The sequence below is a fragment of the Opisthocomus hoazin genome, chromosome 3, assembly GCF_030867145.1.
Source record: "Opisthocomus hoazin isolate bOpiHoa1 chromosome 3, bOpiHoa1.hap1, whole genome shotgun sequence".
NCBI lineage: Eukaryota > Metazoa > Chordata > Aves > Opisthocomiformes > Opisthocomidae > Opisthocomus > Opisthocomus hoazin.
This window is the reverse complement of record NC_134416.1, coordinates 30,532,021-30,603,895: the sequence shown is the minus strand read 5'-3', so window position 1 is coordinate 30,603,895 and position 71,875 is coordinate 30,532,021. Positions and strand designations below refer to the sequence as shown.

General features: G+C 40.8%; 2 protein-coding genes across 4 annotated transcripts; both read left to right on the top strand.

The window, feature by feature from the left end:
• The first annotated feature begins 18,908 nt into the window (after positions 1-18,908).
• On the top strand, positions 18,909-39,902 carry RIPK2 (receptor interacting serine/threonine kinase 2). 3 transcript variants are annotated; one of them, XM_075415894.1, is made up of 11 exons: positions 18,909-19,107; positions 21,731-21,884; positions 23,042-23,197; positions 26,043-26,200; positions 29,410-29,459; positions 29,808-29,969; positions 33,148-33,233; positions 33,416-33,505; positions 34,318-34,375; positions 37,909-38,088; positions 39,307-39,902. In XM_075415894.1, the coding sequence occupies exons 1-11, from the start codon at positions 18,920-18,922 to the stop codon at positions 39,630-39,632; spliced, it is 1,608 nt and encodes a 535-aa protein (XP_075272009.1). In that variant the 5' UTR covers positions 18,909-18,919; the 3' UTR covers positions 39,633-39,902. The 3 variants fall into 3 exon arrangements, with proteins under 3 accessions (XP_075272009.1, XP_075272008.1, XP_075272010.1); XM_075415893.1 differs by having other exon boundaries at positions 34,318-34,423; XM_075415895.1 differs by lacking the exon at positions 18,909-19,107 and adding an exon at positions 19,299-19,545 and having other exon boundaries at positions 34,318-34,423.
• A 7,041-nt stretch (positions 39,903-46,943) lies between these two features.
• LOC104337552 (Y+L amino acid transporter 2) lies at positions 46,944-70,008 on the top strand. Its single transcript, XM_009943505.2, has 11 exons — positions 46,944-47,148; positions 47,320-47,376; positions 53,807-54,324; positions 58,146-58,271; positions 61,050-61,194; positions 62,156-62,279; positions 63,030-63,133; positions 63,444-63,540; positions 64,990-65,139; positions 67,030-67,213; positions 67,922-70,008. The coding sequence occupies exons 3-11, from the start codon at positions 53,895-53,897 to the stop codon at positions 68,011-68,013; spliced, it is 1,452 nt and encodes a 483-aa protein (XP_009941807.2). The 5' UTR covers positions 46,944-47,148; positions 47,320-47,376; positions 53,807-53,894; the 3' UTR covers positions 68,014-70,008.
• Positions 70,009-71,875: the final 1,867 nt, after the last annotated feature.

Here is a 71,875-nt window from a genome sequence, read left to right as displayed (position 1 = left end):
CCAGGTTTTCTCAAAAGGATAGTATAAATAGCGCTATAATCCCAGTTAGCATGGGATCCTGCCATGGGCTCTCTTGGTGGGGCATGGTCAGTTCTAGCAGGTTCACTCACAGGCCAGGAGATGCCTGTATCCCTGGCCCTCCTGGGTATTGTTCAGTGATGAGGGGAACCCAGAAAAACTCTCTTTCTAATCTTTTTATAGAAGTGTATATATTGATTATATATATATATGTTGATTAAAAATTTGTATGTAAGAATTTTTAGCTTACATGAAGTTATTGTGGTATCTCCTGAGAAAGCACACGTATGCAGACCTGTGTCTGTATGTTTGTCCACTTGTATTATTTTTTTCATTTTGAAAATTTTATGACTAATAACTTCAAGCAATAATTACCAAGTTTTATTTTGATAAAAGAGGTTATCTATACAGCTAGATCTACCTATCAAGCACACAGAATTTTGCTAGCAGGATATATTTAGCCTCAGGGCCACTAAAATATAGCACTATGTATGAAGTATAAATTGCTAGCAATGGAATGAATCTAGCTACGAATTTGTATTTATAAATCCCATTACCCACAAAGTTTACTTTATGATGGAGCTCATGGTTCTCACAAAACCTCCTTACCACTCTTCTCCCTTCCGGGTGTACCTGCACTCCGATTCTGGATGGCGCTCCATCAAAAGTGTCATTTTGGGTTATGCAGCTTTGCTGAGTGGCAGGAACTTGTTCTGGTATGAGATCACCACAGTGAAATACCGCCTAACAGAGAGTGTCACCGCAGTGGGGACAGCTGATGGGCTGAGTCTTGCCCAGTGCAAGGTAAGCAGCTCCCAGCCCTCCCGCTTGCCGCAGCAACCAAATTCCGCCAGGCTATAAATGTGCCCTGTTCTTCCTCTTCTGACAGGTTCATCACAGGGATAGTGACTGCTTGCTCAGCTGCTTTGCTAATGCATACGCAGGAGTTCCCATGCGTGGCTGTGCCAGAGAGGGGACCGTGGTGCACTGGACTCCTGGCCGCACTTCAATTGGCCCAGCCCAGTAACTGCATCAGCATGGGCCCGTGCCCCAACACGCCAGCCTCTTCCTCCACTGCTGCAGGTAGCAGTGAGACTGGAACTGGAAATAAGAGAAGTGCCATTAGCTGCCTTTCAGTAATACCTTCCTTCTTATTACTGCAAAAAAAGGAAAAAGTCTTTCCTAGTCTTTCAGTTCTATATTACATTAATGTTTTCTGCCTACGGGTATTTTGTGTTACATTACATGGTTTGCCAAAATATGATTTTCTAGATGTATATCCATTTTATTTTAAAATACTTCTGCATGCAAACAGAAAAATTAAGGTGATTGCTTGCAGACCACAGAGTCTGAACTCTCCAAATTCTAGGTATATGCTATCTACCTGCTTAGCCTCTGCACAAATTCAATTGACCCTTCTGAGAAAGCTGAAGAGATAATAAGAAATCATTACTATTTTTATAATCTGCAAAATTTAAAAATATTTAAGAACATGGTGTCATGGCAATAACCGCTCATGTGATAGCAGCTCCTAAAAATACTTCTGAATTCATTATATGATTAGCATATATGTGATTCCCAAAAGAACCATTTCATAGAGTAGTACTTCTGAGGGCCTACTGCCAGTGCATTAACATTTTTGATGCTGTAAAATCACTGGAAGAAAGTCTCTGTTATGAATAGACACATTTTCTTTGCAGTGAAGGAGAATCTAACTTATTTAAATGATCATATCCTTTTTGTCCCTTTGGAAAATTTGGTACCTCATAAAATGATGTAATATGGGCAGTGCCCCCACAGTGCAGTTTTTTATCAAAAACAGTAAACTTTCATCTATTTCTAATAACTATATCTTTAAAATCAGGTCAGACTTATGGTTTCTAAAATGGTAGATTCAGCATTTAACTCACAATAGTACTTACCCATAATATTCAAGGAATTTTGCTGCTTTATCAACATGCAGGATAAAGAACATACTTCAGATCTCATCTAAAAACTTGCCTCCAAAAGGGTGTTCTGATGTTCACCTGGAGCAGCATGGCATGATTTAAATGTGATTTTTATAAGAAAAGATTGAGTTTCAAAGAAAGGAACATAACTTCACAATAAATCATCATGAGTGCTTTGAAAAAAGTGGCTTGCCTGAGCATTGTGTCTGTAGCTTAGTTATGTTCTTCTGCCTGACAGCTGTGTAATTGTGTGTAACACCAAGACATTGTTGCAGCATAAGCTTACTCAGCACTTTTCTGATGGCAAAGTGTGTTAACTGTAGACTTGTCACAAAGTATCCTGAGACAAATGAATATTAATAAGAATTACCAGGTCTTGCTCGTTCCTGGTGACTTTTGTTTTCATTTCATAGAGGGCAGTGATTAATGAAACCTCTGTATGTGGGATATGATCAGGGAAGAGAAGCCCAGCTTTCCAAATACAAGCAGTATCTGTCCATATGAGACATCAGGGCTGAGCTGTGACTTCCCAGACAGAGAGCAAGGACTGAGGGATGAAGGAGTGGCTCATCTGTCGGAAACAAGTTGCAGGAAATCGCTGCTCCAGGAATGGATCTGTCACCTACATGATGTATGAGCCTTCAGAGGCAGATGTCTCACAAAGATATCTACAAACCCTATTCTAAATTAGTTTTATAACAGAAAAGCCACAATAATTCAGCTTTTCAGGACTGCCTAATCACAGTCCACCCATGTGATATCCGTTGGACAAGATCCTCAGCCTGCTTTGTTCATCCTGGGTAAATGGGTTTGAGCAGAAAAGGTCCTACCAGCTGCATACCTGCTTCTGTGAAGATTGCTGTAAGACAACCACAGCGGCTATGCAAGGCCTATAGGAGGAGGTAGTACAAGAATAAGGAAGGCAGAGCCGTAGAACACAGCCACTAACACTTCTACTCTCCTGTAAGACTCAGCTTAATTTCAAAGGGTCCTCATTTGACTTCTGAACTTAAAGGATTCATATTTTCCAGGCATCTGGAGAGGCAGAGAACAGATTTTCACCATGTGCTTCATCAGTAAGACTTGTCCTACGAGAGATGTGTTTCCGCAAACCACCACAGTACTTAGCACCTTTCCCTCGGTGGCTGTTCTTGTTTTGCAAGCCTCTGTGGCTTCCAAGCTGTTCTGCCAGTGAGCAAGTAAGATGCAAAGTGCAAGGAAAAAAAATCCCACTCTTCAGGATATGTCTTCTTTGACAAAGCCAACACAAGCTTTCTCATACAAGCTTTGGCACTAAGGGGAAGAGGAGAGAGCCATTTTTTCCACAGCTAAATAAAGCTCCCAGGAGCTCAAGCTATGCTGAGAAAGAACAAACTGTACTGACAAGCGACTAGTCTACAAGACTTCATGCATTTTCTGAAGAGGCCATAAAAGAAATACCTGACTCAGAGAAAAATGTATATATGTCTGAAATTTCTTCACCCTTTTTAGCCCATGCTTCCTTGGGGCTTCAGACACTCACCTAAATGGCTCTGTCTTTCAGGCACTTGCTCCCCAGCTTTGCAGGATTTCACCTACATGAGTAGGCTGAAGGAGACTTCTCTTTAATGTCTTTCTTGCCCCCTTAAGCCCTCTGTGCTGGCCTGAAGCTAAGACATATAGAATATGATTCAAGTAATGTAAATGTTGCATCCATCAGCATGATTTTCCTTTCATAAAAAAATACAAATCAGATAACACACCAGAAAACAAATAATACTTGAGCAATTATTTTAAAATATTTTTCATATTTTATAAGCACAAATACAATTATTAATAGCAATTTTTGCAAATAATTACCTAAGCTAACAGTAACTTTGTCCACCTACTCTACCTAAGTCACGTGTTCTCCTCTATCACTATAAGATGTACAAGAAAACTTAGAGCTGCATGAAATAAGCAGCTCTACGAAAATACTGAAACATTACTTGAAATGTGTTTGTGCATGAGGGATAATCACTAAAAGTATACTGATATGTAGAAACATCTACCCATAGATTTGTAATACAGATGGCACCTTAAATTAGCTAGTCTATATTTTGAAAGAATTCTATGAAAAATAAGATATGTAGATCACATTTGATTATACTTATGTTCTGGAAGTACTTGAGGAACATGCAGAAGAAAGATCTGTCCCCAAGAGTGTTTTAATAAAGCTGATTATTTATATAGCTGTTTGAAAAGATGTGTCATGCTGCTCACCTGAAATGTCACGTTCGCATTCTCAAGAACATCAAAATACAGCTAACAAGGCTTTTTCAAGTATGAATTTGAATCACAATAGTGACATCGAGTGGTCATCATTGTTAATTGCTGCTGTGTATTGCCATGAAACCTCTGCTATAATCGTAACGCCAATCTGCAGACTTCAAAGAGCAGACAGTGCTACATCAACTAGAACTGCTTGTACAGCAGCTACAAAGGTGAATTCATTACCGGTTGTCAATGTGCAGTTTCAATTCACAGTCAAGCATTTTAAACGTAGTCCTTCATACAATGTGGCAGAGCCCATACAGTCCTGACAAAAGCACAGGCAGAACACGAAGGCAGAGCATCTGCCACATGATGGGCTTCACCCTTAAAAGGCTGGCATCCCAAGCCCAAAGAACATGGCCTGGATCATATAAGCACTCACGTATGTGCATAATGGCAGGTGTGTGACCAGCATCAAATGCTGTGACTAATTTCTGTCTCCAGAAGTGCTTCCCCACCCTTTGGTCCTGGTGCTTGCTCTGGCCCCACTCTGTCTCTGAGCTGACGGGAGACCCACTCACGCCCATTTGCCTTTGCTCCTCGAATACTTCATACCTGTGCAAAACAGATTGTGTGTGCAGTCTGGATGGGTGCCAGAGCACACCCTCCAACAGGTCTCCTTGCTTGGATAATCAGAGAACCGGCACACTGGCCAGTGCTCTCATGCCTCAGAAGCTAACCTCGGTGCAGCAGATGAAGTCACCCAGACTAGCCGCAAAATTAATAATGCACATAAGCACTCATCTGCCTGGAGCCATAGGCCTGGCTTTTTGCATGGCTGGGAGGGCTTCACTGGACAGCAGGAGGGCAAAGATCACTCGGAAGTCAGGGATACAATGAATGCTCATGTGGTTATTTTTGGTGCTTATTGAATTCACATTATGTTCCTATCTGTTGTTTCTTTCTTCAACCCTTCCCAGTGCCTACGGCCACAGTGTGACAGAACTTCTGCTAAAATTCCCCCTATTTTTTAGTTCCCTACTACTGCTTTTTTAATAATTTGTTTCATTTCTACATTTAAAAGCACTATTTCCTCCTTATTGCTGTTGCTGCTTACATGTTAAGGCTGTAGCCTCAGCTGTGAGGGCAGACACCTTCTGGCAGTGACAACCTGTCAGAAATCACTAGAGTTTTTCACAAGTTTGGGTGCCCATGTGTAGCTTTCATCCAGAGTATATCTCAGATAATAATACACTCTCTGCTCAAACATACTTCCATATTATGTCCTGCCATGCCTTTAACAGAAGGTTCTCCTTGGTATCTAGAGGTGTGTTGAGGGAACATGCTAAAAGACCAATGCAAAGACATCTTCAGAATTTCAAGGACAGAGTGGTATTTTGTCTTATGATGTACAACAGCTTCTGCACGTGGTGTGAGATTTTAGAGGAATCTGAAGAACAATGCAGAAAAGGATTTCTTTTTACATAGCCATAACAGCCCATCTAGATAAGCAACTCCTTTCTCAAAGGCACACAGTGTGCACAAAATGTCCTGTTTCATTTGTTTATTGTTTTCTTGCTCTGATGTCCCCACGTCATTATTCACTGATGTGCTACATCATTGAAAAGAAACAATTTCCATAGCATTTCTGTAAGAATACTAATTGAGAGCACTACACGAATAGATATTCACAATGGGACTTAAGCAGATGAAAAACACTGGTGGGCTTTGGTATACATGCAGCCTGACGAGGTATCAGATGTCCTTCTGTAACTGAGATGGTTATTGCATGGACCTGCAACAGCGCCCTCCCTGAAGCATCCCAAGGGACTGACAGAGATAACCAGCACAGGAGAGAGGGAAGACAGCTCTCAAGCTCCTGAAAGATATACAAGCTTCCCTTTTGTGGTGGGTTGACTTTCACTGGACGCCAGGTGCCCACAAAGCTGTTCTAACACTCCCCCTTCTCAGCTGGACAGGGTAAGAGAAAACATGACAAAAGGCTCGTGGTTCGAGATAAGGACAAGGGAGATCATAGAATCATAGGTTGGAAAAGACCTCTAAGATCATCAAGTCCAACCATCTGCCCAACACCATCACGCCTACTAAACCATGTCCCCAGGTGCCACATCTACATGTTTTTTGAACACCTCCAGGGATGGGGACTCAAACACCTCCATAGGCAGCCTATTCCAATGTCTGACCACTCTCTCAGTAAAGACATTTTTCCTAATATCCAATCTAAATCTCCCCTGACACAACTTCAGGCCTCTTGTCCTATTGCTAGTTACTTGGGAGAAGACACCAACAGCTGCTTCGCTACAACCTCCTTTCAGGTAGTTGTAGAGAGCAATAAGGTCCCCACCCCAGCCTCTTCTGGCTAAACACAGCCCCAGTTCCTTCAGTCCCTCCTCATAAGACTTGTTCTCTAGACCCTTCACCAGCCTCGTTGCCCTTCTCTGGACACACTCCAGCACCTCAATGTCCTTCGTGTAGTGAGGGGCCCAAAATTGAACACAGTACTCGAGGTGTGGCCTCACCAGTGCTGAGTACAGGGGCACGATCACCTCCCTACTCCTGCTGGCCACCCTATTCCTGATACAAGCCAGGATGCCATTGGCCTTCTTGGCCACCTGGGCACACTGCTGGCTCATGTTCAGCCGGCTGTCAACCAACACCCCCAGGTCCTTTTCTGCTGGGCAGCTTTCCAGCCACTCCTCCTCAAGCCTGTAGCGTTGCATGGGGTTGTTATCTTCTTATCTTCCCCTCTGTTCTGCTGAGGAGGAGAGGGACAAAGCAGCTGGTTGGGAACCTGTCAGCCAGCCCAGATCAGCCCACCACGCCTTTTCATAGAGCAAGACCACAAAGTCAGTTCTTCCCTGTAAGAACACTACTCCAAGGTACTTCTGAAAGGACCCTGCCCAAGTACAGCCGAATTTATTTCTTTTTCTATAAGTGCTTCTCTAGGTGCCCTGGCCATTTCCATTAATAAAGCAAAAAATCATCTGGATTATTTGTGCTTTGTGTGACGCCAAAACTGACATCAAAGGGCTGCTGAAAAAGTATCCAAAAGCTTAGTAGGAAGCATCTACTCAACAACAGAATAAATCTCAACTAATGCTTCAAAAATGCAGAATGACCACGTTTTTCAAAGAAGTATGGGACACTTCAACATCTCAGGAGGCTGATAATTCTTTTTTAATGGTCAGGCAGACACAGCACAGAAAACAGTGACTTACAGAAGAGCAATGTATGATGACATTCATAAACATCAAAGTATTCAGTGAGTATAATACCTTCCATCAGCCAACCTGAGGCTCCTGTATTCTTCCTGCAAGCCTGTTTGAGTCAATGGTGTTATTAAAAAAAAATAGCCAGCTAACAATTGCATAATAAATGAATAATCAGAACTCTGAAAGATTTTTTAATTATCACATTTATAAAACTCATCTTACCTGTCCTTGTTATTTTCTTCCTCTTTCCCACTTATTCCTTGTACTCTCCAGTTATCTTTTATTAGTTTTGACACTATTTAAGAAAACAGAATCTATCTTTTGTTTGGTTTGTATCACTTTAAGTACAAATATTTCTAACCCAAGTTTAAACCTTTTAGTCCTAAGGAAATAACAAATAAAAAAATTTAATGAGTATTCTCCTACAAGAACTTTGAAGCCTTGCAGAAGAAGATAAAATCTGAATATTCAGTCTCATCTTGTCTCAGAAGTTCTCACTGAAGGAAAACTTAACTGGGATTAACTTCCTGTTTTATCACTCAGGAAAAGTGCAACAGCAAAGCAAAATTTTTAACAGTTTCAAAAGCACAATATTTTCTGATTTGAAAAAATAATTGTTTTTCAGGTAGTGAATTCTAAACTCTTACCACCTTGATAGATTTGTCGGAACTAACTTCTTATGAGAACAGTTCCTGGAATGTCAGTACCACTGACTAAATCGCAGTTGTTTTCCTGGCCAGCATCTATGATATTTTTATTGATGCTTCTACGCTGGGGATGAAAAGGATTCTCATCCTCCATATTTCCTCTGGTATTTCATCTTTATTTTGACTATATGTACAGCAGAATTACTAGAACATAAATACTGTCAGTTTGAAGGTCATGTTCTAAACATGCATTTGTTGCTCTTAAAACTTTTTCCTTATAAAACTTTTGAAAATTTGGTTTTGATAAATTTGCTGAGCTATGGATCTATACTAGAGATTTTAATTTATTGCAAATATTTACACAGAAACATATTTCCAGTTTATGAACTCAGATAAAATTTCTCTTTTTCATTGCAAACCACAAGGTGGCGTGTGAAACATACAATAAACATACCTGAAAGGGAACAGTAGAAAACCAGTATGCAGTTATATTGGATTTAAGAAGCAGTCTAAATTTTTTGTGGGATTTTGTTTTTTTCAGTCCAAGCTCTTTACATTGGAAAACAAATAAGGTGCACAAGCCTTTTATTAACAAGGAGGGGCTATTCTTTCTAATATAAAAGTATATTACAGCATTCTAACACAGACTCTGGGCCTTGTTACCCATAGAGGTAAAATACAGAACAATCAGTCTAAGCTTCAGAAAATTTCTCCCATGATTTCCATTCAACAGCCATAAGAACCAGACAGACCATTGTGTATGCAGCTTTGGTGTGCTAAATCTTCATTTTAATGAAAAATTCATTAAGAGTTTTTGTTAAACATTAAACTATATATTAAAATGCAAAAATACGGCATCTAGTACCATTCTGCTACACCACAGAATGTCTGAGCCTGTTCACACTGAAGTCTGAGTACAACGAAAAAATTTTCACTCATCTCACACGCTTCTGAATTCAGCAGATTCAGCAGAAGTCTTTGGGATGCCTAAAGGACACTAAAGCTGTGAGGGTGTTAACTGTTAGGAGCTAGTCGTTGGGGTGCCTTCTTTTCATATGTTTTATCCAAGATGATAACACCACATTTTTTCCATTGCCAGTAAACAGTATATTATGTTGATGTGTCCAGTTTTCTGAATTGCACTCCAGGGAAACACCTTCATTCTGCAGATCACTTCGAATGCATACCCAAACCCCAAAAATGTCTTTCTTCCCCATCCCAACTACCATCTTAGTCTGTTTGTGCTACTTTCCCCTGTATAATGGTGAGCTGTGGTAACTCCAGGCCTGTTAAATCTTCACAGGCATTTCATATACTGGCCAACTGACAATGACACCAAAATGGGAGGTGTAGTAGACACACCGGAAGGCTGTGCTGCGATTCAGTGTGACCTGGATAGGCTGGAAAGTTGGGCAGAGAGGAACCTGATGAGGTTCAACAAAGGCAAATGCAGGGTCCTGCACCTGGGGAAGAACAACCCCATGCATCAGTACAGGCTTGGGGCAGACATGCTGGAGAGCAGCTCTGTGGAGAGGGACCTGGGTGTGCTGGTGGATGACAGGTTGACCATGAGCCAGCAGTGTGCCCTGGCTGCCAAGAAAGCCAATGGGATCCTGGGGTGTATCAAGAAGAGTGTGGCCAGCAGGTCGAGGGAGGTTCTCCTTCCCCTCTACACTGCCCTGGTGAGGCCTCATCTGGAGTACTCTGTCCAGTTCTGGGCTCCCCACTTCAAGAAAGATGAGGAGCTACTGGAGAGAGTCCAGCGGAGGGCTACAAGGATGATGAGGGGACTGGAACATCTACCCTACGAGGAGAGGCTGAGGGAGCTGGGCTTGTTCAGCCTGAAGAAGAGAAGGCTGAGAGAGGACCTAATAAATGCTTATAAATATCTTAAGGGTGGGTGTCAGGATGATGGGGCCAAGCTCTTTTCAGTGGTGCCCAGTGACAGGACAGGGGCAATGGGCACAAACTGAGGCACAGGAAGTTCCAGCTGAACATGAGGAAGAACTTCTTCCCTCTGAGGGTGATGGAGCACTGGAACAGGCTGCCCAGGGAGGTTGTGGAGTCTCCTTCTCTGAAGATATTCAAGACCCGCCTGGACAAGGTCCTCTGCAGCCTGCTGTAGGTGCCCCTGCTTCGGCAGGAGGGTTGGACTAGATGACCCACAGAGGTCCCTTCCAACCCCTACTATTCTGTGATTCTGTGAAGTGTCAATAAGCAGATGGAAGACTCCAGCAGAAGAGGTCCATGTGCTCCAGCCTAGAGACCTGGGAAAGGGTCGTGCTAATACCTATGGGCATTCAGACAAGTTGAACCTGTGGGAGTGGTGTGTGGTAGTCTGGTAAATTGGGTCCTCATTTAGTATCTGTTTTACATATACACTGTTCATTAAAATATTCCACTTTCATTTTTGGTTTATTTGTTTTTTACAAACTTTTTCTGGAATTTACCCTCTCATGAACTGTTACATTTGTGTTGAAAATAAGCCTTACGTTATTCCCAGATGACACATCCTAATTACATATACAAACAGGAAGAGAGCACCATGTGTTTGTGCCCGAAAACCAAGGAAATGATTAACAGGGTTGATTCACTTTGGCTTACTATAAATTCCTGAAAACATAAGTACTGTTGCTAAAAGCCATAGACCTTCAGCAGAATACTTATCAGGAATTACCTGCTCCTAAATGAACAAGAATTAATTGCACTTATTAACAAAATGACTAAGGCTTGGGTTACCAGTGAATGGGGTTGAATGTGGTAGTCAACAAACACAAGAGAGGCCTTATATATAAGTAAATCAAAGAGTGTCTGTTGGAGGTGGTTCAAAATTACAGAAATTTGGCAAGATTTGACCTTGCTCAAGCCTGAAGAGTTTCAAACCTGGAGTGGGAAACTGGGGCTGTTGCTTCTACTGAGTATTCAGTCTTGTACTGTACTGAGTACGCTCAGTTCCTACAAGTCTTAGCTCCTCATTTCACTTACGCATAGGCTGCACCTTAACTTGATTTCAAAGCACATGGATGTTGTCAAATAAATGCACCGACTTTTTACCCTTATAGAAGTGCCAACGCAAAACATAAAAAAGCAAATGCAGATGTTTAACGTTTCCAGCCCCGACTTGACCACCTGGTTCTATGCATCCATTTGATTACCTAGACCTCTCCTTGCAGTCTTGTAGTAAAATAACAAATGTTATTCTTTATGACTGTGTCATGACTGACAGCTTGACAGCTATTTGGAGAGAACTGTAGCTATTCAAGCTACAAGACAGAGCTCCAACAGATTACATGCTTCTGGAAACTGTAATTACAGACCTGGAAGATTTTTGACACTGTAGCCACTGCTCTACATCAAATCTGCCACACTTGTATAACACTTTGAATTTAAAGAGAAAAAAAGGAAGAAAAATAAATTTTGCTCTAATGCATTGCTGAAAGCAAATTTTTCAGCTTGCTCTCAGCTGAAATCGTTTCATGGGATACATCAAGAACATCACCATTTTAGACTCAAAATCAAAATAACCTAAAAGCAGGGGGAAGCTGAAGTCATGGAGGAAACACCCCAGCCTAAAAAATGAACACTGCCTGATGCTGAGCATAGCAGACCACTGAATACCTTATACTACCTGTGCTAGTCAATTCAGAGGTGTCAGGGAATGCATCCAGGCCCCAGCACTCAGTCTTCTGCCAGAAGATTGTTCTGTTACAAGACTATTAGAATAATCCCTTTTGGCTCTTGAGAAATACCACTCTTCTAAACAACCCTCCTACTTGAGGAGTTAGAGCCAGGAACTATTCTTAACAGGTATTTCTGATGCTAGCCAGCCTTGTTGCTAAGCAATGGTCCAGCGCTTGTTTAATTTATTAGCATGGATTCATCACCGAGAGACCTGGCTCCACGTGGCCCCAGAGAATCCAAGACAGTACATGTTGAGAAAGGTGCAGAAAAGCACCACGGTGCTACTGGTTCCAAGCAGAATACATTAAAATCTCCCCATCTTTCCGTTCCTCTGTCTCTACTGAGCTTTTGCCTCTGCGTTACTTCCACACAGAAAGCTTCACTGGGCTCATGCAAAGCAGGTGGCTAGGAAGAGGACTGGCATCATAAAATTGCCCATGTCCCACAAGCAAGAGGAGAAAAGAGGAAGCTCAGTGAAAATAGCAAATAAGCATTGAAATGATTCAAGCGTGAGGTGGCTTTGTTAAAGTGCTAGTGCTGAAAGGAAATACCATTTATCTTCCAGAAAGCACCAGAGTCTACCCTAACCTTACGCTCATGACATGTCATCACCACATGGGCACCACCGCAACTGTAGCACAAGATGGAAATAAAATCACAGGTGACTCAGAAGTACGCACTCCCAAGCACTCCCTCCCTCCCTCCCAACTGCTAAGAAAGCTCGTGGCAGCTCTGCCCCTTGATTCAGCCACCTGGGTAGTGTCGGCGTGTTGCAATAGCTGGATACAAGTACTTTCATGCAGGTCTCAATGCAAAATTGTGTAAACAGTCATCTAAAACTATACGTAAAAATTTCCAAAAGAATTCAGGTGTTCAGGAACGGCCCAGCTAGTGTGTGGCACACGCTAACGAGGAAGGGTTAGTTAAGGCTAGGAGACCACAGTGGTGATTGCAACGGGTGTTGATTTCCACAGTGCTCCTCCTTTATAGCCCTCACCGTCAACAGATCTGAGCAATTGTATTATTATATTGCCAGGGTGGCAGCAGGCAAAACAGGATCTCAGCCAGAATCTAAACACCTGACCTTTTGTTTCAGAAAGTGTCAGGACCGGGAATGATTCCTCACTGGTAAGAGCAAACACAACTGAGGAGGTTACTACCAAAGTCCTTCATTCCTGCTATTTAGATAGCACAAAATATCCAGACAAAATGTTCTTTTTAAAAAAAGCTATTACAAAACAAGCATCTATTCTCTTTTCATTTACAAGCTTGGAAAATCCACAAAAAAAGCAAGGATAAAGGCATTGTGATTACTGAATAACTCATTTTCTAAAAACCTCTGAATATACAAACAAAAATCAGGGACTATCAAGAGTTAAGAGAAAAGCAGTATCTTTTCCCAGATGTTTTTCTAATATATAATAGGTAACAGGGTCTGTCATGTTTAAGTCCAACAGCAAAAATACAGTAAAGTTGTATGAGAGACATAAAGGGTAAATATGTAAGCCCATGTTCGGATTATTGCTATGCTTTTATATTACTTCATATGACTATCTAAATAGTTTTATCTAAGTGATACAGATTAGTGTATTTAAGATTAGCGTTTTCCTGTCCTCAGGTTAGTCATATCCAATAAACCTTGCTAATGGATATTAAATGTTATATGTTCATAGGAAATTATATTACTGACCTGAACAAGTGTTTAACAATCTTCACAAGACATAACCACTTTCACTATTTGATTTTAATCGCTTACTGTGTGCTTTTTTACTACCTTGCTAAAAATATGGCAGCTTGGTACATAATCGTCCCCAAATTTTGTGGGCAAGGTAATAATTCAATTTTGCTGGGCCTGTGATTTTCAACCCTGACACAAAAATGATCCTACTTGCAAAATACCTGCAAATACCACCAAAGAGAATAAAAAGAGAAAAAGTAGCCCAAAAAACCAAGGGAGGGCCCTAATGGAGCCAAAGGCAGGCTGTATTTATGCGGCAGGACAGATGGTGACCATCACAGTCCTGGTGCCACTGTTTGGTGGGAGGTGTTGGTAGCCGTCCTCTCTGAATATTGCATCACTTTGAATGGGAAGCATAGCAGAAGCAGACGAGGAAGCTGAGGTGGGAGAATACGATGCACAGGTAGACCTCTTCCCAGCTCTTTTGCAGATAGGTCACAGCTAGGTGACACATCCAGACTGAGATCCATCCTTGATCCCAACACACAGTCATAGCCTAAGTGTTTGATATAGACCACTGGTCGTGATAGTCTTCCAGCTACTGAGATCAGAGAGAATCATTCAACTGCCATCTCTGATTTTCAGTGTAATTCCAGTTGTTTCATTAAACCCACATATATTTATAAAACAAATGACCAAAAAGTCCAGACCCAAGGCATATAGGCAGTATAAATTACACGTTCACAACTGCGAACAAACCAGAAAGTTATTCTTTCTAAAATTTGGCATACAAGGAGAAACTGTATTGAAAGGAAAGTATGTGAAACCACAACAAATTGAACCTGATTTATTTAGGAAGAAAATTACCCCCCTTTGGTAAGTATTAAATCAGTTTTTAAAACTGCATCATGAAACCACAGCTTCTTTAAATCTGAATATCTTGCCTTGACAACAAACAGATCCATACAACTTTCTGTGCTGTTGTGGAAACACAGTCAATCTGGTGAATTTTAAAAACAACATGACTGGATTTGGTGTTTAATGTCCACAAAAATGAAGGCACTAAAATTCTTCTGCATGAAGTGACAAGACAGCAACAAATTACTTCAGAAAAAGAAGTCTTTCTACCAGTAAAGACATGCACATGGTCTGCATTTTTACATACACATATATGAATATAAAGTGCTGCATGCGCATCTATGCATTGGAGGCCTGACCTTCAGATGTAAACAACGTGTATGAGGAAAAAAAACACCTTTCTGCATTTTGTACCCTCTTGTCAACATCTGTGTGAATATCTGTTCACAGCAGAAATCTAAAAGCTCTTTCTAGCCTATGCTGCCCACAGAAAGCAACCACACCTCAGTCTAGAAAAATTTATTTAATTTTAGTTGTTATTTTAGTTGATCTTTTATACAGGGATACAAGGCACGAAAAGCATTTTACAAGACCCTATCATCGTGTACTGAACACGCAGCAGCTGCCTTCCTGGATTTCGCAAGCTGAAGACTAAGCTCATCAACATACCTGTCACCCTTTCAAAACCAGTTTCACCAAATACTTCCTAAATTCAAGAAAGAGAACTACATTCATTACAATACTAATCAAACCATGAGGAATATTACACACCAAAAATAGCCTCTTTGTTGTGGACCTTCACGTATGTCATTATCAATGTGGGCCTTCAGAAAATTCCCATGAGAAGGGAAGAGTCAGACTAAAGACCTCCTAACAAGAATGAAAAGGTCAATGCGGGAATTCTCACAAGCAAAAAATTCAAAGAAGAAACCAAGAGGCAGCTGTTTATCTGCTACGTGGTCTAAATGCTGCTTGCATCATTCAGAAACTCTTTAACACAAGGTTTTGTTTTATCAAAAGCCTGATTTACCTTAGGAAGCCCACATGAATATGGATCCTGTCTACAGTCGTAATGAAGGACTTTGAAACTCCTCTTGGAGTATGAAGAGCACTTTTTTATTCTTATGTCCATCAGATAACAAGCAACGTGAAAGGCACAGCTTGCTGTGCCAGGTCATTTACCACGTGACACCATGAGACAGAGGACAAATTACAGATTACATCACCTGCTCCTTCAAATGTAGCAGCAGCACAGTCAGAAGCAGCGTAGATTTAATTAGGCCCCCAAAAAGTTTATGGCATAAATAACACATTAAAAGGGGATTATCAGATATTCTACCAGTTCTTTTTATTAGCATACCACACATCTTCTCTATCGTCAACTGCACATTTTCAAATTACAGTTTAAAGGCCTCTGCAATAACAAGCAAAGAGGTTCTGATGTGGTCTGGCAGCCAGCCACAGGAACAGGAAGAAAACACAAACCTATTCTTCCTCCCTGGTCCTGTGCTCAGGCTCTGGGACCTAGATTCTGACTTCCTGGTCCCGATTGTTTCTTTATCCAAGGATTATTCAGATAGAAATAATCAAGTTAATCTATCTAGAAAATCTACTTGCTCACTGCTTTAGACCTTCCTGCAGATTTAATTCTTCAATGTGATTCCAGAGAACTGGGGTGGAAAATGCCAGTGCTTGGAGACACAGAGACGTTCAGGTTTCTTCTAGGTGAGCACTGTATCCCACCACCACCACCACCAGACAGGAATGCACAAATTTGCACCAGCAGCTTCACTACACATTGCCTCCATCACCCTTCTCTTCTCATAACGACCACCACTTTGGGAAGTCCATCGCGTGCTCTTCATCACTGACGAGGGAGCTGCACTTCCTCTGTGAGTAAAGTTTGAGATACCACTATGGTTGCTCAAACAGGTAGATGGAGATTTACAAGAAAATGCTTATTTTCTTAATCTTCAGCTTACTGAAAGCATAAAAACTAATCAGAGTTTGCCATTTAGTCACTGTTTATCCTTAAATCTGCCACTGATTTTTCCTGCAGGTCACTTTGCACACATCACAAGAAGGAATCCTGCTCACATTTAGGGATACCAAAGAGATTTTAAATAAAAATCTGTAACAATGAAAACAATAAATTTTAGATTTTTTTACATATGACGAACTGCTGAAGCAAGTTGGGTCTTATACTGACTGAGAAATATAGGTATGAAGGTATATCTCAAAAATTGTTAAAAGTGATTAAAAGGAAAATCTATTGCACGTCATGAGTAGTAAGTGTAACACAAGTCTTCCGATACGAGGCTATGATCCAATTTACAGCTGGAAACAGAAAGTCAACAGGCATTGTTACACGGCTTTCCTGAACGCCATTACGGCATTGATTTAAAGTCAATTATAACTGTTAATCTAAAAGTCAGAACACCACATATAATACTTCAATTGACATCACGTTGTACCTGAGTTTTACAACTGTTAACAGTTTCAACACAATCTCAAAGGAGTATTTCAAAGCTTTAATTCGCACTGGAATTACTTTGCATTTCAGTTGCAGTTTATGCCACATAACTTCACCAATGAATGCCTTTCAACATACTCAGGGAAAAAAAGGGGGATTTCCAGCAGCAGTAGTGAATTACTCCGATTTTTCCCTCAGAAGCCCCTCTTTGTCTTGGGAGCTCCAAGTCACCAATTTATCTTTTTGGAACTTCTGTTTCGGTGTGTCAGCAAAGCACGCAGCTCATCACAGTGCTACAGCCACAGAACTCGGATCGAAAGGAGCAGTCCTCTTCCCTTTCCACCCTTACTATCAAGCTTGCCCTCAAACTCTGACAAACTTCCTCAAGACTTGTAGAAAGCAGCAACTAACTAGTAATTCCTGTTACTCATACTGTGATGAAAATGTCAGTATTGCTTCCACTCAGCTAGCAGAAACTGACCCAGTGTTGTCTTACGGTGGTCCAAAACCCGCTGGTATCAATGGAAATGGATGGGCTCTGTAGATTATATATAACAGTACACTTTACAATATATATATTATAACAACATATAGTTCTACACTTTATAGCAAAACAATTAGTTAAATAAAAGACTGTTGTAATACTCTTGGCACTGTTACTAATGTGCCACTTTTTATAATCACAATAATTTTCTGGTTTTTTAAGTTAGTATACTTGAAACTATAAACATATATGAAATCAACGCAGCACATGGCAACAAGATGCACAAATAATTTTTTTAACAGTATCTTCAAATTTTTAGCATGGTGACACTCATAATCTCTCAATGTGAAATACCTTAAGTTCATGCGCACACAGTGGTTTTGTAAGTATATGCTCACGGTATACGTCCATTGCATATTATTTTCTTTAGGAAACAAAATCTTTCTTACACATCAAAGGTGCAATAGTACAACAAATATTACTACCGACACGGTAAATACAAAACGGGCTGCGCACAAACAGATACCCAAAACCTGCCTGTTGCAAACATTGCACCAAAATCATATTTCTGGGAAACCACCTAGCATGTCTGAGGGACACAGGCTAAATGAACACCGAAAACAGAGTAAGTCAGCACTCGCTTTACGTGGCTGCCCTGTATGTTGGTAATGCTGCAGCACTTGGAGGATATAAATCGTCCAAGATACAAGAAAACTGGAAAAACATAGGAAAGCGATCTAAAATACTAGGACCTAGACAGAAGTGGAAAGTAACTGCCATGCCTTAAGATGCATGCTGTCAAATATCGCACAGTATCACAGTCTGAAAGCTTAGCTCCTCTCCCGCTTTCTCTGGTCCATATCCACCACTGCGAGAAAAGGGGCGAGGTGAAAAGCCAGGGATTTAGCCCAAGATGCCTACAGTTGGAAAGGCGAGGGATTTGCTCTATTCACCTCCACTTCATCCTGCAGAACTGTCACTCCTTGTGGAACGCTACTGACTTCCAGCTCCAAATTGCAGCGTTTCGCTGGGCGGTGAGAACCGGTGAGCTGGCGAACAGGCCTGGCAAGACCTCCCTGCGCAACCCTCCTCCACAGCTACCACGAACGAACGCATCAGCCGACCGGGGGGTGGGCAAGGTTGAACCTGCCCTTCCTGGAAACTCCGGGATTCCCTGAAACGCCGCTGTCCTGAAAAATCATCCCAAGGACAGGCATGGAGGAGAGGAGCGCAAGAGCCAGCTCTCGCCTCGCCCGAGCAAGCAGCGCACGCCGGGACGCGCACACCCGGCGGCTCCGGCCCTGGCTTCCCCGCATCGGCTTTCGGGAACAGAAACACGCGGAGGAAGGGGGGATGCTTGCCCTCCCTCCCCGGGGATAACGCCCGGCTCCCCCGGAGGAGGAGGCCGCTGCCCCGGGGTGGGAGGACACGGGCACCGCACTCCGCCGGCTCCGCCTTCCCCGACCCGGGACGCCGCGGGAGGCCGCTTTCGGCGGAGAAGGGCAGGCTCCGCTCGGCGGGGCTGAAGGAGGAAGGGGGAGCGGGCGGGAGGCGGGCCCGGGAGGCGGTGGGAAGGGGCGGGGAAGGAGGGCGAGGGGAGGGGAGGGGAGGGGAGGGGAGGGGAGGCGAGGCGAGGCGAGGCGAGGCGAGGCGGCAGAGTGCGAGGATGAGCGGCGGGGATGGCGGAGGCCGGGCGGGCGCCATCAGCTACGCCCTTCCCTCCATCCCCTCCAACAAGCTCCCGGACTTGCGTTTCATCAGCCGGGGAGCTTACGGTACCGTCTCCGCCGCCCGGCACGCTGACTGGAGGGTCCCGGTGGCTCTCAAATGCTTGCAGGGGCCGCTGCTAGACAGGTAACGGGGGGGTTAGGAGGGGGACTGCCAAGACGGGGCATCACCGGGGGGGGAGGGTGATGGGGGGGCGCGGCTGCCGGGTGAGGGGGGAACACCTCACCCGGCAGCCGCGCCCCCCCCCCATCACTCCCCCCCCCCGAGTCACTCCGTGTAAAGGGGTAGCAGGTAATAATTTTTCATCCGCCTCTGCCTCATTTCAGTCCCCACAGTGCCAATTTTTTATCGTATCAGTACAAATTTGCCTCTTCTTAAGTGATCTGAAGCCTGCCTGACTGTAAACCTGCCTCTTGCGTGTTATCTAGGTGTCTGTAATCTTTACTGCCTCAGGTTTCTTTGATCTAGTTATTGGGCGTTTAGGCAAAACAGCTTCACTCGGAATAACAAGGCTTCTAGTCTTGTGACCCAATGTTTTGAGCTACCTCTCCTCTTACTCCCCAGGTTTGTATACACAGGCTTTATCTCTGAAACCTTGCCAGAAGGAAATGGAATCTCAGTTATGTTTTTAAACAGGAATATTGTGTTCTCTGATAAGTTTATTGTTGGTTTTTTTTTTCTTTAATATAAGTGTCTGCTTAAAACCCTGTTAATCAGAAATACAGTGTTTGTCCTCTGAACGCTGTTGGTAGAAAACAGCAGGTACTATTTTTGGCCTTGCAAGGTTTTAGATTAGTGTGACATCTAACCCGTGAAATGATGATGAAAAGGGCAACTGAGGTAATCAGAATAATTCAGCCATCTACCCTGTATCACGCAAAGCTCAGAAATGCTGTCAGAAGACGAAAGCTGTAAGAAATCTGTTACACCCAAGTCTCTGCAGCAAGTGATTTGTCGGTTGTATAGCAGGCAATGTAAAATGCATCCTGTAAATGCTGTCAGGAAAAGGGAAGAGCTCGTGGTGCAGTTAATTCCCCAAACAGGAATCCTGCGCTGTGTACCCTAGAACTTGGTGTGTGACCAGCCAAAGAGCAAAGCCAGTTGGGAAGCTGTTGTGGGCTTGTACTTATTTAGGCATTACTCTATGCCCTTCTGGTATGGAGCAGACAAAGGTGAAGTGACTTAAAAACACAGGAATAGACCTCGATGTGTTGCAACTCGTTTCCTGGCTACAGCTGAATCCCATGCAGCTCTGCCTCACCATCTGGGAAAACCCCTAGCTTTCTCAAGCCTAGTCTTTTCAGGAGAGAGGGAGGGAGGGAATTGTGTCTTTTGCCCTGTGGTTTTCTTGAAGGCTGCCTTTTTACTTTGTTCTTTTCTTAGAGTTTCCTGTAATAGAAGCTTTTTTCCATCGCATAGATAAGGACCAACAGTTGCCCTTAATTTCACATCATCTAAATTTGAAGTTTTCCTGTTGTAAAAGCAGCAGGCTTTAGTTGTCCGGGCTTCCTTTTTTTCCCAAATACTCCGATGGCCTTTTCTTTGGGATCTAGAGTGGTGGGTCCAGACTGACGTGAGCTCTTCAGTGTGTGGCCTGAGCTTGATGGATGCAAGCCAGCTCTAACCCGGGAGATGCACCACCACATTAACACAGCGCTGTGCTGAGGAAATTGTGATGAGCATAGCCCTGGCTTGTACGCAGCCATGCCCCAGCACAGCTGTGTTGCTTCTAAATCGGACTGGCTCATATCCAGAGGATTGGTCTTAGATGTGCTGTAAAAGTTGTTATTTGGATATCCTAGTCACATACTTCTACCCGTACCAGTCTCCACTGGTATGGAATCTAAATCTTTTTTTCTTAGAATGATTCTTCATGGTCCAAGTATCCTCACTATCAGCAGACCCGTTTTTTCAAGAACATTTGAGATACAGGGCATACCAAAAAGTTTAGCGTTTTTAGGGATAGAAGCATACGCAAATGAAACTTGAGCTTCTCAAATCCACATGCTGCAAGGTCTGAATTTGTAAAGACGCATGAAGTTCACGTTTAGGAGGAGGTTTGAAGTAACGGAGAGCATTCACACAGCCAAATTCAGGTGTCCAAACATCATGAGGCTTGTCCCTTCCTGCTTCCTGTGCAACCAGGGCATGTTTTTTCTGCAGGGTGGTTCAAAGCAGGGGCCGAGTTTGAAAGAACAATTTATGTGAAAACAAAACATGGTTGGTGGTTTCTTTTCCTTCAGAAACTGAAGGTGCATTCCTTTAACCCATAGTACTTTAGTTCATGTCAGTGTCCACTAAACTTAAGTGATTGAAGAATTGTGAGTAATAAAAACTCCACTCTGTAGGAGATCAATATTGGGCCTTGGTGAAAATCCAGGGTTTGAAGACAGGCAGTAAAGTAGGACAAATGTAGCTGGTTATTACCATTATGACTACACAGGATGGTGTAAGTTGGAGTTCTGAGTATTTCTGTATTTACTGGGAACATAGATGAAATGTGTGATGGAAATAGATTTTCTATGGTACAACAAAACTGCGGAAGCTATCTTGTATTTACATTTGCAGATTCTACTTTGTCTTACAGTATCTCGTTATCAAAACAGCGTAGCAGGAAACAAGTGGTGAAAGGTGGTGGTACTGCATATCAGTACATCATTTTGTAAAGCGAATGTAGTAAACCCAACATTTGCTTTGAGTTTCCTAGTACTGGTATGGTAATGTTTTTTGTTTGTTTGTTTTCTTTAAGTGATAGAAACCACCTTCTAAAAGAAGCAGAGATATTACACAAAGCCAGGTTTAGCTACATTCTGCCAATTTTGGGAATTTGCAATGAGCCTGGATTTCTGGGGATAGTAACAGAATACATGACAAATGGGTCATTAAACCAGCTTTTACATGGGGTAAGTGTACTTAACAGTCTTTTGTAATTTCCCTACTTAAGGCAAGTAATAAAGTATGTTATTAATAATATTTCAAATTAAAAGACAGTCATTGTCACTAATAGTTTTCGGTGCTCAGATAGACTTTCTGTATCCCAAAAAGACAACCAAACTCAGCAGACTTTTGTTTTATTACACTTTTTCCTATGTCGTGACCTGTAACTGGCTTCATGTTGAATTATTATATACAATGACTTTAAAAATCTCTGTTATTCTCTAATTAAAAGCTGAAATATTTACACTTACTTCAGCCTGGGTGTCAGAATTTTTGCCAATGTAAATGTCACACAAATATGAGGGGTTTTTCCTGAATCTGAATCTTTGTTAAAAAAAAAAAATGAAGATTTTTACTTTAGTTTACAGAAGTCAAATATTTCTAATGTAAACAGGTAACAGATATTTCTGCCAGACCTTACTCTCAGAAGTAAGTTCTCCTGTGCTGAACTCTCAGCTGCTTCCATTAGCTTGGTGCAACCATCCACTGTTGCTGCTCTACTGTAAAGCTACTGCAGTTGCATCTGAGCAGCACTGCAGTCTCTTCTGTACCTTAAATCAAATATCTCGTGCCTTAGAGAACTCAGCTGTGTGTTTGTCATAAAGGCATTAGTGTTAATGTAACCTCTAAGATTTCAGTTGAGTTCTACTGCCTTTTTCTTGTTGTATTGCTATTTATAAGGGTAGCATTTTGTGCTTAGCTTCACCACATCTTCTTTGGTTTTCCAGTGTCAGTTGAAGATACGATTTTTGTCTTCCTTTGTGCAGTATTCATAATCTGTGGGTTACAAGTTTCGTACAGGAGTTAATCTGTAAATCGTATTTCCATATGAATGAGTAATGTAGTAAATGTCCTACTTCATGTATACCAGTCATGAACTATTACATGAATGCTAGGGAACAGAAACATAACACTGCATGATTAACATTTATATATATATTTGTTTTAGCAGCTAACCAGTCTTAATGGTCAGTTACAATTATTTTAAGGAGTTTTTGTAATATATGTTTTAAAAGATCACTGCTTGCCCAGGTCACTTGCTTCTTGTTATGAAAGTCTTTGTGTTGTGCTGTTAGATGAGAACAGAGGATTATAATCTGGTTTTGTGGTTTCATCTTGTCAGAAGGATGTGTATCCTGACATTCCCTGGTGCCTGAGATTCCGCATTCTTTATGAAATTGCTTTGGGAGTAAACTATTTACACAACATGAATCCTCCATTGCTGCACCATGACTTGAAAACCCAGAATATTTTGCTGGATGATGAGTTTCATGTCAAGGTACGGTCATTCAGTTCTTAAATTCTTCAGCATCCAGAATGAGTGAAAGTGTTTTAATAATTGTAGAGAAGGAAGAGTAAGGATGTGGCTGTACAGAGGGGATGTAACTGTATACCAGGTGTTTTCTTCTGTCCTTGCAGACAACTTATCAACTTCTTTTGAAAACTCTGCATTGCTCAAGTGTGGATTTGATCCATCTGAAAAGACCAGAAAGCCAGAATTTGGGCTGTTTGTGCTATAGCAGTAGCTGATACTCGTTAGCAGTGGCAGCCTCGTACAGCAGCCTTCCAAGGGTAGCTACGTCTGGCCCTTTCTGAGCAGAAAAAAGAAAGTGTTCTTGTCCAAGATGCTCAGAAAAGTTAGTTCTGGAGGACAGTAGATGAAATTCAAATGTTAATAACCCTTTTGATATTTATCATGCCATATCACAGAATCACAGAATGTTCGGGGTTGGAAGGGACCTCTGTGGGCCATCTAGTCCAACCCTCCTGCCGAAGCAGGGGCACCTACAGCAGGCTGCAGAGGACCTTGTCCAGGCGGGTCTTGAATATCTCCAGAGAAGGAGACTCCACAACCTCCCTGGGCAGCCTGTTCCAGTGCTCCATCACCCTCAGAGGGAAGAAGTTCTTCCTCATGTTCAGACGGAACTTCCTGTGCTTCATTTTGTGCCCATTTCCCCTTGTCCTGTCACTGGGCACCACTGAAAAGAGTCTGGCCCCATCCTCCTGACACCCACCCTTCAGATATTTATAGGCATTTATTAGGTCACCTCGCAGCCTTCTCTTCTCCAGGCTAAACAAGCCCAGCTCCCTCAGCCTTTACTCACAGGAGAGATGCTCCAGTCCCCTCAGCATCCTCGTAGCCCTCTGCTGGACTCTCCCCAGTAGCTCCTCATCTTTCTTGAAGTGGGGAGCCCAGAACTGGACAGAGTACTCCAGATGGGGCCTCACCAGGGCAGTGTAGAGGGGAAGGAGAACCTCCCTATGTTCTGTGAGTGTAGTATAAGAACATGTAAAATGTAACTGCTAAATCTGAACAAGTTGGAAGATGGCTTTTAAGAAGCACTTCGAGCAAACTGTATACATAGAGAAGTAAATTAGTTTAAAACTTTAATTCTGTCTTTAAAATAGCACTACCATGATGTGAAATAAAAAGTACTTCTGACAAAATGGTTAGGTGCTTCCATAATTGCCAGAGCTGTGGGGTTTTTTATGAAAGGTCCTCTACTTTTAAAACTGATAGAATATGCTATTCAAGTAAATGAGAAATGAGATATTTTGCACTTAATTTGTACTCGAATGGTGAATGCTTTAGTTGCTACTGTGAGATGAAGCTTTTCATGAGTCCTTTGAGCAAAGATCCAGTGCTGATTTCTTTTTTCTCCAATGCAAAGACATTTTTCTTGGCAGCAAGGTGCCTTTACACAGCGTTGTCTCCAGTCACGCCCTCAGCAGCTCGTACCTCCTCCCACTCAGCTGTGCTGGCATCGCCATCGCTCGAACTTCCTGATAAACCTGACTGGGGAACTGGTGCGAGTCATTTTTTTATCCACTCTTTTTTGAATCCCTGAGAGCACTGGTGTGGTCTGGTGCTCTGCCTGACCACATCTAAACGGTTGCTTTGCTGGAGCCGTTGAAGGGAAGAGGTTAATTCTTGCATACCTGCCCTGCCTCCTGTAAGGAGTCTCTGGAAGCCCGTCCTTAGGTTTTGCAAGTGTGTTTTTGGGTGAAGCAGGATTTTTCTAAATTAGAACAGCTGGCAGGAAATGCAAGGAAGGTTGTCATGCACGCCAAATAGAAGTAGTATTACATACGTGTAAAAGCAACACCATTCATAGAATGCTTCTGGCTGTCCCAGATCTACTGAATGCGCAGGATAACATGACCCGTTACAGTGAGGAAGGCTGGATGAAACCGAGTTGTAGGTAAAAAAAAAAAAAAAAAAAAAAAGGTTATTTTGCACTGTGGATTTTGACTGTACACTCTCCAGAAAGCTTGTATCTGTTACTTTAATTGCCAAAGTGCTCACACAGGCATCTTTGAAAATTGTTCTGCTCTTGTGCAAATGCTGGACAAGTGCAGAGCTGGTAGCTGGCTGCTTATCTTTCTCCCTTGTGTGCCAGATGCTCTGCAGCTCAGCCAGCAAGCCTGTTCTGCTGGCTGTTTGTCTCTCTGCCTGTAACCTGGTCTGATGTCTTGCACCCTGGCTTATGGATGTCTGGGAACATAAGCTGAAGTCAATTAATTCTTTACGTAGATGTAGTGTGAACTCTGTAGAAAGGGACAGGGCGTCAGAGTGCACAGTACAGAAACTATTCATCAACTTTTCACAGCACATAATGACATAATATTATTATTATCATTATTATTAATTCAAGATTAATATTTCATAGTTTTGGAGGTGAGGTGAAGTGCCCTGAATTTTTCTGTGACAGCAACTGTCTTAGAATATCTGTAGGCTACGTTACATAGAGCTATTACGATTTATGTTAAATTTGTGTTTTACAACCAGGGAGCTGGCAGTACTCAGTGGCTTTTTGTTTGCTTGTTTCTAACCAAAGAAAGTGATTTTCGTCAAACAGGACAGACTCCCATAGCAGATTCTCCAGCCATAGAGTACAAGTTATTCTTTAAAAGGACAAGAGGTTAGGGCAGCACTACAGGGATAGCATGAGTCACGACTGGGGAATGCTTTCTGAACTGGAGCTGGTGTTTTCTGTTGCTAGGACAACCACGTACCTTTTGTGTGTCAGGTTAAGGACTTTAAGTGACCTGTTCTTTCGGGCGTATTTCAGGAATTTCTGACAACGTTTTTCTTCTCAGAACAACCGATTTGTCCTTTCCAGATTGCAGATTTTGGCATGTCAAAATGGCGTGTCATATCCACGTCACAATCACGAAGTGAAACCTCTTTGCCGGAAGGAGGGACGATTATCTACATGCCGCCTGAAGACTACAATCCCAGTCAGAAAACCCGTGCAAGTGTAAAACACGATATCTACAGGTAACTCATGTTGTTCTCAAGTGGGCTTTGCAATGTGAATTCAAATTTCATTTACTGAACTTAGATTTTAACATATTCTTAGCAATTTTTTTTATTTTCAGTAGTAATAGTATCATAGGTGTATAAGCAAAATCAATTGGGGAGAAAAACAATTGAGTGGTAGCTGGATTTAATGACTCGTTTCTTTAAGAAACACTGTGACAAGTGTAATGGTCCAGAAATTAAGCTAGAACTACAGAATCAGACAGAGAAGGCTGGTTTTCATAAATGAGTGTACACGTAGAGACAATGTAGGGAGGGGTAAAACTGTTCACACCATCATTTCAAAGTACGTACCCTTGCAATTTGTGCACATCAATTAACTTAATTTGCAGGATGTAGTCGGGGGAAAGAAGAAAATATTTTTGGAAATGGGTTAGGAAAAAACAGGGTAATGGGGTCGGAGGAAATATTTAAAGAGATCTCCTTAAGGAATATCTTACTTTATGAAAGTTCAGGTAGATTTGCATCAGTTCTGAGTAGTAGAAGTAATACAATAGGAAGTAGTAGAGTGGTGGCAACCCATATAACAAAACGGCAATTGCTCTTAGAATATTAGAATTACAATTAGCTAATTTGAAAAGGCTTGGAGAGCTCAAAGATTACTTGAATGATCGTGGAGGGAATTGTCATGTCTAAATGGAGATGGAGGAGGCATGAAGAGGCATACCACGTGACAGAGTCTGTCTCTCTGTTGTGCTGTACCACCTTTACCTGCAGCAATCTTTGGCAGGGTTGTATTTTGGTGAGAGATGAATCCATCTCAGAGGGTCTTGCTGACTTCCAGGGAGACCACTGTTTCTCTTAATTATCCCTTACCCTTAAGGCGCATACGAAGTTCCTTGACATTCCTGTTCAAAGAATAGAGATGGTAACATACCTGCTTTCCTCACCCTTTGATGGGAAGATCTGGACTAGAAAGACATTGAAAAGGAATAATGGTTTATTGTGGGGAAAGAAGTAGTAGTGTGACGTTATCTCCTCCAACTTCTGGTTTTGGAGGATTTGAAATTGTGGCTGGTGGCTTAATGAGTGAGTGGAGATGAGGAAGACAAAGGTTTGTTGGAAAGAAAAAAAAAATATGCGTGCGGAGGGATAACGGCCAAACGGGAGAAAATAAGAGAGAAAAGATCAGTAGAAGACCTTAGAAAACTAATAAATTAGAAGGAAAGATATTATTTGAGAAGAGAGAAAAGAATCCGAGACAACATCGTAAAGAGGGATGGCAGTTCAGGGCTGGAAGACATGAAGGTAGAGAGACAGTGAAGGAAATGACCACCAGAAAGGTCACACAGGACAGTCTGGGCTCGGGATCAGAAGGAGATGCTATGAAGCAGAAATAAAAGACAGGAAAACATGAATCCTGTAAAGGGGAATCCGCAGGAAGTGGTATGCCGCAGTGGTGTAGAATTGAGAAAATAATCTTTAATTGTAGAGAGATTCCAACCTGAATGAAAGGCTGGATGTCTGATTAGTTGACCACAGCAGATACAGCTGAATGTTGTTGAGGTATTGAAGCTAATTCATGATTTCTTAAAGAAACAAATTGTTTAAATAACAGTTAAGCAGCATTAACTTTTAAGAAAGGAACAATTTGCCATGCCAAAAAAGTCAGCCTGCATGAATTTCTCAGCAATCCATCAAAAGCAGGCTTTCTAACAGGGAGGACTGCTTTTATTGTAAGTTACTTGAATAAATTCTATCACTGATGACTGTTAAAATGTGAACAGAATAAATAGTTAGGAGAGTTCAATTGATATGGTTGATTTTAAGCATCAGGTGTTTTGTTCTTGCTTAATTTTTGATTCTTCCTAGCTGGTAGCTGTTAGATCATATAATGCTTAAAGGCAGTTAAATGTAACCTGTATCCAAAATTTGGTACTTCTTTGTGATGTAGGAAAATACTGTCTTTGTGTACAGTTATTTGAGTAGTTGAGCAAACATTTATTCTGACAATACACTTCTGACAAGTGTAATTCTTCTTTAGCAAAGAAATAATTCTTTGCATATTTTCATTTTTATTCCTTCAGTGCAAATTGGATTTAATTTTCTTTTGAATTAACATTTTAAAAAATTAAATCACTCTTTAAATTGATTTACTGAAAAAATAAGGGAGTAGAGGTAAGTTTATAAGGGTATGTTTGACAGTGGAAATTAGGTTCTTAAGCAGAGATGTATTTTTGCTCTCTCATTTTAGGAAGTATTAGATATAATCCTCACCCCAAACTCCTGTTCTTAAATAGGAAAGCCAGATTTGGGTTTTTTACGTTATTTTATTTTCTTTATTTGCTTTAACTGCATTGATTATTTTTTTTATAAATGAAGTCAACACTTCATTTAAATGAACTATTATAATCTAATTTAAATTACAAACTTGTTTAAAGGTATATTTTTTTACTATATCCTGATGACTGAAGGGAGTGACTAGCCTACTGAAGATGGAGCAGATTTGTATTCACTGAGCCACTTCCCATTCATGTTGATGTGAATGGGAAAGAGTGTCACCAGTTTGAGGAAGGAGATGCGTGTTCAGTCTGCTGGCTATAGCTCAGGGTGGTCTTCTTCAGGGTCTCTTCTGTAAAGTGAATCTTCTATGTAACAGTGCCATCTCTCCCTATAGAGAAGATAGCATGTGTTGAAAGTACATATGTCTAGGGGGGAAGCTGGAGTGTGCTTCCCAGATAAAAGTCCGTATCTTACCTGCCTGACTTTGTGTTGGGATAGAGGTGTGGGTGAATGCCATCCTCCTTGTGCTGGTACCCTGCTTCCCATGGGGATGCCAGAGAGTGCCAATCTGGACTGGGGAGATGCCACAGTATTGCGGTTTGGACGGAGCATTTAGGGCTCTGGGACTCACTTTAGTTTGTGTACTGAGATTTAAACTGTATCTACGTAATTGACAACGTGTTAGTAGAGCAGAGCTAATACAAATTTGGAATAGGAGTTTATATGCCATATACTTTTTCTGTACTTAATATTAACCGGTTAAAACTCCTGCTAGTTTTCGTATCTCTGAGTCATCATTGTAGTTAGCTGTATTTAGTCCCATGTGTGCCATGCGGGATCATTTTAGCAAAATGTTTTTAATAAAATGTGAAGCTGAGCACATTGTGTTATTAAGTGTTGGTAATCTAAAATAACGTCTTCTATACTTTGCATACTTTAAACAGCTATGCAGTTATTATGTGGGAAGTGATGTCAAGGAAACAGCCATTTGAAGGTAAGGCAATATCTTTCTGCAATTTATTTTTCCAGCCTTATATAAAGGCTAAACCCGAAACCTGGGTACCTGGAGACTTCATTTTAGGGGTTACTTTTTAATGATTCAACTTGTATTCCTGTTGAAGAACACATTTGGTTACTTCTCAGATTAGACACTCTTTTTCTGTAATGTTTTTTAAATTATAATGTTGTTTCATAAATTAAAAAAAAATCTTTTTCTAAAAAAAGAAACAACCTTATTTTGGTGAACTATAAATACTGTATCAGCAAACTAAATTATTCCTCCTGTAGTAAGCTATTTGTATTGCATATATTTCTAATGAATGCATGATGTCTATTTTGACAGAAGTTATAAACCCCTTGCAGATAATGTATAGTGTGTCACAAGGACAGCGACTAGACTTAAGTGGAGAAAGTTTATCAATGGACATTCCTCACCGAGCGCTCATCATAAGATTGATAGGAAATGGATGGGCACAAAACCCAGATGAAAGACCATCCTTCTTAAGTGAGTTTACCTTGCATAATGAGAAAAGATTTCTAAATTGCCAGATTTCTGTTGAACATGGTACTTACATGGTAAAGAAAGCAAGAGCTATATGTACTCATTCTTGTTGTGTATGATGAGGTGCTTGTCTGCTTCCAGCATGTCTGTAAACAAACTTTTATGAGTGAACTATGTGTATGCCATAAAACCAAGTTGGTACTTTGAGTCTTTTGCATTTGCCATCTCTATAACTGTAAAACAGCAGCGTGGTTTGTTTAACTACTTGCACTTGGCTTTTTTGTTTATTGTCAAAGGGAACTTTTTTTTTAAGGGGGAACAGGGAGTGAAGTATATAATGAGTACTATGAGTTTATGAGCAAGCTGGCAAGCACACCGACAAATCATTGCACGTCAGATAAGCTGTAGTGACTTCACCTTGTGTTTGCATCTCAGTATAAATCTTTTTCACTGAGACTTTATTTTTGGTTGTTCCACCTCCCAGACCAAGCAGGAACTGGTTGAATCCACGTGCTCAACTTTCTCTTTCCATCTTTGCTTTGTTCAGCTTTCTGTCTGTGAGACCAAATATAGACACTTTCAGCCTTTTGTACAGTGAATTGCAGAATCTGGAGAATAAGACTGAAGTGCAAGCTTGCAGAGGGTAGAGTGGCGTAGTGTGAAATGGAGAAGTTTTGGTTTGATTTTTGCAAACTTATGTTTATTGCACTTAACTGACATACTTGGTGTATGTTGAGTCCAAGTTTATCCCCCATAGCAATTTCTCCTTAACATGCCTAATTTTGTGGTGACTTTCAGCCGTTGTTTGGCCATTGCATAAACGTAATTCCATCAAAATTGGGAGAAAGCGATTACCTGTTTTCACCTGTGAAATTTGCTCTTGCGAGTGTTGCTGTGGTCACTTAGGTTAGTGTGGTGAAGCCAACAGTGGTTCTTGCAGCTGCCTCACTGCGCTTGTTTAATTTGCGTGTGCTTTAAAATCTTCCTTCCTACTCCTTTAGAAAACATGATCCTAATTCTGTAGGGAAAGCTGGACCACCTTAGAGAAGGAAAAATGTAAAATAAGAGAGTTACTGAAAGTATTAAAATGTAGAACAGTACAAAGAGCTCTGGCTTAAACAATGCTATATTTTAAGTTTCTGACTGGTTAGGTTGAAGGTGCAGTGACTCAAACCTGAAATACCAGGGCTCCTTAGTTGGTTCTGGCGTTTTTCAGTTTTAGGGTTTCTTTTGTTGGGGTTTCTTAATGTTACAAGTAGAGAGGTCTGCAATCTTAATGTTTCATTTGTAGCTTTGGTGAACAGAAGTCTGTTCATTATTTTGAAAACCTTTATAGCCATACTTCCTTTGAGCTGGAAAGTGCTAGGAAGTGGCTGTTCAGATGGCTTGGAAAGAAGTGTTCATAACTTCAGTTTTTCACGTCAGTTTGTTAGAGGGCAAAGTGAGTATGCATCCAAACACATACAGCATCCTCCTGTTCAGTTTACAGTCCAACATGAATTACATGACCTCTTTTGAGCCACTGTTATCTTTGCATTAAGAACATTTTTAAATGTCAGGTTATTTTGGCATGAGTCTGGTTTGTGTGATTGCAAATTGTGGATTTTTTTTTTCCCAGCAAGGAAATATATCTATTTATAATATTTTTTTTAAATCAGAAAGAATAGGCACATCATGATATTTCCTTATGTATTCTTGTTTTCCTGTGTCAGTTAACCAAAACAAAACAGCAATGAAAGTCTTTGGTCACACTGAAGGAGTAATTACCTGGGATATGTATTAAAGTGTGAGCTAACTTGGGTTCTGTTATTAATGCTGTGTCTGTAGTAAGACCGTCTTTGAATAAAACATGCATCGCTTTTTCCTTTACTATCATAAAAGGAAAGAGGAAGTTGCAAAACTGTTGCAGAATTAAGGGAAGTAAAGCTCACTGATCGGGAAATTTTGCAATTACAATAGCATGGGGGCGGCGGGGGGGGGGGACGGGGGACAGGGGACCAAAACACCCAAACTGCCTTTTTATTAAATAACCGAGCTTTTCCATTTAAAGTTTAACCTGTCTGTTCCCCTTATAAAGAAGGGTTAATGACTACCTATCACTGTGTTTCTGCATGTACTTGGAATGTGTACCTACAGGTGAATTATAATCAACAAAAATTAGCAGTGGTAGTATTTCAGTGTGGAAAATGGAGTGCCAAACGTGTAAAACTGTGTTTTAGCTGATGCCAGAAAATAAGAACCCTGGTGTTGAATGTATGTCTTGAAGATACTAGTGGAAAAAAGTTAATATGGGAGAACTGTGGTAAAATTACAGTAAAAAATAAAAATAAGTTAATAAGGGTTCAGTGATTCGGATTGCTAGTATGGTAAGTGGGTTTTGATGAAAGGGTAGAGTCCATAGAAGTGCAGTAGAATTGTGACATGCCATCATCCTTTCCTGAAGTTTTGTTGTACTTGAGCACAGTTTCAAAGAGACATTTTTATAACACAGTCATCTCAAAATTCTAAATACTTAGTTTTGTAAACCTGTCAGCATTGGAAAGCAAGGGAGCATAGCACAGGTTGTCACTTGGTTGTTGGATTGTCGTGTGCCTCTCTACGTGAGCAGATGATTGTAGCTTCTCTGACTTGCTGCCTTTGGTGGGCATGAGGACACTGTCATTCGGATTCACTGGATGTGACAGGTCAGTGCCTTGACTGTCACCATCTTCTCTGGCCATGCCGTACAACGTCTATTGTGGATTTTGCTGGTGAGGGGCTGTTTCTTTGTTTTTCTCACATAAAATCTTTAACATCTCTGCTGGAGTGGGAAGACGGCAACCCACTCTAAGGTCTTGTGCTGTTTGGTCCCATTGCGCTCATCTGGCTTGTTGGGTCTATCTTGAAACATGGCAAACCCACCGATCTATACGTTCCAGCAACACAAGACTCCTGGGCTGGCACAGTCCTGCATCTCTTCTGATACAGAGTTCTCAGGTGGCCAGATCAGGACAGAGTTTGTTTTGCTGATGTGAAACTGTTGTTAGCAGTTGAAAGCAAGAAACTTCTGTTTAGCAGCATAAGTAGTTTGATATGTATCAATAGACAAATTACTTTTATAAATGTAAGATGGTAGCTTTAGCAAAATGAAGACTTAATTTCCACCTTAAACCCTTCAGCAAAGTACTCTTTCTTTGTTTAGAATGTTTAATAGACCTGGAGCCAGTCCTGCGAACGTTTGATGAAATAGCTATGCTGGAAGCAGTAATTCTTTTAAAGAGATCAAAGGTGAGTGGCTCTTGTTATGGTCACAAGCTGGTCAAGTAAGTTGGTAATTTTTGCTTGCTGAAAGAAATGTAATCTCCAGTGTCATTTATCTAATTGTGTATATGGCTGAAGCGTGTGTTTGTACAGAGCTGTCATCTTGTCTTATAGCAGAAATTTAATACAGGTAAATATTTCTCTTCCAGTCACTGTATGAATCGCAATGTATTTACAAGAGTGGAAAGAAAGCAGGTGTGGAGCAGGTATCTCTAAATATACCTCTGAATTCCCAAGAGGTAAATATTTTACATACTACATTTGATGTGTCGGCATCATTACAGATCCTGAGAGCTTTAAAGGGGGATTAACTTAGTAAGGGGGAAGTGTTCTGCAGTTTACTTTCCTATGCAGTCAGGAAAGGCATAAAATGCCAAATGTAACAAATGCGTAGCCATATAGGTGAAGATAGTAAAGGGTGGGTAAGCAGAAATAAGAAGGGCATGTTTCGTATGTCCTCCAAGTGTGGGAAAGCCAGTCCCTCAGGGAGGAATGCAGCACACAGTGTCTGCAACTTGTAAGAGACTTTTGCTTCCTGACACCTCTATGGAGCTTGCCTGTGTAGGATTGTGTAGATTTCCTTTTACATTTTGAGTCTTAATGCTGCGCGGATATTAGGAAAAATTTCTTTATTGAAAAAGTGGTCAGGCACTGGAACAGGCTGCCCAGAGAGGTGGTTGAGTCCCCATCCCTGGAGGTGTTCAAAAAACGTATAAATGTGGCACTTCGGGATATGGTTTAGCAGGCATGGTGGTGTTGGGTGGATGGTTGGACTTGATGATCTTAGAGGTCTTTTCCAACCTATGATTCTATGATTCTTTGGATTCTTACTAACAATTGAACTTCTGTGCAAAATTGCTGTAAACTTTGGAAAAAAAACGCAAGTATTAGGATTACATAGATTTCTTCTGTTTTGCTGTATTTTAATTGCGCTGTCTATTGAGCATTTAGATAGTAAAGAAAAGACAATGATGGGAAAGTACTCTGTAAATCATTGCAACTTTGTATGTATTTAATGTGCATTTTCATTATACAACTGGAATAATTTCAGGAAACATATTCTGGGTCCTTACAATGTGATGCACTTCCCCTTCGGAGCATCTCTTCAGGTACATCAAGGCTCCAGTCTGTTCCCAAGTGTAATATCCTCTCATCAGGTACAGATACTAATGACTTCATATAAATTTAAGTTGCCATCGCAGCATTATGCTCCCACTGTAACACTGTATTTGCATACTAGATGGCTGGATTTCCATTTATGTCAGAGAAGAGATGTGTTCTGTAAGCTTAGTTCTCTGGGTAAAAAAGTGGATATTTTAGCACTGATTTTCTGTTCCTGTCACTTGAGAAATCCCCCCAACTTCAGTTTTCATATTGAGGATCGTGAGTGCAGAGATAGCATGTACTTGTCTCTTCAGACTCTTGGGAGTTAATTTAATTGTTTGTAAACGACTTCTAAAAAGGCTAAACATTTTGAGGCACTCCTAAATCTGTAAACTCCTAAATGAGTAAACTAAAAGTTTCTAATGCAGCCCAACCTCTCGATCATTTTTGATTCAATAAATAAAATGCTTTAATAAATAGCTTGCCTTGTAAAAGTATCTGCACAGACCTTTTGTAGCTGTCACCTTTTCTGTATAAAAGTTAGCAAAATTCACAGACAAAACTCAGTTTTGAGGTTTTGCTGACATCAGAAGCCAGAAAAATGCAATGGGACCCAGGGGAATAGCAATAAGTTGTGTAACTAAAACTGCATTTGAGTTTCTTCTCTTGAAAGAATGCAAATGTAAATTTCCCAAAGAATGGAGCATCCTTTGGCTTTGCAGGGTCCAGTGGTGTGAAAGCAGACAAGACCATTGACTTCATTGCTGTAAAGTAGGGCATCAAAAAGTGTGCTGCGGTGCTGCAAAACTGGATATATTCTGGCACAGAGGTAGGAGGGCACAGGCAGTTTCTTTTCGAGCTCTTGTTTGAACACATCCACAATTCTGGGCTTGTACTTTAGATGTAAAGATATAAATACTAGAAAGATATAAATACAGCAGGAAATCCAGGGAAAAATAAATTCCTAGAGGCTTAAGGAATTTGAGTTACAGGGGGAGATGACAGAAAGCAAATGTAGTGTAGTTTGGCTGTACCTCTACCCAAGCATTTATCTATACACATAGAATAACATTCTTAAAGATGAATAATAACTTGTGGTTACCAAGCTTAATAGAAAAATTGTGATGAATTTTAGAAAATGGAATATTTGATTGAATATGGGCATGGAATGTAAGTCTAATCAGATAAGATAATGATAAATGTCGGCCCTTCTTGCTGCTGGTTCCTGTTAAAAATTGTCATATCTGCCTGTGGAGGTCATTGGTGAGATTGTGGTGGTACAATTAATCTGATTGATCAGTTGGTGTTCCTTTACAGTGTTACTGCTTAGACTTTGTTGCATGTGTCTATAGATACTATAAAGCCTGTGAAAATAGTGTCTACAAAACCATACTGTAGCAGAAGTATTTGTTATTACTTTGCCAATATCAGCATCAGGTAGTTTTACAAAGGAGAGCAAGACAGACATTCTTCTTACTTTGCCTAAATTAGATGCTATTATTTCAGTTGAAAATCTATTCCCAGGTCGCTGTTGGCAAGAGATGAGTTTGGTGTGGTACCAAGGCAAAAGTTAGTGACTATAGATTTTAGTTGAGCTGGTTTTTCCACCAGTATAATCAGAAGGCTGTTTTCAGAAACTTGCTCCTTCAGCGTTAGGAACTTACAGCTTCTTTAATTTTTCTTCCCTAGCCAGCTTCTACACACACTTGTTCTTGGGCATTGCTTTAAGCTTAAATAGCTCTTTTCCCATTTTATTTCTGATATAGAGAGTAATCCTTTAATACACTTTGTTTTGCTAGACAAACAGGATATGCTTTTTTGAAGTCCATTTGTAAAATAAGATTTCTCTTGGTATCCTACTAGTCCTCCCTGTGCATGTTCTAACTTAAGTCACTGAACTAAGGCTACCAGACATCTGTACTTAGTATTAGAAAAGAAGTGTAACAGGTGTTTTCTGCTTGAAATAAGAACTTAATATACCTTAGAAATTTATTTTTCCTTTCTGACAAGGTACTTCATTACAGAATAATCTACCAAGGTTTTTTTTCCCCCTCATCTCAATTCCAAAACATAGCCCCAGCTTGAAGCAGAAAGTCTAGATCTCGTGCTTTGTGCTACCATATTTCCACTTTTATTACTCCAGTCTTCTAGATCAACTAGGTTATTCCTGAGTAACTCGGGTCAACCCGTTCTTTCTGAATAACATCTGCAAGTCTCATTAGCATGTTTCTATTCTTTATGCTGTGGTCACTGTTCGAGTTCATTCTTCCATACTAGTACAATCCCAGTAGTTTTTTCTCTAATGCTATTAAAGATCCGTGTGTGCCTTGCGATCTGTAACAGTCTGTCCTACCAGAGCTGTTTAAAATCCTTTTCTAAAATGATTTTTCACTCATATCGGTTGTCTTCTAATCCTTTCTCATTCATGCAGTAGGTAACATCTGCTGTTTCACACTATTTAGCTCTGCCCAGCCTACTTTCTCCCTGTTGAATGAAATGAAATGCTAGTTACTAGGAGTTCTAGTCTTCTGGTTTTTAAGTAATGAGAGAGACATTACTTTCACATTTTCCTACTCCTGCTTATTGTACTTACAGCCATATTCTTTCACAGGTCAGCACTCTGATCTAGGAATACACTTTCAAATACCCCCGTTGGATGGGTATCTATAAATACTGAGCTGTCCAGGGGGCTGCCTGTTCTTGTGTCTTAAGATGTTCATCTAAATTCTTAGATCTGCATCTCTGTTTCTTAGTTAGCATCCCTGAAGCTCTTTATCAAATGACACTGTGAAAATCTGTAATGAAAACTGTATACAGAAACAGGCGTATGTCCTGTAACTGGTTTCTCATCAGCTATTTGTCGTCTTTTCTTTGAGTCATTCCTACTGCTGCTTTTGTATCCATCATCTTTTTCTGCCATAAAAAATCCTAAAAATAGAAACTGTTAAGCTTTCCACCTAATAAAAACTTTTTTTTCATTTCTTTGCAAACTTTTACATGAAGCTTTCTTCAAGTCATACACTGTTTTGATGGACTACCAAAAGCTTCCACTGGCTTCCCACCAAATGTCACCACTGGTCTTCATGTTCTTTCCCTCCACCTAAATCTTTCTTTGAATCTTTTTACCCTTGTTACACTGCCAAACTTCATCAAAATAAATGTGTCAGATTTTGTGCTGACTCTTAGCTACCTCTCCAAACACTTGAAGGAGTTACTTTGTTCTTCTAATCCCTACAAAAATTTTCTGTCAAACAGAGCTTTTTTTAAAGCTCACATTTACCAGATTTATTTTCTCAATATTCCTTCAAAGTAAAACAAGACCCCCAAACCCATGGTCAAGCCCTGGTAAAAGATAAGGAACATAAATGTACTCGTAACCTGAGTGTAAGGAATAATGTGTTGTATTTGAAGGGAATTTAGGTTGTCTGTGATTTGTTTTGTGGAATTGCTCTAAATAGTCTCTGATGGCTATGTTTCATTTGAATATAGAAGTAATACAGCTTGCTTTTTTTTTTTTTCCCTCCTTTTTTCTTTTAAGATGGAAATTCTGGGAGTCTACACTCTCTCAGCAGTCAGAGCACAGATGAAAATATCTCTGTAACTCAGAGCGCCAAACTTCTAATGCATCCATACAGTTATTTTCCCTCATCTGACAAGAGTATTTCAGACACCTCAAATTCTTCACCATGTATGCTGCGGTCGTCTCCAATTCCTGCAGGTATAGCAAACACTGATTTAATTCCAAGACCCACGATAAGTGTCCTAATATCAAATATATGTATGTATCGAATGGAAACTGGAACTGTTGTTCATGTGTAAAATGAAAACAAAGCATTCTACACACTAGGAATGCAAGTAATTCTGTCATTGCAGCCTTATATTACAAAGTAAGTAAAATCAATATAAAATATGACCTAGTACATGCACCTGTAGCTCTTAGCTTTTTTCTCTCCTTTTAAGCAAACTTAATTCCGGCTGCCTTGGGTCTTCTTTATCCAGTTCCCTTCGCTCATATTATTTCTCCTTTCTCCTACTGCTGTAGCAGTGGTGCAATCCAGAAAAACAGGAATAAAAGTTAGCTGGAGCTTAACTCATCTTGTTGCCTGTCACTTCTGCCCACTTTTTAGGCCTGTCAATCTTAGGGGTGGCAGGGCAAAGAGAAGCAGCAACTGTGTCAGCATCTCACACTGAATGATCTTCTGTGTTAGTTGAGAGCCCACTGCATGATATTCCTATGCATCAAATAACTGCTAAAAGTTTACTTCCAAAAAAACAACAAAAAGAAACTTTTAATGCATGATGAATTGTTCAAAGAGGGTTTTTTTTTTTTGTGGGCCACACAATAACATGAATCTTTATCGAGATCTGCCGCATCATCCCTCTTCTGGAAATGTAAGAGTCTCCACCTTTTTACCATGTGAATCCTCAGCTTGAGGAAAACACGTAGGAAACTACAGGGAAGTCTTCAGTAAACTTCAATCAAAATCCCACTGGAAAGTGAAGTTACTGTCACTCTCTTCTTAGTACCAGGTCGGGTTGAACACTGGACAGGTTGTCTGCATAGACTGCAGAAGTCCCATCACTTGGAGATACTCAAAATTCAGCTGGACAAGGCCCTGAGAAACCTGAGTTGGCCCAGCTTTGAGCAGGCCATTAGACCAGATGCGACCGCCTTGAGGGTTCCTTCCAGCCTAAATTGTTCTGTGATTCAGATAAAATAAATACTCTAACCACCAAATTTAACAAATTGGAGCATTTTAAATGAGGAATACAGTAGTGAAATGTTAAAAACAGGTTTAGTATTCTAGTGTATTTCTGACCAAAAGCAAGTTTTAAACAGCTCATTCTCAGCTTGTTCTTTGTTCTATGGCACTATGTATTCACAGACAATTACGATACTAATTTTCTTTGTTTTTTTCATCCTCTCCAATCTCAGATTTTGCTTTGGAAACCATACAACACAATGTAGCTCATCAATGGATACAAAGTAAAAGAGAAGAAATTATTGATCAGATGACTGAAGCCTGTTTGAATCAGTCACTGGATGCTCTTCTAGCAAGATTTTTACTCATGAAAGAAGACTATGAACTTATAAGCACCAAACCCACAAGGACATCAAAAGTCCGACAACTGCTTGATACCTCAGATAGCCAAGGAGAGGAATTTGCCCGAATTATAATACAAAAGTTGAAAGATAACAAACAGCTAGGACTTCAACCTTATCCAGACATTGTATCTAATTCTCTAAGACTGCATCTTTAAATGTATTTTTTTTCTGTATGAAGCCATGTGAATATTTCTTACAACACGATTCTTGTTTCTATGTAGTACTTTTATATATGTACTGCTTTGTCTTGACTGTGCCTTTGTAGAGTCTCAGAAATGACACTGAGTTCATCTAGACTGCATTTGGTGAGTTTAATCAGTTGGAGTGCACTTGTAAAGCCAAACACTTGACACTTGTTGACTCAATTCATAAAAGTATTTTGTTTATACATGACAAAGAAAAACCATTAAATATTCCCTGTTTTACTTATTTTCTGTTTACATATATCCTTTTCTTTAACCTCACAGGATTGAGACAACCCATCTGGTCTTTCCCATAGAGCACCTGGATTTTTTTCCTCCTCTATTTTGGGGCTTGTATGCTGTGTGTATAATGAATTTTCTTCTTTCAGCCAGACTGGTTACTCTTCTGGAGATATCAGAGAAGAACGGCAGCTGGGAGGAAGTTTATATTGCATTTTTACAGGATTTATTATGTTTTGTTTTTCTGATTTTGTTGCCAGGGCAAGCACTTCAGACCACTACATCAGAAGAATGTCAGTCCAAAGAGGAGCCCAAGGGCAAGGAGGACACTGATCATATTTATTTTATGAAGAACTGATACATTAGAAAGGGTGCAGCTATAGTCTTTTTCATTATTTGGTTACACCCGTTTAAGCTCCTCTTGAAATCATAGTATGATGAGATCCACATACAGCTTATACAAGGGAACCCTCAGTTAATATCTTTTACATTTCCTTAGTTGATGCCTCCCTTACCTTTGTCATCTGCTATAAATACGTTTCATCTCATGTTGCTGGATCAAACTTTTAATTCAATTTTATTTTTAGTATTTACATGATGAGCAGTAGTTTGGGTCTGTACAAAGATCAAGCATGTGCTGCCCTGCCAGGCTGGAAGTGATGTGCGTGGGTCTCTCCTGCCATGACCTGCCTTAACCTTCTCTGGACAAGATCTCCACTGTCCTTTTTTGTCTGAAGGATGGTGTTAACATGGTGAGGCACAAATGGGGCCACCTGAGAGGAAAAGATAAGCTGTATTTTATTTTGGCTCATTTCAGAAAGCTTTATTGACTTTAGGTGGCTTGAAAACTAGCAAAATACTGGTTTTAATTTGTCAGAACACAGCATAGGCTAATGATTTTTACAAGCGCTAGTAAATAATTACAAATTCTGCTGAAACTACCTAAACTACCATATGAAAAGGAGCAGATAAATGAGAAATCCTAAGTGATGGCTGTTTGGAAACCTATGGTGTGTGAGATCTGCCCTATTTCAATGATTCAAGCTTCAGTGTGGGCATTGCTAGTTGCCAACAGCTTAGTTTTTTCAATATCTATCTTATTGTATTCTTGTGATTCAGTTCACAAAATACGTAATTTATTGAATAGAAAAGGAGGGGGGGTAATTTTTTTAAAGTAAGTTTTTGGCATAAGCTGGGAACTTGCATTTTATCCTGCTTCCGTCTGAAGACTGTAAAATTCAAACTAGATAGCTGAGACCAGGACAATGGTACCATGAATGGTTGTGCTTTCTGAAGAGCAGACCTGAAGATGTCTAGCAGGGACAGGCTCTGAGGAAAGCTGCCAGCCTTGCCGGTGGAATTTTGGTGCCAGAACTGTGACCGCATGTCACGTTTTAAGCTATGCCTGTTCATTATCAGTAGTGCTACTAAGGTAACAAAATAGCATTTCTTAGATGCGTGTCCAAAATTTGTCCAGTATTAAGAGCTTTCCTGAGTTGTGGTTCTAGTAACGAGAGGAACAGAGGCTTCTCTAGGGGTATCTTTGTACAAGCTGTAAGTCGTTCTTGTAGTAGGGTCTGCATGAGTTGCAAACTTTGTAATTTATTTTAAATTATGTATAAGAAGGTAACAGCAGCCCTGCTACATGTAAAAGCCTTGGCCTGCCAGGTGGCACTTGGCCTGGTCTGCACCATCTTCCTATTTCCCAACTCACTGAAAGCAACTTCTGCCTCAGAGCAAACAGAACTTGAGCACAGCACGGGTGCCCTGCATCCTAGCTCTGCGTGCTGGACATAGTACATGATGCTACCTGTACAGGCTGGCAGACTGATCTGAACTTGTGATTTGTACTGTTGATGCTTCTCAGTGCTGCTGCTGCACCTCTGTGTTCACTCGCCTCTGAAGTGTTCTGCAGCCTGCCAGCATGCCTGCTGCAGCTTCTCTGCCAGCGCCCCATGAGCTGCTGTTTCCCAGGAGCCATGTGGAAGGGTGAAGGAGCCCTGGGCAACGAGTGAGACAGATCCCAATGCCATTCCAAGTGCTGCCAAGGCAGATGTGGTAGTTGCCCGTCCTCCTGTCTTTTCATAGTGGAGAGGAAATGTTGGACATGAGGACCCACTGGTGGACCACCTGGCTGAGGGAAAAGTGTCCTGCTGCTTTCTGAAGTCTCCCTGCTGACTCTTGCCTGTCAGTAGGGAACTAGCTTGGGGTCAGTTAGTAATAACAACGATAATGAGAAGTCTGGCCTATAGAGTCACATTCACGAATGGTGCCATCACCCAGAAGTGGCACAGCTGCAGGAAAAGTAATTTTCTACCCCCAGTCCTGAACACATGTGCATCTGTAAGGCCATGAGTGTTGTTCTAGCCAAAGGCCAGCCCTCCAAGGAAACCCTGAGGCCACTCAGTAGAAGAATTCTGTCCTGTCTCCCTTGTCTTCCCTTGGACCCTGAGGCTGCCTCCATGAGGCAGTAGAATCCATAAACCTTCCCTCTCCAACATGTTATGCATGCACAGATTTCCTCAAGAGTGATGTGGTGGAGGGGCAGCCACATTCGGGACTTGAGGCATACAGAAGAAGGGGCAAGCAGAAAGCTTTGGGGTGGGCACAGGGAAAGGGAGGTGGAGGCTGCCTGCCCGATCCGCACAGGGTGTGTGAAGGGTGTGTGGAGCTGACAGACATGTGAGCCAATACATCAAAGTCTGCTGCTGCTTCTGTTTTAAGTTAAGTCCCGTAATATGAAAGAGGAACAGAGTTACTGTGTAACTGGAACACCCAGCACTGATTTGACTGTGGCAGCAGGCCCAGGGTCGGCGAGGACAGCCAGGTACAGTCATGCAGTCCACGCACAACTTCTCTGTCAGGAAGCCTAAGGCTGGGGCGTCTGCTGCAGTCATGCCTGATCTGTGGATGTGGCAGGCGGGACCCTGCTCTCGGAGACAACAAGTTCAAGAACTCAGCAAGACTGCTGTCTGAAAAGCTGTTTGGTTTCCCCCACACACCTTCCAATACACAACAGTATTTTGTGCACTACTCAATTCTTTTATATGTATGTACATGGGGAAAAATAGAAACATAGGACTATACATATAATTTTGCACTTGTTACTGTTAGATTTCATACACCATTTTAGCACCTAGTCACTTAGTAGTGACTGATCCTCAGTCACATAGTAGTGGCTGATCTTTATTTTCTGCTCCCCTGCTGTGAGTTAACATGGTTGGTAGAGGTTCCTTGACATTCGCAGTCCTGAGGGGTATGGGAAAGGCGAGAAGTACAGTCAGGACACTAAATTTTAGGAAAGCTAACTTCCAGCTCTTCAAGGAGTTAGTCAGTAGGACCCCCTGGGAAATGGTCCTCAGGGACAGGGGAACAGAACAGAGGTGGCAGATCTTTGAGGATGCTTTCCATAGAACACAGGAGCTCTCAGTCCCCAGGTGTAAGAAGTCAGGCAAGGAAGGGAAGACACCAGCATGGCTGAGCCGAGACCTGCTGGTCAAACTAAAGGGCAAGAGGGAACTGCACAGGCAGTGGAAGCAGGGACAGGTATCTTGGGAAGAGTGTAGGGTTGCTGCCCAGGTGTGTAGGGATGAGCTCAGGAGGGCCAAGGCACAGCTGGAGATGAACTTGGCAAGGGATGCAAAGAATAACAAGAAGGGCTTCTACAGGTATGTCAGCCAGAAAAGGAAGGTTAAAGAAAGTGTAACCCCCTGATGAACAAGAATGGCGACCTCATATCAACAGATGACAACAAGGCTGAGGTACTCAACAACTTATTTGCTTCAGTCTTCACTGGCAACCTCTCTCCTCTCCCCTCCCTAGCTAATGGACTGCAAGATGGCAACCATGCGGATAAAGCCCCTCGCACTGTAAAAGAAGACCAGGTTCATGGCCACCTGAGGAACCTGAACGTACGTGAGTGCATGGAACCTGTGGAGATGCATCCCAGAGTCCTGAGGGAATTGGTTAATGGAGTTGCCAAGCCACTCTCCACGATATTTGAAAGGTCATGGCAGTCAGGCGCAGTCCCTGGTGACTGGAAGAAGGGAAACATTGTGCCCATTTTTAAAAAGGGTAGGAGGGAGGACCCTGGGAACTACTGACCTGTCATCCTCACCTCTGCCTTGGAAGATCGTGAAACAGATCCTCCTAGAAGCTATGCTAAGGCGTGTGGAGGACAGGGAGGTGATTCAAGACAGCCAGCACGGCTTCATCAAGGGCAAGTCCTGCCTGACCAACCTAGGGGCTTTCTATGATGATGTGCTAGATCAGTGGACAAGGGAAAAGCTATGGATGTGACCTGTCTGGACTTCTGTAAAGCCTTTGACACAGTCCTGCACAACATCCTTTCTCTAAATCGAAAAAATATGGATTTGATGGGTGGCCTGTTTGGTGGCTAAGGAATTGGTTGGAAGGTTACATCCAGAGGGTAGTGGTCAGTGGCTCAATGTCCAAATGGATGCTGGTGACAAGTGGTGTCCCTCAGGGATCCGTACTGGGACCGGTGCTGTTTAACATTTTCATCCATGACATACACAGCAAAATCGAGTGCACCCTTAGCAAGTTCGCAGACAACACCAAGCTGAATGGTGCAGTTGACACACCAGAAGGACGGGATGCCATCCAGAGGGACGTGGACAAGCTTGAGAAGTGGGCCTGTGTGAAGCTTATGAGGTTCAACATGGCCAAGTGCGAGGTCCTGCATCTGGGTCAGGGCAACCCCCGCTATCAGTACCGGCTGGGGGATGAGGGGATTGAGAGCAGCCCTGCTGAGAAGGACTTGGGGGTACTGGTGGATGAAAAGCTGAACATGAGCCAGCAATGTGCGCTCACAGCCCAGAAGGCCAAGCGTATCCTGGGCCGCATCAAGAGAAGCGTGGCCAGCAGGTCGAGGCAGGTGATTCTGCCCCTCTACTCCAGTCTGGTGAGACTTCACTGCGACTCCTGCATCCAGCTCTGGAGCCCTCAATACAAGAAGGATATGGAGCTGATGGAGCAGGTCCAGAGGAGGCCACAAAAATGATCCAAGGGCTGGAGCACCTCTTTTATGAGGAAAGGCTGAGAGAGTTGGGGCTGTTCAGCCTGGAGAAGAGAAGGCTGCGGGGAGACCTTATTGTGGCCTTCCAGTGCCCAAAGGGGGCTTGTGAGGAAGACAAGGATGGGCTTTCTAGCAGGGCCTGTTGTGATAGGACAAAGGATGGTGGCTTTAAACTGAGGGAGGGTGGATTTAGACTGAGTATAAAGAAGAAGTTTTTTACCATGAAGATGGTGAAACATTGGAATGGATGGCCCAGACTGGTGGTAAATGCCCCACACCTGGAAACGTTCAAGATCAGGTTGGACGGGACTCTGAGCGACCTGGTGTAGTTGAAGATGTCCCTGGCTCACTGCAGGAGGTTTGGGCTATATGGTCCCTTCCAACCCAAAGCATTCTATGATTGCACGATTCTGATTCTGTGACATGGTCTGCGCACTATGCTCTGTCCTGCATCAACTTCATGGGATAGTAAGTAACACTCTGATTTTTACCAGGACGACACAAATGGTGGCCTTTGTCATTCAGACTTTTGCAGCTAATGGCAAAGGGTGTTTGGCAGCATGTTTTCAGTCAGGGTTAGTTTTAAGTGTATCTGTTGTAGAAGAGGACTGTAGGAGCCTGTGCTGGCTGAGCACTAAGACACAGGGGACAGAGATAAGGAACAGGAGGAAGCAGAGGACATGGCAGTGGGCAATGGTATGAATGAAGAGGGCTCTGGAAATTATTTGAGTACACTTTTTTCTCAGTGCAGAGTATGAAAAGCCTTCCTCAGCAGTGATGGAAGTGTAGGCAAGAAACCAGAAAATGTCACAAGCTTATTCAGACAAGTGTACCTGATTTTGCTCTTCCATAAGCAAATGTGCGTGTGTGTAGTTACACAGAAGAATTGCTATGAACAGGAGGTTGGCACAGGAGATTCCTTACTGCAGAACCGCTAGTCAAATACTGCAAGACTGGAAAAATGAACAAGAAAAATACGTTATAAAGGAAGTCATATTCACTTCCTCACGTTATCCATCCTGCTTACCTAAAATGTAATCTTCCTTTGCAAACGAACGAGATTTTGTATTCACAGAAGACATGCTCAAGAAATGTTTTTCACGCACACTGTGTGCTTTATGATTGCTCAATGCGATTTATGTGCTGTTACTGTAGATTTGTGGGAAGTGTTGAGTAGGAGGTAACCACCAGGGTCAGACCAATAGTAATACAGGAAGCTTTAATGAAGAAAACATTTTGTTTCATGTTCCAGCATGCACCCTCTACAGAATTAAAACAAAGGGCTGACACTGGCTTAGGAGGGGCATATGTGAGCAATATAAAGGTGCTCTTCAGCTCTACGAGGGAGCAAATGTCTGATGACAGAGTCCCTCAGTGTAGCACACAATCAAAAAAACAATTTGGTGTCTCAAATCAGAAACAGGACAAATTCAAGTTCAAATTTCAGAGTGAAAGTAATTATGCATTCTTGAAAATACGCATTCTGGTTTTTAGGCTGTAGTTTGTTAACACTGCCCTGACAGAAGAAAAAGATTTTAAGATGACAAAGGCCCTGAGCAAAGAATCTGGTGCTCAGCCTCTGCTCTTCCAGCAGAGAACATCCCTCCAAAACAATTCTGTTGCCAAAATATTTCTTGATATAATATAATATAATATACATAACCACAGACTTGCAGGCAGCTGGAATTGTGCAATCTTTCCAAGCAGTCTCAGAGAGCTCTCAGGGATGAATAACTGTCCTTCACATATAAAAATAAAGCAACTTGGAGGCTGTTTATTCAAAATACTTGTCACGTACGTGCTTTCAATAGTGTTTTTAAAAAGCATAGCCATTTCTATGTAAACATTAACTGTAGACATGTCTCAATCTATCACAGAAAGCATGTTTTCACAAGATGTTACTTTAAATGGAAGAAATAGGAGGGGCACTGACTTAGGATACAAAGATTTGCGTTGTTTTTATCATTCCTTTTGGGTCACTGTGGATTACAGTGTGGAACGTGCAACATGATGCAACTCTCCTACTTGTTTTCCACTTGGATTACAGAGGCTGACTGGAGGGATATCTATGTTTAGATTCAATTCTTTCACTTTCCTCTGTGGATTAGTAGCCCCTTCTGATGAAGTCCTGTTATCTGGTGCTTCAACTCAGTCCAGTGACTTAAGACTCTTGTCCTGCTGGATCAGCTCCTTCCAGATGCCGGTTGGCACGTGAGTACAATTTTTGCCTTACTATTGACCTTGTCGTTCATGGAAAAAAAAATCCAGGTCAGTGCTCTTGCATTCATTAACATTCGCTCTGCCCAGAAGACTTTATTTTCTGGATGTTTACTTGTTTCGATAGACATTGCGCTGTATGCCACAGTGGCCTTTCTTTTGCAGAAGTACTTCATAGAGAGGGAAACATACTGTTTCAGAAGACAAAGGTGAATACATTGGGTAAGTAATTTCTTTCTTTGCTTATTTTTTATCTTAGAATTTTTTAAAGCTTATTTAATTAAAATAAGATCTTAACAACAGTCCATTCGGTTTTGTGTATCATGCATCATGTCAGAAATTATTAGAAAAGCCCCCACATATATAATTGTGTGGTTAAGAAAAATAATAGAGTTGATAAATATTTAATATAAGCAGATTAAAGGAAAATATAGCAAAAAAGTAAACAGATACATGTTATGTTGTTTGAAATGAAATAATACCTATGTTTTTCAGTTAACTATCACTCTTTTCTAGTCTCACTCTGAAAACCTTTCTGTTTCGGCGAGTCATGTCATGAGAATAAATATAATCTTTGTCTACAGTGTTAGTAAAAAGTGTCATTGTGGCTTTCTAAATTAACAAGAAGGAATTAGACTGCATTAATTTCACGTTAGCATCTGGGAAATTGTTGTTCTTGGTTTCAGTGATACATGGATTAAGGATTTCAATTTTTTTTTCACCTTCCTTTTGTCTTGTTTCTATCACGACTTTCTAAGGAATAGAGAGCATGCTGATATTTAAGCTGCCTGCTTCTGCCTGCTAATGACCTCAGCTGCGGTTGTTTGGAGAAACCACATTCCAGGAGAGTCTGGGATCTTCTTTCTTGAAAGCTCTCATTGATTTTGGCATTCATGCTACTGTAATAAAAATAGCAGCTAAAGGCAAGGCTAAACAGAGTGAGAGAAGAGGCTATTCATATTAGTGTTAACTTACCCATCCTGGTGAAATGCAGGATTTAGAGCAGCAGCTAGGCAGTCACTATTCAATTATAGTAGCCTTTCTGCTAAAGGAAGCAAGCAAGCATATCACCTACCCTCTAGTAAGCTGCTACCGTCTCTTTTTAATACCTTGCTTAGATTTGGTCTATGGAAGCTCCTCTCTGATATCCTCCCTGATCTGCTTTAGGGTGGAAATGGAGTGCTGTGGGTGGAGCAAGTCCCTCCTATGGGAAAACAAGCTTCTGACCACAGTGATGCGACTGGAGCATGTGAAGCATTAACTCACTGAATATTTTTATAAACAAACAATTTAAAAACCAACAGGAAATCTGCTTGTTTCCTACTGAGTGGGATATGTTTTCTTCAGAGATTGAAGTGGATTTGTTGTTGTTGTTTGGCGCTTTTTTTATTATGATTGCTCAGAGTGTTTTGTATCGTGCTGTTCCTTCATAATGCATAATCATGTTTGCTTAATGTCTTCTCACACTGGAAAATGTTCAGCAGTATAATCTGCTGTGAATACTACCTTTAAGACCTGTTGATGCTTATGCTTAGCAACAGTGTTTTGAAGTTTGATCTACACATTTTTGGTCATGTTCAAAACCGCTGGCTCATCTGTTTTCATGTTCCAATAGCTATTAATATAAATTTATATGACTGGATTTTTTTGGGTTTTTTTATTTGTGGTCAATCTGCTACACACAGGAAAAAATTTCCCAGAGAATACTTCAAGAAAATAAGATATTGCTCACTACTTTTAAAATGGCTTTCTACACATATCTTGATTTCTAATACAAACATAATTAAAATATGCTAGATGTTCTTTTTAAATGTCATCCTTAATGTCATTCATTTTTTAACTGAAACTGGAAATTATTGTGGGTTTATCAGTTTTATTGCCTGGTTTGACTTTGCTGTGTTCATTGATGGCATAGCTGACTTTCATTATTGAGAATTATGTGGCAGTAGACAACAATCACCTAAAGAAAAGGCCATGAAATTATCTGAAATAATATTAAGGGGTGAATTTGATGTCCAGCATGTTCCGACATCTTTGATAGGAGATGACTTTCTAAATGCCTTCAATTTCCAGAATAATAGAATAATAGAGAATAATACTTGGTCTCTAAAAGAGATCCTCTGATTTATTTACTAGCGTTTCTTGAATTAAAAGCTGAGAATTTCAAAATATCCTAACAAATAGAGGCAGCTCAGTCCCTCTGGAAGTCTATGTATGTGAGCAGTTCATAAGATGTCACAGTTCCGTAACCCTTGACCAAGCCTTGCTTAATCTTTTGGCAAAGGTTCATTACCTCCTCATGAAGGAGTCAATCGCTCATGAGGCTGTAGATCCCTGAAGGATGGAGTGTCTGAGAAAATCCTGCCCTGCCAAACTAGTCCTGCACTAATTTATGGAAGACCTGTCTTTGATTTCAACTTTGATTTTCAACTACTGTCAAGTTGTCCCTTCCTCCTTCACTTTTCTGTATGACTTCTGGCGGTGACTTGACTAACAAGTGGGCTGTTGAGAATTACCCATATATGGTATTATTGTTTTTCTTCACTTCTTAGGTGTCAGTCTACGAGTTCCTTTCTGTTGCTCTTTGGGCAAAAGATTGCAAATGATTTAGGGCCATTATGCCTGTCTGTGCTTTCAAAGCATTCTGCTTTTTCTCTGAGAGGAAAGTTTTCCATTTGTTGAGGGAGGCCCTAACGAAGAGCAGGACCTACGTGAAAACAGGGTTCTGAAGTTCTGTAGTAGAGATTGCTTGCTGGCACAAGGCACAGGCAAGTGTTTGCAGCTGTTTCATGTAGCCTACTGCAGCCTCTGAGACACATAAGCATGTTGACACCTGTCTGAATCTCCGATTTCCATAGAGCAACAGCTCTTTCTGCTTGTCACAGTCCATGGGGACCGAGAGAGCAGGGACCTTCTTTCGTGTCAGGAAGCGTTCATGTCCTGCTCTTTAGACTTCATACACAAGAGCTACTAAAATACCTGTACTAATATTTTTGATGCCATAAAGCTTGATTATTGTAGTAGGATTAGCCTTTAAATACTCAAACATACTAAACAGAATGCCAGAGTGCAAAGAACGTCCCTTTTTTAATTACTGCATAAATTAAATCTTTCCATTCTTGGGAAGCCACTCTGAATTCCTCTCTGCTAGAGGATTCACTGTAAAGACTTGTTATCTATTATAATACAGGATTTTCCAACTGAAAATGGCTACCCCCCTGTAAGAAGTCAACTTGTTACAGCTCTGATGGTTGTCCCCAGCATGTAAGCCCTCACAGACCTTAGTCAGTACTGGCTGTCACTTGGATTATCTGCAGCCTCAAAATGTGGCCTACAAAGATGCCCAGATGACAGAGAACAGAGTCACGCATGAACAGCTAGGCTTCTTAGCTTAAGCTTGTTGACACACCAGTTGGAGGCAGAGGCAGCAGTGATGGTCCAAGACAGGGGAGGTGGTAGCATGAGGATGAAGTGACAGTGATGACAGTAGGGCAGGACTATGGGCCAGGTTCAGTAGGAACAAAATAGCAGAAGCTGTAAATGAGAGAAACAGTTAGACCATGGCAACAGACATTGGGCATATCCTCAAATTGTTTTTGTCACTGCCTGGATTGTAACAGCAGTAAATTCTTCATATATTTCACAAAAAATTCTTCTCCTTGTGCTATTATACAGGAAGATCTATACAGATGATTATTTCCTATATTCCACTAATTTTCTTAATAGCATGAAGACTTTGCTGAGAACTACCATGAGTCCTGCCTCAGTCAAACCTTGTTTATTTGAGGATAACATAGTCCTGAATAAAGAAATCAGTACTAACTTCAACATTGTGTCCCCACTGAATGAAATCAGTGCACTGTCAAAGCTAGTGGGAATACTGCTGTTGTCCTGGGGGGGAGCAGTGCAGGCAGGACAAGCAGAAGCTGTTTAAAAGATTTTGTTATCAAATTACTACTTTCTTGGAGATTTTCAGCTGATATAAGTTGGGGTAAATTAACTACAGAGAAGTTACACATCTTGGTTATGGAAACCGCATCTCTTATCCTTGGATTCTCAGGCTGTACCTATTTGTGGACTTAATTCGGGCTGTGGATAAAAGTTTTGCTAATGTGATATCTCTCAAAGTACAAAAGTTCGGACTGTTTCTTTATCTGATTATTTTTCTTCCAAAATGGTTTATTCCACCATCAGTTATTTATAAAAGAAATCTTGCCCTACACAGTTCCGGTTACACATTTTTAGAGAAGTAAATAATCTTCTGTTAGCACAAGAGAGAAGAAAAAAAATATGCAAAATATTGTGTTACTTAAGAAAATAATCTTTACCTTTGTGCTTTCATGAAAGCTACTGATTGAAAAAGTTCTACTAGACTTAAATAGCATTGCCAGTTTGAATGCTCAAATTCCCTTTAGCTAATGGGTCATCCACACTCAACGTCAAAGCTCAGGTTTGATATCATGTATGTAGGTTACCTGTACTAGTTACAACCTACCAACTGCATTATGTATCCTAGTTTACAGAATAACTTTATCTCATTTATCAGTGAGACGAGACTTCATATCAGGAAAACTGATAGCCATTGTTTTTTATTACTACTTGCATAGCTCCACATTCACGTCACCTCAGGAACAGCTGTGTTTCAAATTCTCACTGCCTTTGAGCTGTACCCACTTAAACAATTGTGCATTTTGGCTCGGAACGAGAACTCAGAATGACCCACATTTAAAAAAAAATTAAAAAAAAAAAAATTCCAAATCCAAAAAGCACAAGGTAATTTTGAAGTAGCTCTACTGCCAAAGTAGTATTAATACAGAGTTCTGCCCAAATTTCTAGCATGCTGCTGTCCTGATGGGCTCTCCGGACAGCTGCAATTGCAGGAGGGGGTTTCTGCCAACATTTCACACAGCCAGGAAAAACAGAAACAGAGGCAGGAGGTTCTGGAAGTATTAACTCATATTTCAGGCAGGGGCAAGACTTTTTTCCCCTCCTTTCTTTCACAGAATCAGAAAAATTGTTTTAAATAGTAGGAAACAGGGAATTCTTACCAGGAATTTTAAGGATGATATATGATATTGGATACCTGAAATTCACCCCCCAGGTCAAGATGACGTATTTTATTTTTAGAGGGACAAAGTGAGAAGTAAGAATCATCACCCGTGTGTGAAGAGGAGGTCGGCAAAAGATGGGAGACTCAGGACTCCCATCCCAAGATGTTCACTTGAACATCTATGGCAAGAATTAATATTTAACTTTACTCTAGTGTTTCCACAGTGCGGTTAGAGAAAGTGCCACTGGGACGAGAAATGCATTTAATGTTTAAAGAGACTTTGACATCTTTTAATCTTTAATCCTCATCAGGTCTCATTAGTTATTGGATGAGCTAGGAAACTGAGTTGCGGCAAAAAGGCTGGAAAAGAACACATATAATTATAAATAATTCAGGGCTGCTAAAACAGACATACTTTACAAAGCAAAGCAAATCTTTTGGGGTGGCAAGTTGTTTGTTTTAAACTGGCCATTGACACATGTTTTAACATCATAAATTTGTGATCAAATGTTTTTGTCCAGTATTGTATGGAGGAGCTTTGTTCCGCTCAAAGAACTTGGCTTTAGCTCCTGGGGCTTTGAGGAGGTTTTCATTGGAAGTGTTTTGGGATGAGGGAGGGAAGGAGAAATTAATTTCTCTTGAGACAGGCACCAGAAAAATCCATTGTTCTAAGTAAGCATCGTTACGAGTCAGCAGGACTCAAGAACTGAGACAGTTGCTGCTGTCCCAGCTGTTCCATTTCCCTTCCCTATCCCTGAGGACCTCAGCCCAGAGGGGTGTGATGTGTACATGAGGCTGATGTATCGACGCAGCTACGCTGTTATGTCATTTTTCCCAGCTCCTGGCATACTTGGATCCTGCCCTGCGAGCACCAATGTGGGAAGCTTTTACAAACGTGTTTTGGTGGGCTCCCTTATACAAAAGCATTCTAGGAACAGGGCTTTCAAAACTCAATCCCTATGCATGCTAGTGGCTTTTACTCAGAAGTCAAGTGAGGTTAATTACTAAACAAGCTGCGTTTCTTACTGCAGCAGCAATCTCATCTCTAGGAACAGCCAAATCTCTTTTCTTTATCCTCACATTAACATTAACTTCCTGAGGCTGGATTTTTAGAGTATCTTCTCTCTTTTCTCTTGTGTTCCTCAGCAGATGATTTTCAGATGGATGTGATTTGATGAAATACATAACAATGAAGTAAAGTTCCTCCTGGGATGAGTGCAAAATTTAGGGAGAGGTATACCTGTGGGGGACACTCCAGCTGTATTAGAACATCTTCCCAGGGATGCAGCGTCTCTTTCTTCCCTAAGATATCTTCAGTAATATAAAGTTGAATTACAGTTTAGATAAGTAATAGAAATGAACTCAGAGTTCATGAAAGCTACAGGAGCTATGACCAAAGATGGTGGCCTCACATTTATCCATTACAAAGGTACAGAACAGTGAAATTTAAGAAAATCCACTAGTATGGTGTTCCTGGACTGCAAGATAAAAACAGGCAAAATAATTGCTCTTTGTACCATTTATGCCTTGTATACTAATTATCTTATCCATGTCTCTGATGCCACGTGTGTTACAAAAGATGTTCTCTGCTCTTGTTTGCAGGTGACAATAGTTGAGGATGCCAGTCCCCTGGCGAATATGCTGCAATAAAAAATCCTGAACTAAGAATGGAAAAGCTGAGACGGACCATATGGCGAAGACAAGTGAAAAAATGCAGATGAAAAAAGAAATCACATTACTAAATGGAGTTTCTTTAATTGTAGGGAACATGATTGGCTCTGGGATATTTGTATCACCCAAAGGTGTTTTAATGTACAGTGCTTCCTATGGACTCTCTCTAGTTGTCTGGGCGCTCGGTGGAATGTTTTCGCTGTTCGGAGCTTTGTGTTACGCAGAATTGGGAACATCCATCCTTAAATCTGGAGCCAGTTATGCCTATATCCTGGAAGCATTTGGTGCCTTTGTGGCCTTCATCAGACTGTGGTCTTCCTTGCTAATTATTGAACCAACAACTCAGGCAGTGATAGCAATCACGTTTGCAAACTACATTGTTCAACCCATTTTTCCTCATTGTGAGCCGCCGTATGATGCAGTCAGGTTGATTGCAGCTGCTTGTATTTGTAAGTAAAGTTATGATTCCTAGAAGTTAAGAACAGTAATTGTGGGTGCCCAGAGGGATTTTTCTGAATTTCTATCCTTTCACCTTCTGTGAAAATAATTGCTGTATCTCCAAAATATGTTCTTAAGAACTAATAATCTTTTATTCAGATGGATTTTATTTGAGACTAGGATTATTAGAGGGTAGAGAAGAATTAGAAAAATTTGGCTTGGGGAAACTATGACTGCTGATTAAAGATACATTAGAATCGTAGAATCATTAAGGTTGGAAAAGACGTCTAAGATCATCGAGTCCAACCATCGCTCCAACACCATCATGCCTGCTAAACCATGTCCTGAAATGCCCCATCTACACGTTTTTTGAACACCTCCAGGGATGGGGACTCAACCACCTCCCTGGGCAGCCTGTTCCAATGCCTGAACACTCTCTCAGTAAAGAAATTTTTCCTAATATCCAATCTAAACCTCGGCTGGCACAACTTGAGGCCATTTCCTCTCATCCTATTGCTAGTTACTTGGGAGAAGAGACCAACACCTGCTTCACTACAACCACCTTTCAGGTGACTAGGTGAGTCACCTGGCCATAGAAGGAGATCAGGTTGGTCAAGCAAGACCTGCCTTTCATGAACCCATGCTGGCTGGGCCTGATACCCTGGTTGTCCTGCACATGCCCGGTGAATGCACTCAGGATGAATCACTCCATAATCTTGCTCAGCACCGAGGTCAGGCTGATGGACCTGTAGTTCCCGGGATCCTACTTCCGGCCCTTCCTGTAGATGGGTGTTACAATGGCGATCCTCTAGTCATCTGGGACCTCCCCTGTTAGCCAGTACTGCTGATAGATGATGGAGAGTGGCTTGGCCAGCTCCTCCACCAGCTCCTTCAGCACTCTTGGGTGGATCCCATCTGGCCCCATAGACTTGTAAGTGTCCAGTTGGCATAGCAGTTCATTAACTTCTTCCTCCTGGATTATAGGAGGTTTATTCTGCTCTCCATCTCTATCTTCCAGCACATATATCTCTATGGATCGTTGGCCTAATTCACAGCCTGCATTTTATCCAAGTCTTCTCTCCCCTTTTTCTTGCAAACCACAAAAAATCAACAAAATTTTTAACATTCATATGGAATTAAAAATACTCTGCCTAATATGAATTTTGTCTCTAGAAAAATTGTGTAGTGTAATCAAACACTCCGCAGAGTTGACTTTGTCATGACCATATACCTTAGGTGACCCCAGGGATAAGTGTTACAAATCTGTCCTCCAGTAGATGAACTGCACTCAGATTCTTTTCCATATAAACATGGATTTGTCAAGATGAGGTACGTGTTCCTTTCAGGGCATGCTATAGCATGATCTTTTAAAAATGGCTTAAATTGTACAACTCAACAAGAATTTCCAACAGGACAAGTAGTTCTAACTTAAGATAATATAATGTGTATTGACAATTGTGAGAAGCTGTTTCCTCTGTAGCCCTGACTCTTGCCACTGTGTTGCAGAGGAAGTTCACTTCTGAAAAAGACTCCATGGTAGAACTTGTGACCATCATGACCACTCAGTGATCTAAAAGGCAATTAATCCTATTCCAAAAGACTTTGTCAGGAGAAATTCTCCACTTGCACAGGAAAGCAGTTATTTATTAGATCAAAATTTCTTTTCCCAGTGTTCACCTCATGAAATCCTAACACTTGAGAAGTCTTCAAATGCTGACATATCTGTAAACCTTCATTTTCTTCCTGTAGTTTTCATGTGAATCAGCTGTGTGCTCTAGCACCTCTGATTTCTGAGCTGGTGCCCAACGTGTGGCTCACAGCTGCTGCTTTCTCATACAGCAAATTAGTTGCCTCACCACTGACCAGGCTTAGCATAGCATTTTGAGTAACAGCCCAGATTGCAGGGAAAATTACCGTGTATTAGATTAATTGTGATATGCAATAGAGCAATGTCAGATAGCAAAATTATTACTAGCTTGAACAATTTTGATAAGATTCAGGAGCATGGATTTGATTGGCTGTTCACCAATATAGTGGAGAAAACTTATTTAAATCTGTATATATGTTTAGTAGAATTTACTGGGAGTTCCATTGCAAGATCCCATTGCCTTGAATTTAATTACACTCTGCAGCACATGACACATGTCATGTCATATACACATGCAGTAACTATATCCTTTGCAGTGTTCCAAACAGCACTTTGTAGCATCACAAACAATTCCTAAATGTTGAGTACTAAAAACTTCAGTCAACACTTACTGTATAGTTTTTAAAACAGACCTATAATTCTAACTGTTACTGATATATACTACTGTACTTTTAAGAAAGAGGTCTATTGTTAATTTCTACTGAGGACATTTTTTTAAATTACGGAGCATAAAATCTTATTTCAATGTATAAGCCACATTTACTACCGTAAGTTTTACAGCAATCATTTATTTACAGACATGTTTAAAACTATATTTAAACCTGAGACTAAGCAGGAACAATCATTCTGTAACCTGTTGGGTTTTTTATGTAGTGGAATAAAAATAAAATTACATCTCTATTGCACAACTTTAGTCTATTAACAGGAAACAGTGGGGGCAAGTCAGCTCCTGTTTCTGTAAATAGGTCTATTATTGCCTTGACAGCTGTCAGGACACTGTCAAATATGCAGAATCACTCATGACTCGCCTTGAATGAAGGCAAGAGGTTCTGTGAGTGCCTGTGGTTGGATGCTAATTTCCTTGCTATATAGAAAGGTTTCTATATGGTTTTTGTTTTAAGCACTACAAACCCCTTTTTCTTCCTTTCAAAACTGAAATGTAGATTATAGGCAGGTGAAGGTAACAGCAGCAAAGACCAGCAAGACTGCTAGAGAAGAAATAGTCCTTTATAATCCATGCTTGAGAGCACTCTGGACAACCCATGCCACATTTGTCCCGCTGTCTTCTCCAGCAGCTGAGCTTCATACCTGGTTCCAGTGCGTAGCCTTTCCTTTCCTGGTCTACCTCCGTTTTGAATTATGGAGCTGCAAGAGGGATAAAGTTGCCCATGATGCTGTATGTGTGTGCTAGAGCGAGAGGAGGTGGGCACGTGGCTTGGCGCCGGGCTGGACATGGCGCTTATCACAGCGTGCTGTGTTAGCTGCCCATCGGGGTTTAACTTCGGAATGCGAAGAATATGACAGAAGGAGGAAAGGAGAACGAGTTGATCCCACCAACTCTCTGCAACCACGCTACTTTGTTATTTCTATTAGATTCTGTCAAAATTGAGGCTTGAGAAAACTGCAAGTAAGTACTTCTGTAATCTTCAGACTTGGAGTCAAAGCGTGAATGGCACAGCTCCTAAGCCAGGGGCACAGAACAACAGCATGCTGGCCTGGCTCAATCCAGTACCTTGTCAATCACATCCAAACTTTTTGGTGCAGAAGCTGTCCTTACTCTGTATTTAGACTAGAGCTCAAATTGGCAGGGAGAACTTCAGGAAAAACTTGAGCACAAATAAAAAATCTAGAGAAATCTCACCTTCTGCATTTGAGCAATTCTCCTGGCTTTAATAAAATTGAAAAATTATTTAAAAGGAGGAGGAGTCAGTCCTAAAATTCAAAATCTAATGTGTTTTTTCTTACCTACTATCATGAAAACAGTGTCCTTCAAAAAATTGTTGTGTAATTTTTCAATCAGGCATTTCATTTGTTTTAATAAATCTAGGTGGTCCTGAAATGGTGAAATTTGATTCTGTTTTATTTATTGAGAGAGGGGTGGTATCTGGAAGGATGTATTTGAAATGTATTTTATGTGATGTAAAATATCAGTGCTCCTCTCATGCATATTCTTTGTCTCTACAGGTTCCTTAACATTTATTAATTGTGTTAATGTGAAGTGGGGTACCCGTGTACAAGATGTTTTTACATATGCAAAACTTATAGCTCTTATCTTGGTGATATCTGTTGGCCTTTACAAAATTGGTAAAGGTAAAAATATTTTTCATTTACTGAACTTCTTAAAAATGAACCGTGTATGAGTTTCAAAATCTGTGCAGGAAGATCAGACTCCTTAAGACTTACATATGGTGTGTCGCTTATTCTGGAAGAAACTGTCTGCCACAAGAAGATCAGAGGAATTTTATGGCTTGTCAAGCAATGAGGGTTTAATTATTCTTCTGTCCTTGGTGTGGCAAACCAGCACACACCAAGTTCTGCTTTGTTCGGGCTGAATAGGAAGTAGCAGCTGAATCAACATCAGTTTAGCGCTAACTGGTCTAAAGTCAGCCTCCCTGTCTCTGACTCACAGTCATTAAAGGCTAGCATTGCTACTTCTACACCAGGATGGCACCACAGAAATTGCCGGGCGCATTCTTTGCATCCGTCCTCAGCCCTGCCCGTGGCCGGGAGCCTGCGCAGCACCCTGCAAGGGGAGAGGATGGGGGAAAGGGAGGAACTCGTCCTTGCCTTCACGGGTGAAAGGGCGTGCTTGTCCCTAGAAACAAGGGAGAAGACTGTAAGACTCAGTCCTGTGAATCACTGTGGTATCGTAAGACATCACAGGACAGATGAGCCACCTCCTCTCAGTAGTATCTGGACTGAACTGAATACACTGAAAAGCAGGAGACTAGTTTATTCTGGTGCTACCTCTGATCTTTGCATGTGACAATAGATTTGATTTTATTAATTTGGGTCTCTGGTGCAGTGAAGTCTCTTCCAGCTCTAGCTCTGTTGCTTAGTTACTAAGGTTTCTTCATTTTCCTTTCCCATGAAATTCCTAAATAGCCATTGTATCTTCATTAAGTTAAAATAAAGATGGTTTTGCCTCTTCAGTTTAGGAATTGTCTTTTGCTGAAATTAGCTTATAAAACCTAAGGAGCACGCTTGCTTTCCATGTTTGCCAGCATTCTACTTTCCTTGGCTGCAGTTCTAGTGCATCAGCTGTTACGCTGTAAAGCTACACCAGAGTTTAGGAGAGCTTTTTTTGTTTAGCCATTATCCACGCGTGTCAGTTGTCACTGGTTTCTTCAAATCTAAAGAAACCTGAACAAACCAACCTAGTTCTAAGGGCAAGAACATGAAGATGCAGAGGAAAAGCATTACTTCAGGGCTACGGTTACATGAAGGAGTAGTTCCCTTCACAAAGCCACTGCAGTGCTACAAAGGTGTGAGTCCGTGATGTCACCCCTGTAGCAGCTTCGCCCTGTCCCCACAGTCACAAATTTACCCACGCTTCGAAATCGCTCCCTTCAAAACTCCCAGCCCGGTCACTGCCGCGCAGCTGCCATGATGCGGTTTGGCCCGCAGCCGCTCCCCCTGTCCGTGCATCCACAGAACCCACGCCGGGTCCTTTGTGTTTCCCCGTGGGATCAGGGGGGGTCCAGGCGGAGAGGAAACCTTATTGTGAGTAACGCGAAATGCTGAGGGATTTAGGGTAGTAAAGGTCTCGTCTCTGCTTTGTTTAAGCAGAACTAAGCACTTGAATACAGAAAGGTCTGGGAGGAGGAATGATGTAGACTTAGGGGGAAGCTATGATCGGGTCAATGCACTCTTTTAAACTCAGCAGCTGTTTTAATGAAAAGAATGTCCCTGCTCATTGCAGGGGAGTTGGAACTAGATGATCTTTAAGGTCCCTTCCAACCCAAACCATTCTATGATTCTATTCTAATGGTTATGATGTTTTAGCCCTGCTGTACTCCTTCTGATGTGCTCAGATACCCCTCTTGTTTTAGAACACTGTGAATGTATCTGATTTTGAGTAGGGGCTGTCTTTAATAAAAAAATCTTTCCTTGGCCCTTTTGGATTTTTAGTTTTTTTCCTTCCAACCGTTTTCTTCCCCAAAGTGCGTGTACATCTCACAGCTTCACCTTCCTCGGTTCAGTCAGTCTCCTGCTCTTGACTGAATTGCTTTTGTGGTATCTAGAAACTCCTTAGTTTAACCATAGGGTGAAGTTGTTTCATTTTATAACAAAAAGACCTTACTTTCTTCCCTAATAAAGGTTTCAGCATGTTTCTGTCTTCCTTAACGCTTAAACCCACTTCCACTTATATTAGATAGTTAATTTTCCTTCTGCGCACTGTAAGGCCTTTCTTCCCCTTTCCTGAATCACAGTGAAGGCTCGCACTGTTTCCTTAACATTTTGTCTGTTTTGCAGCATTCTGCAGGCTGTTGTCTCCACTGATTGAGCTAAACTAGAGGACGATTTTGAAAGGAAAGGTTTTTCAAGTCTCCTCTCTTAATTTTTGGGAACACCTTTGTGGGGCAGAGCATCCCACTGAGGACCATGCCTTCAGGAGTTCCCCCCCGCCCAGTGGCCACCAATTCATCTGGTGAAAACAAAAGCACAGATATGAGGAAGAAATGTGAGACAGATTCAGGAACTGAAATTGGGTTTCCCAATTGCCTCTGCCTGGCTGACAGGGCATAGAATGACCTGAGTATGGCTCCCTCCTTCAGCAGACTAGACAATGATGCCAGGAGGCGAGGATGCCGTCAGTTCTGGTAGAATTACACAAGTTACATTCAAATAACAGACACGGGAAAACATCTGCTGTCTCCCTGCACAAGTGTTGCTGTCTGAACATCTGGCTGAAACTTTCCTATCTGTCAAGTGAAAATACAAGCTGTGCATTTTTAGAAATACTAATGAAACCTGGATGCAGTGGGGTCTTATTTCCTTTCGGTTAGCTGAGACTTTTAGTGTAGTGTCCTTCTACATCATAGTCCTTGCAACGTAATGGGTGATTGGTGCCTGCCGTTTGTACAGGAGAAACAGAAAACCTGAGGGCTCCGTTCGAGGGCTCAGCAGCCAACCCAGGGATGATCGCGCTGGCGCTCTACTCTGCCCTCTTCTCCTACTCGGGGTGGGACACGCTCAACTACGTCACCAAGGAGATGCAGAATCCCAAGAGGTAAACGCATGCTTTTCCTTTGAATCGCTGAAGTGTCCTGGTAAGACACGTGATGGCATGACAAACTGCTCTGTATTTGTTTCTGGTTGGAAATCAGTCAGACTGTTTTCTCTGAAAAAAACTTCTTCTTTTCAACCGAAGGGGTAAGTATGAGAGCTCTTTCTGATTATTGTCCTCACTCACCAATTGTATCACCCTAATAAATCACACCTTACACTTCAGACTGGAGTTTTTAAATGAGGAAAACAAATCCCTGCTGAAAGCAGAGAAAAAATTGGGTCCACCTAACCCTCTAAAATTCCCTACTTCTTTTCAGTCAGACAGAAAAATTATTTTATTTTTCCAGGCCTGCTTTTGCCGCCAGTAGAGTAAGACTTTGTCAGGTTTATGACTGTTTTATCATGTGATCTTCAGCATTACTGTTTATGGGCAAAATGTTTAATTTTGCTAAAAATGAAAGGTTAAGTAAAAAATAAAGAAGTCCACAGCAGCACTGGAAATACCATCTCCTCCCCCCTGTAGGGATGTCAACCCTGTGGGAGTTGTGTGCCTCACCTACTCAGACTGATACACTCCACCTTGGCTTGGGAGATACATAGGTTATCAGTCAGGAAAAAAAAAGCTACGATCAAGAAAACACCTAAGTGAGCATTTAAATCTCATTGCCTAAGTGCTCTCTTAAATTGCTTCATATAAAAGACAGTGTATAAAATTTACACATATAAATGTACATTTTTTTCTGTGAAACTTGTGACAGACCCACAAGCAGTCAATTAAGTCATTTATGCAATTGTTCCAGACATGGCTGCATGTTATTTTGTACACCCATGATTGCAAAATGATGAATTACAAAAAGTGATGGAGGTACCCATTCACAAATGTTTGAATTCAGGACCAATCTTCTAGTTAAATATTCCTTATTTAAAGAACATGAAATAATTTTGCCATTTTCCTTTTGCAGGAATCTACCTCTTTCTATTGCAATTTCAATGCCTATCGTGACTGTTACTTACTTGTTGACTAATATAGCATACTATGTGGTGTTGGACATGTCAGATCTCCTCGCAAGTGATGCAGTGGCTGTGGTAAGTTGTATAAAATAATTAAAACAAAAGTTACTGTATGGATGGCGCTGCAGAAGAATCTCAGGCAGCTTACTTCTTGGCAAAACAATTGAAATATTTTCTTGTTGAAGGTTATTGATTTGTTTTAAAGTTTGTTTTCATGTAAAAGTACCAGTATGTTAGAAGGTGCGTATAAAGAATATATCCAATAAATCTGCTTTTGTAAAATTCATAAGTACTCTGTAAATCCTGCTCCTAAACAGTGCTTGATTGTAGCAGATGCTTTTGCCAGGGCCAGACAGAGACCAAGCTATGGAAAGTCTGGGTGGTTTAAGAACCTGGGATTTTTGCTATCATTCTAATGTACAGTGTGTGACGTTTAATGCTGCAGGATCACAGCAGTATTTCCAATGCAAAAATGTGCAGTGAAATGCTTTTTAAAACCTTATCAATACTTTATACAAAAGTACAATTATAACTCATGAAGTACTACAGTCAGGATTTGTCAGAATACCTTAAAGCCAGTACATCTTCTTCTGTTACCTCATTGACTTGATCTAAGCTTAGAAATTTTTTTAAAATCTTTTTTCAATGTATCTGCCATTTTTATTTTGATATTGATCAGTATGTCCAAATTCTAATGTCCCAAGTCATAAGAAAGCATGGGCTATGACAGTATATTTGGGCTGCTGTGTTTTCATGAGAGTTCCTCAGGATTGTCCACATGCTTAACGTAATGGGCCTCACTATTATTTTCTTTTTCTGTTACAGACGTATGGCAATGAAACCCTTAGTTATGCTAAGTGGGTAATTCCTATAGCAGTGGCCATGTCTTGCTATAGTGGCTTAAACTCATCAATAATTGCAGCATCTAGGTATGAAATGTAAGGTTTATTTTAAATAACTGAAAAGGAATAATTTATTATGAATCTGCATTCTTTACTACTACATTGTAAAAGTGACACAGTTAATTTTTGCCATGTCAAATTGTTCATTTATGAGGGAAGGATTATTACTGATCTAGAGTGTCTTCTCATGGCCAGCACCAGTTGGTAAACTAAAGGCACTTGAGAAGACATCAGCATTTACAATAGAGCAATAAAATAATAAGTGCTGCCTTTGTTGGAAAGCAACAACATACTCCTTGGCTCACTGTCTGTTTGAGTTTTCTTATTATTTTTTCAGGCTTTTTTACGTTGGAGCCAGGGAAGGACACCTCCCTGACAGTCTGAGCTTGATTCACATCAAGTGCTTCACACCAGTCCCTGCTCTCCTCTTCAACGTAAGCCCCAGCCCAGCCCCGTGCCCGGCCGGGGCAGCTGGAGGTTTGGACCTGGGGACCGCAATGCCTCGCCTCTCCCCACATTTCTCCCAGGCTTCTCCTGTGCTGGAGAAATCTTCCTCAAATTTCTAAAGCTCACTGAGGCGGGGAGGGGGAGCTGGTATTTTGTCTGGTGGCGGGTTTTTCAGTGGAAAGAGAATAGCTTGACTCACATTTATATGCTCTGTGAACAAGATTAGTCAGGATTAAATACAATAGCGTTAGTGAGAAAACAGGATGACTAAATATGTAACAGTATAGACAGGAGTTGCTTAAGTCTTTATGTGAGTTTTCAGTGACCATTGGAGAAGAATATGGCAGGAACATCTCTCAGACCCTGCCGCAGGCTGATTTTCTAGGACTCTAGTTATGTCAGGAGTGACAAAGCATTTAAAATTAAATTCCTACCATTGAATGCCTATGCCCATATTGATTTTTTCCCACTGTCACTATACAACTGAATCTTGTGACGCAAGTTGAGGAACCATAAGGTATAGAATAGTGCAAATGATTTTAATAAATAATCCATAAATCTAACAGAAGGAGGAGGTTATGCACAGAACAGGTGGAATCATTCAAAAGCATTTCACTACTATTTGAACACGTGTTTTGTTTGGTGTTTCCCTTTGCCCTGTTTTCCATGAGGTGTATGAACAGATTATCATACTGGTCCTGTTTGACATCAAATAATTTGCTAGAAGTTATAATCTCATTGTGAATACTTTTCTCAGAGGGATTCTGTTTGCACCCATAAGATAAGCTATACTCCCATAACACACTACCATTAACATTTTTCACAGTAGAATATTTTTGTGTTCATCAAAAGAGAACTGTAGTCTTATGTTTGTCATATTTGTTAAAACAGGCATTACATTCCTGGTATTTTAGGTCTCACTTCACCCTTTCCATGTGGATAGTATAGTATACCTGCATACCACGGAATTTACTCTAATGGTCTCAATGTATGAGTGGACCATGAGAGCCTCCAACAATGAAACTAAATTTAAACTTTCCTTCCAAACTGAAGCCAGCCAGAACAGCAGAGTAAGCTGCTGCCTACAGAAAGCTTCTCAGCAGCCTTCTCCATAGCGCAGCAGAGGCTGGGGCTCCTCATCTGGCCTTCTTAGGAGGGTTTCCTGCTGGTGCTCAAACATAACTTCACAAAACCTAGACCGCTTCAGCCAAACATGGTGGTCTCACTGCTGCATTTAAGGAAGACATACCAGCACGTTTCATACAGCATATTTGCATATTTCTCAGTTTTAGGTACATCCCTCTTGCAAGGACCAGATCTCCTAAGTCCAGACAAATATGTTGGAAATAGGCCATTTTGTAACTTTACTACCTCTTTATTTTGTAAGACATGTATTTATTTTTACATTAAACAGTCTTTGTTTTTATTTTCTCTAGGGTTTAATGACTTTGCTTTATCTTCTTGTGGAAGATGTTTTCCTTCTCATTAATTACTACTGCTTCAACTACTGGCTCTTTGTGGGTCTGTCAGTTGCAGGACTAATATATTTGAGATATACTCAGCCACACAGACCACGGCCTATTAAAGTAAGTAAACAAGAGAGGAAACAAGTCCTAGAAGCCAGCTAATGCACATATTTGTGTGATCCTTAATACCACAACCATAACAATACCAGTTATGTTATAGACTATTTATCAGCCATAGAAATCCTTTCAACAAGATAAGAAATGAAGGAGCAAAACCCATTTGAGTTTCCACAAAGAACATCTGTTCTGGTACTTTTTCTGTGAGGTTGAAATTATATTTACCATTTCTTTTTTCCTTTCATTGGATCTTGTAACTGTCTCTATGTCAAAATAAATAAGGAATAAATAAATGCCTGGGGTTCTCAGTCCATCCTAGAACAACCCTCATTTGTTTTGTTCACAGCGGACCTCAGTAGAGCTAGGACGGGGACTCTAGTGACGTTCACACTCTGATCAAACTTACATGACTTAACAAATTCAGTAAAACCTCTCCAAAACCCATAAATGCCAAAAATTCTGCTTATGTAGAAGTTAAAAAGCTCAAATAATCAAATATATTTTGATTGTTCCCTTCCACTGCATAGTGATCATAGACAGTAAAATGCAAGTTTAGTGGCTGACTGTAGAAGAGTGTCTGGCTATCAGTTAGAAGAGGGAGACTGCACAGAAACAAAGCATGCCCAAAACTTGTTTCTACCTTTAATCCAGTGATTGTCCAGAAGGCAGGGACAGAAATGCACAGCTTCCCCTGGGCACACAAAACCACGCACTGGCACCTGTTGCCCTGTGCTCTTTTGGCTCCACAACTTGCATTTCAGCTCTGCAGTGATGCAGTATAATTATCAGAAATCCAAATTAACAACCTATCTAAATATTTCTTCCTTGTCACTCTCTGTTCCTAACCTCCAGCACCATTTTTACCAACATATTTTTTTCCCATTTAAGCGTAACATCCTGATTATAAAAAAACATGACTCAAACAAAGGCATAAAATATCCTATTCCAGTCTTCCAAAGCAGACCAAATTTTCCTGAATCATTTTCATTTCCAAACTCTTCCCCAAAGTATGTGGAAGATAAAGACTGAATCTTGCCTTACTGGCACTTTTGTTATTGACTCTGCTAAAACAGGGATTACAGTCAAATTACAGATAATGATTGGTTAATTCCTATCAGCATTTGCCAGCCTATTCAACATCATGACTCCATATACGCTTATTCCTTTTATGAAACGTAACAGTTGGTTTTCATCAACTTACATTTTTAACATTTGTAAGGAAAAAGAAATATTTATACTAGTAAACTTCTAGGAGTTTCAGCTAGCATTCAAATGTCAGATCCTGGACTCTTGAGAAGGCTCATTACTACAGCCAGTGAAAAATATTTCAGTGAAAAATAAATCAATACAGAGTTTGTTGTAACTTTTCTTATCTATGGTATGATATTTGTTAAGTGCCCAGAAAAAATGTTTGTACGTCAGTCTGTTGGTTCCATAGCATCGACATGGTAATTTAAAGTCTAGATGAGTTAGCTCCCAATCATCAAACTTACAATTTAAAATTTGTAATTGAAGTTAGAGGGAAAACTAGCCATTGCTGCTTAGTTTTAAAGTACTGCTTTCAAAGATTGATCTCTTACTAATGTGGAAAGGAACCAAGCTTCTGCAGGCCTGAAAAGAACAAAATCATAGAATGCTTTGAGTTGGAAAGGACCTTTAGAGGTCATGGTCAGATACTCAGGTGTGTACCAGATAAGAAGCTCTCAGCAGCGTACACAGAAGCTAACAAATTGTACTGACAGTCGGCAGTCAAAAGATTCAATACATAGTAGTGAGATAGTCAATAGTTATGTTTTTGTTATTGACTTGTCTAATTTTAATCTGCATAGCCTGACAGTAGAATATTTACTGCATCTTTTAATAAATGTTGGATTTTTTTTTTTGTCTCCACAGCTTAACCTCTTCTTCCCTATAGTATACTGTTTATGTTCCCTTTTCCTGGTCATAGTTCCTCTCTACAGTGACACAGTCAATTCCCTTATTGGAATCGGTATTGCCCTCTCAGGCATACCTACATATTATTTGGGAGTGTATTTGCCAGTTGGAAAACGACCTAAATGTCTACAGTGGCTCTCTGGTAAGCAACATCATCTTATCCTAGTCAGTGTGCCAAAATCTCGAATGCTTGGTCAGAAGACAGAAAGAATAACTTTTCCTAGAATCTTTTTTCCTTATGAAGTTTTACTATGCTGTATATGGCATGTCTGAGATCATTTGCTTCATCACATGGTCCTGAAAACCATGCATATCTGTACAAAACAGTCCACTATGTGAATACATGTGGTCATTTAGTATTTGTGGTGTTGAGCCATCTCAAGATATTGGCTCAGTAAGAGGCATGTAGGATTGTGAAGAGTAAATGCATGCAGTTTGATACCCTGGAAAACAGAAATACCAGGACACCGTTGCTTCACTTTCTGCCCAAGGAGTGGAACATGTGAGTCATGGAAGTCCATGAATTTTTGTAAATTATGAAATGAATTACTGACCTGAAGGGTAGTTTCCACTCCTCAAATTCAGGCAATCTTGAAAAGGTTAATATTAATGTTAAGATTTTTATTCATTTTGAACTCAGCTGCCAATCGAACAATTCAATGAATATGTTGATGAAAGTCTGATTAAATGAGACTTTGTGTTTAATTATTGAGCTTCTTTTGCCTTTACCTATTTATAATGTGGGCTTAATCCTATTGATTAAGGTATTTGAAGATTTTCCTAATATCTGTGTACTGCTTTTAAATCCAAAGATATAACTTTGTCTCACATTTTTTACTATGTATTACAGCTACAACAACAAAATATGTTCAGATGCTCTTCTACTGTGCTCTGTCGGACCTGGACACAGACATAGAACCTACAGCAGCTAACAGTAAATAGCGTTGCCTTGACATTGCGAGTTGCACCTTGACATTTTCTTTCTGGAGCAATTTTTATCATCTGAAGTCCTCCCAATTTGTTCAGTTATACTAAAGCTCTAACCGCTGTACTATGCATCAGTGTGATGTCTGTTAATTTGTGCTTGTTTTATAAACTATTCAGTTTTACAGGATTTAAAAAAAAGAAACAACTGTTTGTTAATAGTGAGTTATGTAACACTTTGAAACTATAAAGCACTCTATGAACAAACACTTTTTAGTAGATAAGGGCTAAATATTAGATTCATTGCAAAATAGTGATAAAAAGTATTAGGTCTAGTCAAAATCCAAAGAAATAAATTGATAAATATAACAAAAGACAGACCAGATATTTGTAAGACTCAAAACCTGTGTTGAGAAGTAGAAGCTGCAGAGTACTTCTAAAAATATAACTATAGTCTAAGCCAAAGTAAAAAATATGTAATTCAAAGTGGTAGATGTGCTTTGAGTCAATGCGGTATTAGTGGTAAACTATTCTAATGCATAATTCCTGCCATAAATATTGTACCAAAAGGAGAAAATCAAAGTTTTCAGTTGTTTAAATTCTGTTAGAAATTCTCATTTCACTATATACCACATTCATTACTCTTTTGCAGAAGAGGTATTTTCGACAGACGAATTGTTCCATTCTAACTGAAGTACTTTTGCTTTCCAGCAGAACAACCTGCCATGGAGCACTGTAAGGGACTGAGTCATGTTCCAGCTAGAGTATATTTAGGGAAAACACATCACCTTTTCATAGTGTCCATTGCTTGCCTAGAAGCATCAAAGGTGGGACCCCATGAATCATACTGTTTTTTTCCACAGTGGAACTAATTTAAGGAATTCACAAGGAGACATTAAAAACCATTCATGTTTACAAAATCCCTTGAGCCCCTGCCCAGCCTTTCATGCCTCCCCTGTTCCTGCTGGCAGGGTAACTTGCAGGTCTCCTACTGAGCACACAGAGAGCCTCTAGCACCGGCTGCCAGACCTTCCCCATCATGTGGGTGGTGGCCATTGCACAGTACCCAGCACAGGCGCATGCGCTGGCCAAGGGCACTTACCCCTGGGTGCCATGAAAGCAAAGGGCAGTTGAGGGCTAGGATCATTCTTGTGAACATTAAGTTTTTCAGTGTGGCACATGGGAATGTGCAACTAATCCTCATTCTTGGTCTCCTGAAATCGAAGAGAGAATAACTGTCATTAAAAAGAAAAAGCCATCAGCCTCACAACCTAGACTGTAAAAACAGCTGCTCTGGCTCTCATATGCTTTGTTGATACGTAGCACTGTTTGTTATCCGTGGTGGCAAGTCGTACCTCCTTTCTGTAATTATATTTGAATATACGTACTCTTCACACACACAACACATGCCTCTGTGACAGGACGGCACCATTTTGATCCTGCTCTACGATTGCATGGAAATATTGCGTTTTTGCTCCATCTCTCGTGCAGCACTGGTTAACAACAGAGCTGCGGTCCCAGGCTGTATCAGGGCAAACAATGGGTACAAAACCTACAAGTTGGTACCAAACTAAATATGACAGTCTTTGCCTCCACAGAGTTCAAAGTCATGCTTGGTGCTGAGGTATGTGTCACACCAAGACAGCACTGTACGATCTTCTGAAGGTTTTCCTTGCAGAACCAAGGTTACTAAGTGATTTCAGACACCTGCGATGACATCTTGGGTGGTAACAGACAGCAGGTACTACAGCTAGTGTAATAAGGACTACTGACAAAGACCATTTCCATAGAAAATTCTAAGAAACTTCTTTCTTTGTCTGTTTTTTGCCAAATCCGTTTTTTCATTAGTCTGTTAACTTTCTTGACATGACACACAAACCTTCATTTTCTTTCTTTCTGGACAGAAAGAGAACAGTAGTCAGATGCAAGGTTACAAATGTGAATAATATTATTGACATTGTCTATGGACAACAGGATCTTAGAAATGTTAATGTTTTTGTTGATTTTTCACTCCTTACAAATAATACATGTAAGTTATTGTCAAACATCTAAAGCAAGTCATAGATGCTTAAGTATTTAAATTAATAAATATTTGATCTTTGGCAAATGCTATAGTTGTGTGGTTTTAAAGCATAAAAATAGTATTGTGAATGAAATTTGCCCTGCCTTACATCTCACAAGGTGGTTTGCCAGGAGAGCAATGAGACTCTAAGTCTTGTTTGTGTTCTCTGTAACACAACAAAATCAACATTTATGGAAGGAAAAAATTCTGGTTGCTTCACGTGGGACTCTTTCTCACTGCAGTTATGAGCAATTCTTAACCCAAACACTTTCTTGTTCTAAGAGTAAATACATCTTTTTACATGATTTTTACACAGATGCTCAGTTACGCAGTCAAACAATAAACAGTTTTACTTTTTCAGAGACGGTCTTGGCATCCAGGCTAATTATCTTGTCATTACATAACAAAACATTATGCTGAGGCATTTGACATCTAGTTTGTCAGCTGGTATCTCTGGGGTGGAAGGGACTGGGGTAAGCAGAACACTGGATGCCTTTGGAAGATGTAGCACGTGGAGGTGCAGGCTGCGCTGCAATGCGTAACGGGAGCCTGGAAGGCTGCAGGGACAAGAAACCCTGGACAACAGCCCACCTGTGGACCTGGGGAAGGGTCTTTCAGCAGCAAAGGCTGGGGCAATACAGTACTTGGGAGCAGCATTACTTGGGAGTAGTAGCTCTTCTTTAGGAATCAACAACATACAGGATTCTTGCTTTTTATGAAGAATCACAGTTCTTCGAATAAAAACAGGAGAAAGGAATTGGTATCAGATTCCGTTTCTTTGTCAGCAAAGGAAAACAGAAGTTGGTGTTGACAGAGGAAAGACTATCACCCACAGAAAGTCTGCAGATGTCTGGACTTTGCATGAGCCTGAAGGGCTGTTGTGTGCTCCGTGGCTACAGAGGTGAAATGCCTTCACACATTAGGTAGGACAAGGGTATTGAAGTGTGAAACAACCTGAAAGATGCATGACCTGACAGCGGACCAGGTAGCAGCTCCGTTACAGGACAAAGTGCCTTCAGAACACGTGTGACTTGAAACTTAAGACACTTCCTTTCTTGAAATTTACCTTTGTTGTGTAACAGGAACTTTTGAAGTATTATCGCACAATCTCTGAATCTGGAATACTAGATCTGTTAAGTCCCTTTTCTCTAGCTGATAAACTATCAGGTTTTGTAAATCTTCCCATTTTTTTTCAGCAGGATTGATTTTTGACTTATGGGGAGTGGCAGCCAGGCAACTATGTGGAGTGCTATAATTTTGCAAGTGGCTCAAAAGCTCTGAAATTAAAAAAAAAAAAAGAAAGGCAAATGAAGAAAATAAAATGCAAACCTAAACAAGATGCCACACAGTAAGGGGAGAGTAAACTCTTTCTCTGGATTATAACTACAAGAAATCAGAAGTGCTTATTTAGGAACACACATTTAATGTAACGGGTATCACTGAAAAGCACAAAAGATGAGTGGGCTACTGAAATGTCCGGTTATTAGCTGCCTAGTAAGGTCACTATGAGAGTCAAAGGAAGGGAGTGGAATTTAGTTTACATGACCACAATTTTGAAACAGGAGAGGTCAACATCAAAGCAAATGATCATGAGTTGATCCTCTTCTAACAGGAAGAATAAACGAGAATTAATTGGTTCATGCTACAATTCAATAGAAAACATAGTAGAAATTAGTAGGTGTTTAAAGATCTGGTCGCCCAAAATGTGCTATGTCTAGTGATGGAACTGAATACATTTCAGCATACAAACAGAACAAAGATTAATTCAGCAAAATATTTACATAGTTCTCAGAAATGTTCACTTCACAGAGCCAAAAA

Coding starts and splice junctions, on each gene's coding strand:
- RIPK2 (XM_075415893.1), top strand. CDS start 18,920: ATGAGCGGCGGGGATGGCGGAGGCCGGGCGGGCGCCATCAGCTACGCC. Junction 19,108..21,730: donor CAGGGGCCGCTGCTAGACAG/GTAACGGGGGGG, acceptor GTTTTCTTTAAG/TGATAGAAACCACCTTCTAA. Junction 29,460..29,807: donor AAGGAAACAGCCATTTGAAG/GTAAGGCAATAT, acceptor CTATTTTGACAG/AAGTTATAAACCCCTTGCAG.
- LOC104337552 (XM_009943505.2), top strand. CDS start 53,895: ATGGCGAAGACAAGTGAAAAAATGCAGATGAAAAAAGAAATCACATTA. Junction 54,325..58,145: donor GATTGCAGCTGCTTGTATTT/GTAAGTAAAGTT, acceptor TTGTCTCTACAG/GTTCCTTAACATTTATTAAT. Junction 63,541..64,989: donor TCCCTGCTCTCCTCTTCAAC/GTAAGCCCCAGC, acceptor TATTTTCTCTAG/GGTTTAATGACTTTGCTTTA.